Genomic DNA, 72,089 nt, shown 5'->3' with positions numbered 1-72,089 from the left:
AGTTGGGCCTTGGCCTTCCTGACCCCATCCCTACACAACCTAGCAGCATCTCTATACTGTTCCCAGATTACCTGTCCTGCTTCCACTGCCTGAGCGTTTTCTTTCTACTTTGACTAGCAGGTCCCATTTAAGTCATGCCAATCTCTTGCCTTCCTGTCCTGACTTCCTACACCTGTGACAGAGAGTTCCTGTGCTCTAAGGAAAGCTTCCTTAAAGATATGACAGCTCTGCTCCACTTCCTTGATCTCGAGGACAGATTTCCAGGGAGTTTTGTTGACTAACTTACTGAAGAGCTGAAAGTTGGCTTTCCTAAAACTAAGCTTCCTGATTTTACACTTTGCCTGATGGATATTCCTGAAGAATGCAAATTCCACTATTGCATGCTCACTGCTGCCTACGCAGCCTCCAATCCTGATGTTCACTTGCATTGTTGTGAAACAAGTCCAGTATTGCATCTACCCTGGTTGGGCTGTCTATTACTTTGCTCGGAAAGTTATTTGTGATACATTTCAGGAGTCTCCTGGATTGCCTACAGCTTACCATGATACTTTCCCAGAAGATGTCAGAGTGGTTGAAGTCCCTCAGCAAGACAAGAGACTGTGATTGAAACATCTCCTGTAGCTGGAGGAAGAAGGCTTCACCAACAGGCCCCACTTGATCAGGCAACCTGTAGCGGACCCCAGCCACAAGGCTTCCTTTGTTGCTTCTGTCTCTTTCACCCATAGGTTTTTGACTTGCCCACAGTCATTCTTCAGGGACACCCCTTCACACTCTATTCCTTCATTTTGATATAGAGGGCAAAGCCTCTCCCTTCCTTCCTCACCTGGCCCTTCTGAACAGCTTGTAGTCATCAACAGCCATATTTCAGTCATGGGAATCATCCCCCCCAGGTTTCAGTGACAGCAACTACATCATAATTTTCCATTATTACAGTGGCTTCCAACTTCTCCTGTTCATTTGTTAGGGTATTGGGGTAGAGGCACGTCAGCTGGGCAGTTGGTCTTTTCAGCTTCCTGGATTCCTTTGAAGTATTTACCTTTAGTCTCCCTTTTGCCTTCATGATCATAAGATGCAGTACATGGAGGGTCCCTGCTAGTATCTTGTCCCTCTAATTTAGCTCTGCCATCCCACATTTTGTCATGTGCAGGCTCTCTATTATCTAGTTCCCCCTTCAAACCTAGTTTAAAGCCCTGTCAATGAGCCCAGACAGCTCCTGAGCCAAAATCCTTTTCTTCCTTTGACCAAGGTGGACCCCATCCACAGCCATCAAGCCAGGTGCTGAGTAAACTCCATTTTCAAAAAAGCCAAAATTGCATGGTGCCACTGGCCTCTTAGTCATGTATTCATCATATGAGTTTTCCTGGTCCTCTCGGTCTCCCTCACTGCCGCAAAATGGATAGAGGAAAACACCACCTGTACTCCCACTCTGTCCACTAATCACCCCAGTCCCATGAAGTCCATTTTCATAGCTCTCAGGCTTCTCTCAGCAGCTTCATCACCTGCCAAACTGAACTATTAGTAAGAGATAATAATCATAGAGGCAAATCAGACTACAGAGTCTCCTAGTAACATCCCTGACCCAGGTCTTAAGTAGGCAGCACACTTCCCAATGGATAAGGGCAGGCTGACATATGGGTCCACTGTTCCCCTCAGAAGGGAGACACCCATGACAATAATCCTTCTTTCCTTCTTGGTGGAGGCAGACTTGAAATGTAGAGTCAACCTTCTTGCCCTAGACAACGTCTTGGGTGGACCTACCACTGCATCCTCCCTTACCTGTCCCTCGAATTCCAGAGCCTCTAAGCTATTGCATCTAAAGGGCATCTGGGAAGGCAAGGTATGGAGGGAGGGGAGTTCCCTGCAATGCCAAGCAGGGAATTGTTTTTACTCCTCCTCATGTCTTAGATCCCTTCCCTGTTGCACAATTCTGACAGACCAGAGGTTGTGGATCCCCCATCCCTGGAGGTGTTCAAGGCCAGATTGGATGGGGCCCTGGGCAGCATGGTCTAGTATTAAATGGGGAGATTGGTGGCAGGGGGGTTGGAGATTCATGATCCTTGAGATCTCTTCCAACCCTGGCCATTCTGTGATTCTGTGATTCTGTGATTCTGTGATCCCTTTGCCTTTCTTGTAAGTATGGCAAGGAGTTGCTCCACCAGTCTACATTCTGCTCACACTCCCTGGTGCTCCTTAATCTCTCCATTTCCTTCCTGAACTCTGAGACCAAGCTGAGCACATCTTCTGTGCATAGTGGTCCTCCACTGGCAGCAACAGGCTCAGGCAAACCCTGCAGCCTGAGACCTGATCAGCCACATTTCTAAGCAGGTGCTCAGGCTGGGTAGCTGCGTTCTTTTCGGCAAGAGCTGTCTACCAAGTGCAGACTGCGGCCAGATTTGTTCTCTGGGTGGCAGCAAATAGGTGAGCCGGTCTCCCAAGTGGAAACCCTGCCCTCCCTGCTCGTCCTGCCTCTCAATCTGCCGCGCCTAACTGTAAAGGATTTGACCGCTCTTTCACAGCTCTCCTAGGAGCTGCTCCCCCCAGGGGCCGCACTTGTAATTGCAGGGTGTGATGCCGCAGATCCTGGCCCCGCCCCGTCGCATCAGAGCCGCTGCGGCGCAGAAAGCGATAGCGCGCAGCAGCTGATCTGTGAGAGGGGCTCGGTTGCCCTGCGTAGGCAATTCCTTGCTTCAGCACGGAATGCGACCGCACCTATTAGGTTACTCTTATTTCTTTCGCAGCTACAAAGCAAGCAGAGTGGACCTATTAGGGTTTTGTTCCTTGTTTCAGCCCTTAGTTAACTAAAGGTTATACTGATCGAGAGAAAAGAAGGGTTGTCACTCCCTGGCTCAGAGACGTGAGAGTGCTGGTGTCTATATGTGAGTGCCTACTGAGAATAAGACTGCAGCAATGCCAAATAAATTAAGATTTAACTAGCAAGCTCTCTTTCAAGAGCTGTCTGTCCCCAGTTTCAGCTGTTTCAGGGAGCAAAGCTAAATCGTGCTTTTTGGCAGCACTAGACCTAGTTGTGCAGCTGGATGTGCTCTTTTGCCAGCAGCAAACAAGAATTAGGCCAAGAGGTCTAGCACTGTGGTCACTGCTGATTCACTCAGTCTATCATGCTGCCTTCCCAGCTCAGGCTGCAGCTACTGTCCACAGCTTCTTGCCAATCTTGCACTCAGTGTCTTTGGAAGTTCATTATAGCTTCATCTTCTGCTTTAGTCTCCATATATTTCTGAAAGTCATATCTATTATATGCTGAAATCTGGATCTGAGCAGGAGACCAGCATGAGGTTTTCACCCAGATGGAGTCCAACCATGAGAAATTACCACTATAGTTACGACCAGGATGTAGTACTCTGCAAATTCAGTAGGACTTCAGCAATACACAGTTTTGTTCAATTTTTCCTGCCTTTCTCTGTGTCTTTACCTTCACTACTAATCCTGATAGAGGTTTCAGCTGCAGCATTTCTTCCTTCTGGGGGAAAAAAAATAAGGCTCTGGACAAAGAAACCATGGATTTTTTTACAAGTTGTTAGCATCATATTAATGTCTAATAATGGAAGAATCCTGTTTCCAGTTCAGTCAGGAAGAACTGTATCATTCAGTTCAGTGGAACTATTCTAATATAATAGTGACTTGCAAATTATCTGTTTAACATTGCTGGTTAAATCTGAGAAAGAATTACTCTTGTAAATACAGAAATACAGATATATAGTTATGGAGATTTTCTAGTACCTAAATAGGATAGGATAGGATAGGATAGGATGGATAGGATAGGATAGGATAGGATAGGATAGGATAGGATAGGATAGGATAGGATAGGATAGGATAGGATAGGGTAGGGTAGGGTAGGGTAGGGTAGGGTAGGACAGGACAGGACAGGACAGGACAGGACAGGACAGGACAGGGAAGGGAAGGGAAGGGAAGGGAAGGGAAGGGAAGGGAAGGGAAGGGAAGGGAAGGGAAGGGAAGGGAAGGGAAGGGAAGGGAAGGGAAGGGAAGGGAAGGGAAGGGAAGGGAAGGGAAGGGAAGGGAAGGGAAGGGAAGGGAAGGGAAGGGAAGGGAAGGGAAGGGAAGGGAAGGGAAGGGAAGGGAAGGGAAGGGAAGGGAAGGGAAGGGAAGGGAAGGGAAGGGTAGGATAGGATAGGACAGGACAGGACAGGACAGGGTAGGATAGGATAGGATAGGATAGGATAGGATAGGATAGGATAGGATAGGATAGGATAGGATAGGATAGGATAGGATAGGATAGGATAGGATAGGATAGGATAGGATAGGATAGGGTAGGGGATAGGATAGGATAGGGTAGGGTAGGGTAGGGTAGGGTAGGGTAGGGTAGGGTAGAGTAGGCTAGGCTAGGCTAGGCTAGGCTAGGCTAGGCTAGAGTAGGCTAGGCTAGGGTAAGGTAGGCTAGGGTAGGGTAGAGTAGGATAGGCTAGGATAGGCTAGGCTAGGCTAGGCTAGACTAGGCTAGGCTAGGATAGGATAGGATAATTCATTTGGAAGGGACCTATGAAGATGTTCCAAGTCCAACCTCCTAAACACTTCCGGACTAACCAAAGTTAAAGCATATTACTGGGGGAATTATCAAAATGCCTCTTGAATACTCACAGGCGTGGGGCGTTAATTACCTCTCTAGGAAGCTTGTGTCTGTGTTTGTTCACAATCACACTGCTGAAATGTTTCCTTATGTCCAGTGTAGTCCTCCCCTGCCAGAGCTTTGTGCTGTTCGCACATCCTGCCATCAGTTCCTAGGAGCAGAGCCCAGCACCTCCCTCTGCTTCCTCTCCTCAGGGAGCTGCAGAGAGCCATGCAGTCACCTCTTAGCCTCCTCTTCTCCTGAGTGGACAGCCCAGGTGTCCTCAGTCTCTCCTCACAGGAGATAACTTCCAGCCATGTTACCAGCTCTGGTCCCCTTCTCTGGACACTCATGAGGACCTTAATATCCTTTTAATATTATGGAGTCCAGAACTGCACCAGTGTTATTTAACATCTTTGTGGATGACATGGACAGTGGGATCGAGTGCACCCTCAGCAAGTTTGCAGATGACACCAAGCTGAGTGGTGCAGTTTACACTAGAGGGAAAGGATGCTATCCAGAGTGACCTACACAGGCTTCAGAGGTGAACCCATGCCAACCTCATGAAGTTCAGAAAGGCTAAGTGCAAGGTCCTGTACCTGCACTGGGGCAATCTCAAGCACAGATAGAGGTTGGGTAGGAATAGATTGAGAACTGCCTTGAGGAGAAGGATTTAGGAGTATCAATTGATGAGAGTCTCAACGTGAGCCCTCAATGTGTGCCTGCAGCCCAACTGTATCGTGAGTTGCATCAAGAGAAGTGTGACTAGTGGAGGTGATTCTGCCCCTCTACTCTGCTCTCCTGAGACCCCACCTGGAGGACCGCATCCAGTTCTGGAGTCCCCAACACAAGAAGGATATGGAATTGTAGGAGCAGGTCCAAAGGAAGGCCACAAAGATAATTAGAGGGGTAGAGCAACTTCCGTACAAGAACAGGCTAAGAGAGCCAGGAGAAGAGAATGCTCTGAGGAGAAGACGATGCTTACAGTAGCCTGCCAGTACCTGAAGGGGGCCTACAGGAAAGCTGGGGAGGGACTTTTTATTAGGGATGTGGAGTGTGTGGCAGGATGATGAGAAATGGTCTTAAACTGGAAGAGGGTAGATATAGACTAGATATTAGGAAGAAATTCTTTACCGTGAGGGTGGTGAGACACTGGAACAGGTTGCTCAGTGAGGTTGTGGATGCCCCCTCCCTAGAAGCATTCAAGGCAGTCTGGATGGGACTCTAACAACGTGGTCTAGAAGAAGGCCTATAGAAGGGGGCTTGGAACTAGTTGATCTTAAAGATCCCTTCCAACCCAAACCATTCTCTTATTCTATGATTCTATGAATACTGAAAATGAGGCTGCATCAAAACTAAATGTACTGAAAGAATCACCTCTTTTGGCTGGTTGGCAGTATTGTATTTCCTGCACCCTAAATGCCATTTGCCCTCTTGGCTGCAAGAAGTGCTGCTGGCTCACACTGAGCTGCTGTGTATGGAGAGGAATAAGTAATGTGAGTAACTTAAAAAAAAAATTAGTTCTATATTGCATTGATACTTTCCATTTCATGGATTTGACTGAGGCGGATGACAGCCATGTAGTAATCTAGCATCATCTAGCTTTTATCACAGCTGAGGTACAATCCAGAGGTTAAATAGTCAATTATGTGCCTTCAGCAGCCCACTGGGCAATTTTCCAGTCAGATATACCTGCAGTTATCGTGGCTGAAGTTCAGTGGTATTCTGAAAATTTACACTATATTTACAGAATATAAAATGACTCTTGGAAGTCTCCTGCTGAAATAAGTGAAAACTATCTAACCAGGATTGTCTGTAGTTTTCTGCAGGACTATGTTTACAAAACCTGCAGATGAATGATACCATGTGCTCAGTATAAAGGAACAACTTTGTTCCTTATAGAAGCACTGCATTTTGGTCTATAATTATGTTGACACAGAAGACATGATAATAACCTATTTAAGGTCATTACAAAATTATCAGAGAGGCAATTATATTATCTATATTCAGTAGTAGCACTGCCTGGCATTGTATGGATGGCCTACGCAAAAGTTCTCTTTCTCAGCTCTTACATCAGGATTCAATATTAATGTGAAGTAAGTATGCCACCTTAACTGATCACTTTCCTTCTCTTTTCCCACACCAGCCTTTCTCTTTTTCATCTCAACACCATCTCTTGTGATATTCCAACAAGTAAATGTGCAACAGGACAGATTAGGAAAACAACTTGGAAAAAAAAATAATTTCTTATTTTAACAGTTATTTTTTTTGTTTGCTACACCATGAAGAACCACACAAATGTGACAAGTGGCCAAGGAATCACATGGCAATGCAGGATATCAGAAATTTTCTCTAAAACTGCTGTAGTTTGTTCAGTGAGAGTTTTCAATTAGACTACCTCTCTGTTGGATGTTACTGACTCAAACAGCATAAAATGGGACTTCAGATTCACCTGCACAAGTTGAGAAGTTCATCAGTACATCATCTATTACATGAAGGAACAATTGAAGAGCACCTGTATTGTAAAGGGACTGTTCAGAAAATACATTCTGTTTTAGTAGTTATCTCATGCTCTGCACAGCTCAATTCCAAGTTCCCCTTGCTGTGTCTTGGGTAACTTTAATATTTCAGTTGTATTTGCTCCAAAAGGGTTATAAACTCTACTGTCCGCACACAACACACATGTATACTGTGTCTGACCATAAGCTGAAGCCTTTTTCATCTTGACTACATCCTTCTATATCCAGTATCAGTATTGAGTAAAATACTGCCTCAGAGAAAGGAAATATGAGGTGTTTGGGGATTTGTTTTTCTAAAGGTCACACAAACCAGTGAGACAAAAGAATCCAGAAACTCATAGTTTCTGTTTGTTCAGAAGAAAACACTGCTGTAGTCTCTGAGCTTACAAGTGCTTTCACTTTCATGTTTTATGACTTGCTCTCCTGAGCCCCTATAGATAAGACTCTAGAAGCCCATTTGCTTTATTTGGGACATTTTAACAGAATGTTGAACAAAGCATTAGCTCCTTGAAGTGAACTACTACATAACATATTAATGGATTTAAAAACTGTTGTATATTCAGATTGTAAGGATTTATGTGCTTGAGGAAAGAAGGACCTAATGGATGTAATTTATAGCAAGCATGTGAGATTGATACCCTTGTTTATTGATGGCAATAATCTATTAATAATTGAATACAGTTCCATCCCTATTATTTATACATTCTCTACAACATTATTCATATTTATTCTGTGATGGCTTATCAGTACCATCTGCACATTTCTACTAATTATGTTTTATAATGATATATTTTTAGGGCTGTGATGGATATGCCTCCAACTTTGAAATCTATTACCAAACATAAATTCAGAAGTTTAATGCAGTATTTTAGTTTTTCTTGAAAGACAATATAAGTAAATAGCAAGTGATGGATCAGTGGACTAAAAATCACAACAGAGAGTCCACGGGAGAAAAAAAAGAAAAAAAAAAATGGGAAGGGAAGGAAGGGGAAGGGAAGGGAAGGGAAGGGAAGGGAAGGGAAGGGAAGGGAAGGGAAGGGAAGGGAAGGGAAGGGAAGGGAAGGGAAGGGAAGGGAAGGGAAGGGAAGGGAAGGGAAGGGAAGGGAAGGGAAGGGAAGGGAAGGGGAAGGAAGGGAAGGGAAGGGAAGGGAAGGGAAGGGAAGGGAAAAATGGAGAAAAGTAGGGGATGGGAAGGGATGGGAAAGGTAGGAGAGAGGAGGGAATGGAAGGGAAGGGAAAGCGAGGGGAGGGGATGGGACCCCTCTAATGAATAGCAACCCCTCTAATAAAGGCATAAGATTTCAGCATACCCCTTTCAGGTTTTTCCCATTGGCTTGGTCTGTACACAAACTTTCTGCAGCTCTGCTCTGAAACATAAACTGTCCTTATGAAACACAGACTGTCCGTAAGTAATATGAAAGGAAAGAAAGCTCTGGAATTTATATTCCATTTCTGAACCATGTCTTTGATTTCTGGGTATTTATGTTTTGTTTGTTGTTTGAATTCTCAGCTTTAAGTGGTATCAGATCAGATCTTCAGAGTACTCCTATATATTATGACAGAAGAGCACTAAAACCACTATTATTCAAGAATGATATGGTGCAAACGTGTTGCAGTAATTACAATACTACCTCGTTTCAGACTTACTCACTTACAACATGCTTTTAATGAGGTGTTAAGTATTTCAATTAAAGGCAAATGCTGTGGAAAGACCTTTGCTTCTCACAGATGTGCTACTTAAATATTTCCCCCTTCTCCACTCCCCTGCTGTTCCCCTGCAACTGCTTGTCTGCTGGAGGTTGCCACCCTTGCTGAACAATGTGTGTGTGATGGATGCTTAATCCACTTCCCACAAAACCAGATGCACCAATTTAAACAGTTCATATAATGGTTTGAATTAACTTCGTTTATTTGGTATGATCTGGATTAGGGAGTATTCCAGGATCCTTTTAAGCAACCATAATTGTGGGTGGTGGAAATTTCAAGCCAGCCAAGAAAAACAACAAGAAGAGCAGGCAGTAATGTTTTCAGTTGGTGCTAGTGCACTCAAAAGAGAGCATCTGCTCATAAAATAAAAAGCAGCTTCGGAGGCAGTAGCACTAGAGATTTTCACTACTGTACTACCAAAAAACATGAATTTGATATTAAATTAGCAATGGTAATTTCTGATCCAACAGAACTTTGGAGAAGAATGACACATTATTCTTGATGCAAGATAAAATCGGACAAGTAAACCCCAAGCAAAATATATTAAAACAAGTTTGGAAAAGAAGAGTGGCTTCTGTGCTTTATTCAGAAGAATACATATTTTTTGATCTGCATACAATTATTCAAAATGAAATTTACCAGCTTCTGGTACTGCTGCTTGACTGAAGCCGATTTTGCGATGTTGTTATTTTTCTCATGATTTGTTGTAAAAGAATGCACGCTTCCCAAGTTTTTAAGAATTCAGAGAAGTCTTTCTATAGAACAAGGGCAACTCTACACAGCCAACAGTGATGAGGGAGACCCTGTTTTACAGTGAAACTATGGAGACAGAAAGGCTGATTATGACTCTAACCTAGGAAAAACTGGAACAGCCTTCCTCATGCAAAACAGTCTTACTTCATATGTAAACCCATGATAACTGAACATATCAAGATCACTGGGATCACGAGTGAAGAAGGAAGCATCTCATAACGGCAATGCAGATTTACCTTATATGGAAATTTTGCATATCTCTTTGATTTTAATATTCTTTTGTTATTCTGAAATATTCTGTCTTACTATCTGCAAGCCTTTCCTCCCATGCCCAAGCCAAGAGGAAACATTTTTAATGATGTCTTTATGAGTTTCATTATTGCCCATGAACATAAAATGGTAGATTAAGTTCTGATTCAACAACATTTCTGAAAATTGCATATTGATGACCAAAATTTTCAAAACATTCAAAATCAAATATAATAGTGCTTATCTGCTTGGGGCAGATGATGGCATGGAAGACTTGCATTTACCCTAAGTATTGCTTGCATTAATATAATTGGAATAAAATATACAAAAAAAAAAAAAAAAAAGCAAACTTACAGAATTAATCATTCTTGACCAGAATAGAAATCAAATCCAGATCTGAATTTTGAAGTGATCACTGTAAAGTCCAAAAACTAAAAAAAAATTAACATGTCTATGAAGAAAATCTCTTCAGTTATGTAGGACTAATCCCTAGTCCTGTTTCAGATTAGAATTCTGCATCTCAGGAACATTTGGGCCAGACTCCCCACTATACAACAGCTTCTTTAAACAACCAAGATTGAAGAAAATCTATAGATGAATTTAATAAGTTTTTATTATTTTTTTATATATTTCCTCGAGGCACTGCAGAGAAACTGAGCAGGAGTAAACCAGGTTATTTAAATACACATACAGAAATACACTAACCCATCCTAAAAAGATTTGAAAAATTGCTGTCAATGAGAGTTTCATTTTGATAACTGACATTTGCAGCTTTAGATTAAATTATGGCACCTCTATATAATGGGCATTTTAGAAATCAAGTCATTAACATCTTTGTACTCAATGAGATAATGGGACATTCTCTCCGAGAATTGATTTCTGATAAAATAGCAATGGAGCCAAAAATAGCATTGCACATTCTGGAGCACCACCTACTGGAACTTCATCTGTTCTCTCACTACTAGTAACAACTAGTGCATCTGATTAATGTGTTTGTTTTTTTTTTTCTCAGAAGGTTTGGATTTCCTTTGATGAGATGTCGTTATTTAGGAGAAAATTATATTTTAAGAGAAAGCAGAGTGACTGAATTAATCAATAAAAAGTGGTGCAAATTCTTAATCCCACTGTAAATGCTGGAAAATCTATCAACTTTTTCCAAGTACAGAGAACATTTTTAGACATTTCCATGTAAGGGAATTTCAGATTCCAAAGGGTTCTGCTGCAGAACAAGATTGCTCTGTGCATTGCTGTCTTGCTTATTCTGTCATTGCTAGTCATGCCTTTGGGAAAGTAAAAGGGGCCAAAGCTCTCCTCTCTCTCCCCAAACACACACACACATATGCATCTTAATATCTCCTGGAGCCATAATGATTTCAGCAAATGTTTTCAATGGGTCCCACAACTTCAGAATTTTGATTAGTTCAACTCTCAACTCCCAGCAGTATTGCTCCACTTAGCATAAATTATTAATTTATTACAGACCATTTCAAAGGAACAGAGGAATAATTCAGCTGAATAAAGGCATCAACAGCAAAAAAGGAGATAGAGACTCTTACATAGTGAGAGGGAAATCTCTGTTCCCAGCTTTTCAGATGAAAACAGGTGGAATGATGCCTCAACTGGATATGAAAATTCCCCAGCTTCATCCCCAAATTAATTAATTACTCAGTGGATCTGATCCAAAGTCACTAAAAATATGCAATGTTAAAGTTATACTGCCTTACATCAGCTGAGGAACTGACTTAGCATTTTGCAGGGATTAAGTTCTATCTTGCATGATTTTCTTTTCATTTCTAACATCGTATATTACAACAAAAAGGCAGTGGGGGAATGCAGAATTTTTGCACACCTAAAGCTGTGAAAACCACCTAACAAGACCACAGAATAAGTTTCACCAAAACAAGCAGGGAAAGAAAAAAAAAAGATACATTGTTCTTGTTCTAATTCACTGCAAAATCAAAGTTGCATTAAGAAAGCAGATATTTACCCAGAGTAAATGTTTGGCATTTTACAGTTTAACCATTTACCAGAATGTCGATTTTACTATTTGCACCACAAACATTTGTGTCTGCTGCTCATACTTGATTAAAAAAAAAAAAAAAAGTAACCAGGCAAACAAACAAAATCCAACAATACAACCAACAATACAAAAATAAGCATTTGGACATCTTATTTGATAATAGGGTAGGGCTGAAAATGTACCACAGGCCACAAGTTTAAGAACTTAGAAGAGGACAGAAATAGTAATTTGGTATGCATATGCTTTACAAATTCTTCATGGTCATAGCCTTTGTTGTGAGCTATGCTGCACTTGCCAACTCCCCCCCAGAATGGGTAGTTGCCAACATTTACCTCTGGTACTTCTGTGCAGTATTAGCAAGGGATTTCTTCAGTCATCTGCACAGAGGATGTAGCCCCATATAACCATTTCTAAAGGTATCCCCAGTGCCAGGTAATCAGTAAGCTCTGCAGTAAGCTGTCCTGCACAGGTCTTGGTGACCACTCTACTATTCACCTGTCACAACAACCCCACATTAACTGTTAATCAATATAACCCCAATCAATATTATTAATTGCACTTTGATAGATTTCAAATAACTGTTCATATAATTTATGTCCTGAGATTGAGCAGGTAGGATCTCAATAAGAGCTCCTGAGATCGAAAGCCAACAAAACCAACCAGAAAAACACAGTACTTAAAGCGAAATCATGCCTGAAGACAATGGCAATCAAACTGAAAAATTGTAAATTGAATCCACTGTCCTTCTCTTCTTCCTCTGTGATTCTCTCTTTCCCTTCTTTCCCCAGCCAAAAAAGCCCACAGCTCTTCCAAGGCTGCAGTGGGAACAGTGTCGGTAATGGAGTTACTGATGCAGGAACCCTATGCACATACTGCCATCAAGTGCCCAGCACATCTGTCTGCAGTTCCTGTTGGCAGATACATGCGAAGGTGTGCACATTCATGAGTCGTGGAGGCTTATAAATGAGTCCCTTCAGCACAGTGCCACAGAGTTGAAGGGTTTGAACATACAGATAAAGGCAACAACAATTCTCCTTGAGACAGCAAAGCTGCTTAAGATTTAAACAAAAAGCCATCCTTTCTACTCATGGCATTGTCTGTATGTTTGCAAGACCTATTCCATCTCTTAGTGTGCCCCCAAAACTGAATCTAAATCCTCTTTCCTGCTTTAGCACTTAGGTGTGTTGGCAAGGCCTTCAGGAGAAAGCACAGTGGAAGGTATGGAATCGTGGCCAGCAGCCACAGGGGCTGGCACCAGCATGAACAATACCCTTACCATAACGCAGCATGGCCCTGCAGCACCTGGTACTCTTGTCTGCTTGTGACTACTCTCTGGCAAGCTCCTGTGCCCTAGCACTTCTTTCCACTGCATGTACCATAGCAGTGAGACTGCTGCCATCCTGGCCTTCTTGCTCACTGTCATTCTTCCTCTCCTCAACTTTCGGGTTTGCAAGCCAGTTTCAACTAACTGAACCAAAGCATTTTTTGATAATCAGTGGATTAACTCTTCAGTCAGGCAGATGAGCTTTTTTCTTATCATTCTTCTGACCCATCTGATACATCACAAGAATCTAGATCAGATATGTTCTTACTGTTAATAATTTTAGTAGTATTTTCACTAACTGTTACTTTGGGCAGTTAAAGTACAAGGAATGTTTCTCAAGAGCAGGAAAAAAAAAAAAGGCATGTCCTCTGGCTATGTTAAATGTTACACTATAAATGATTGCATTACATGCAGCATAAACAAATGCGGTGAGAGAAACAAGTGCAAATGACCGTCAGTAAGACAAATCAGCGGGGAAGTTTTCTGGCCAAATAAACTTCAGAGGGTCTTGAAGAGAACTGCTTTTGGTCAGAAAAAATGCAACTTTTTAATGTAGGAGATAATAGGTTGAGACACAGGAAAAAGAGGAAAGAAAGGACTAAATGAAAACATTAGTTTAAAAAGATCGAGTTAGGGGAAAATTACAATTAATTTAAATGAAGATTAAAGCAAAGAAAGACTACATGGGACACTCAGACATAATAGATATGAATTTGTAGGTTAATTGCTGCAGTGTTGTATGAAGCTTAAACTTGAGTACTGAAATCCTGAACACAGGATAATGAGGTGTTTCCAGATGAGGTGATCCAAGACACTATACAAGAATCTAACTTTATACTCAAGTGTGGGTTAGATTATTTTCTGTGTCCAAAATATTAGTATTACAGTAATCAGCATTACTTGCCTTAGTTGAACTTGCTGATCCTTACACTATGTCAGATAGAAAATCCTTTACTGGGAAGACTAGACATATAAACAAGCTAAGGAATAATGTAATGTAAGACAGCAATTACAGACAGCTCATCTAGGAGGTACCAGGTGATAGCAGAAGGGGAATTTTGGTGTCAGTGAAAGAAGAGGCTATCAACAGTTTGGCTGCTGCTTTGCCTTGGCAGAGGCTCCAGGACCAGACGTGATTTTTCAATCTGGGAGTCCACCCAGGAACAGGGAAGCCAGAAATTTCTCCCAAGTCACATTTCAATTCTTGTCAAGAAAACTGATCCAAATGTACAACAACCACTGTACCCATTCATATGCATTAACAATATATTTTTGTTCTGTTATTTGGTCAAGCAGTAAAGACGTATGTATGAATAATCATGTAAAGCAATAGTTAGGATAATGCTTATATTTGCTTATATTCACTTTTCAAGTCTCAAAGACGATTTGAAAGATCAGTGCTTATTAACAATGACACTGCAGGATAAACAGAAGCTTCCTACTCAGTCTCTGAAGTGTAGCCTTTCTGGAGTACACTACACATATGCTGAATTTCTGCTACCAACAGATGTTAATCCACTGCTTAGAATGAGATAATTTATTGAAGTTTGTCCTCCCACCCAAGAAAAAAAAGGGGAGAAGTGAACCTGACCTTTCAAAGTTAGTCCCATCAATCACTGCAAGGACTGTAATATTCCCACACACTGTGGTCTGGCGCTGCCTAGCTAATCTCACACACAGCTGGTGCAGGGCTGCTCAGCAAGGTAATTTGCTTCCAGTGGAATTTTCAAATATGCTTTAAAGTACTTAAGTATAAAGCTTTGTAAAATGAATAATCTGTCACAAATGGTTAGAGCTGCCCTTAGAGAAGTTAGTCAGTAAGTCAGAAACAGATGTGTCAAGTATTTAGCTTACTGGTTGCTTGTGGCCAGAAGAGAGCTTTTCTGATAAAGGCCCTGACCAGAAAGTGTCAGTGGGCAATTTGTTGATGAAAGGAAAAGTCACAACTAGAAGCAAGGACAGAAAAGGAATTGCTAAATACTTCTATGGTGTTTTTAACAAGATGTCTCATGCTTTTTACTTCATTATAGGTAGATATACATACACGTGCACACATATATATATGTACGTGTATATATACATGTACATACACATATGTATTTCATATGGTGTTCGTTATTCAAGTAGCATTTGCTACTTTTCTGGCACAAAATATATTTTTATATATTTATTTTAGGCATTTTATATTTTTATTTATTTTAACAATGTATTTATATTGTTATACTCTATATGCAATTCCATATTTAACTAGAACACCTTTCTCAGCAACATAGTTACAATTCCTGTCTGCTTTTATATATATATATATATATATATATATATATTTCTTTTGGTCCAGTAGTAAATAATTTAATTTTTCTCCTACTCTTCCTTTTAAGCGCAGTGTTACTCCACAAGGTGCCCTTCTCCTTCTGCACTGCTGTATGTTTGGATACACAATTCAGGCTTGGAAATGGAGCCTGCAAGGATTTGAACTTGACTTTCTTTCCAGTAGTCTTCTTTCCTTCTAATTCTTTAGAATATTATTTTTCATTCACTAGTGGTGCTCAAGAATCACAATAGACCCATACTGTGCAAAACATGAAACTCAAAGATGTGCAGAGGACTGCAGAATTAGGGTAGTACGGTTAGGTTGCAGTTGGACTTGATGATATTTAAAGTCTTTTTCAACCTGAGCAATTCTATTATTCTATGATTCTGTGATTAAACTGCAACATGTGCAAAGACGTGCCAATATTGAAAGCAATGCCATGAGGACATGGGATCAGATCACTGAATTGAGTAGGAAACATTTGCATCCAGAGACTTTGTGTATAATATGTATCAGTCAATTACGAAAGTGTTTCCTGTGTTTGTTAGTTAGTTCAACAAGAACTAGTTATTTCTGCAATAATATTGTGCATCACCTGTCATTAGATCTAGATAGCAAAAAATCAGCTAGAGGGAGCTCTGTTGTTGAAAAAGCTGGCAGAAAAATTACAAATTAAATGCGGTGAACTGGAATAGATGATGGTTTTGTCTGTCAGGAACACAAGAAGAAATTGTCTTCAGATTATGTCAGTTTTATGAAATAGATTGCTTTTACTAGCAGTATACTTAAGAAATTCAAAAAGGTCATTAGGTCAGCAAATATTTAACTGAAAAGGTACTAATGAACCATTAGCACACATAACCTGCAGTGTGAAAACATAATAAACATGGAAGATGAGAGCTTTGGATTTTTTTGAAGCAGAATAGAACAAGACCTGCAAGATAGAAATTGCAAATCTAAACTACCCATGGAAAGATTAGCTGTGGAAACACAGGTTCTGCTGGCAGAAGGATTAATCCTCTGGGTGATTACGCTGTTGATTTTCCAAATCCACTTATGTTCTACTAAATCCTTTGCCTTGACAGGCAAGAGGAAGTTTTATGTCTCTTGGAGCTGAAAGGTGTATATCCTGAACTACTTAATGGAGTGGAAGTGGCAACTCCTTATAGTAAATTGTGCTTGGAATATACATATATTTTTTTTACTCTTAGGCATAGTTCCAAGTTTGGCGTCTCAGAAGACAGGCAAAAAAGGGAGATGATAGGTGAAATGGTGTTAGGTTGGAGCCTCCAGACTCCAACATAGGTTTCGTTTCATTCATGGACAAAACTGGTCTAGCAACAGTGTTGCGATTCTGAGGCACCTGCAGCTGCCCTACAAATGTGCCCCAGGCCAAAACCTCCCCAAAAAGACAGACTCAACCTCTTATCAGGATGATAACAGCTTTTGCTGTGTTAAGAGCAGTGTGTTAAGAGTGGAATTTAGCCACTGTTGGCCTCTTCATCTCATCAGCCTCTGTAAAGACTTGAATTTCTAAACAGCTATTAAAAATTGAAAAGAATGTTTTTAATGGTGCCTCTCCCTCCCCAGGCATCAGCAGTTTAAAAAAATAAAAATAAAAAGAAATCCTTGGAGTTATAACTGAATAAACATGTTGCCCTTGGCTGGTGTAGTATTTTACAACCCAGGGAATTCTCTTCTCTTCTGAAACATATTTTACTTCAACTCTGTATCTGATCAAAAAGTGTAAAGCATACAAATATGGAAATTACCAAAACATGCCTTGTCATGTTTAAGTATTTCAGTGAATTGATTCTCTGATATTTGTAGGAAAAGGTTCCTTCTTTCTTTTAAAAAAAGTTCTGGTGTTCCTATTTCTTTTAAGTTGCCTTCACCATTCAAGAGATGATCTTTAACAGGATCATTCTGGGTGTTCCCATTACACCAAGCTGAGAGACTCTATGTTTTCTCTAGTACATCTAGGAAACCAATACAAGTGAGAAATTTAGCTCAGACACTTCAAGTAAAAGGTTGTATTCAAACCCATTTTTCTTCAAGACTTGATGTCCACACTGGGTTCACTTCCTCTTGCTGTAGACACATGGAATATTTATTTAAATCTACAGTGAATGCTCATTCTGTTTCAAATTCACTCATCACATTGAGCTTGTGACATTTAATTAAAGCAAGATTGCTAACGGAGATCAATGAGAGAAAAAAAAAAAGTGAGTAATTTCAAAATAACTTGCATTGTTGTGATTCTATAGCCTTATTAAAAATCTTTTTCTACTTCCTCTTGAAAGCACACACAACTCATCTCCTTTTGCAGGCCTAGTTAGCTGTATCAGATGAAAAATTCTTCTCACAGTAGTATGCTGTATGAAGAGTACTGTACTTGAAAAAAAAATACTTTGGGTATGGTACATTATAGTCCTCTTTTCCCTACTAAATTTATTTTGATAGTAAGAAGACTCTGTGGTTAGGGGACCGGAAGCTGGTCCTGCTCTGAGCAGTAAATTAGGGCACAATCCAGAGCTTTGTTGTGCAGAAAACATAAGCCTATTGAACTAAGAGTAAGAAAAAATAAGTGGAACAATACAACTATTAAAAAAAAGAGAGAGAGAGAGAGAGAGAGGACATTCTTTTTGCATAGGCTGCAAGGGTAAATCTCCCACCAAGTGTTGAGATAAAAGAAGCTTGAGGATGCCTTGCAAATAAAATCATTTACACAGAGGCTTACAAATGAGATGCCCTTGCTCACAAGTTGAGCAGAAGCTTGCAAATTCCTTTCCATTCTGTCTGTACAGTCACCAAATAAAGTTTTAGTTACAAAAGTCTATGGACAGCTTGAATTTATGAACTTTAGATTTACTACACAGACCTAAGAGATCACATACAATTGATCTATTAGGCAGACCAGGAAGTCTGTAATCTCTGAGAACTTCAGCCAGTGAGGGAAGGAGGGAGGGACAATGTGACCAGGAATTTAGAATTAAAGGGAATCTGCAAAGTCTGATACTTTGAGACCTCACAGGGCTATGTTCCAGTGGATTCTCCCTTTAAGTGAATAAAAAAAGGTAGAGACTCCTCACTCTCTTTTTGGGATAAAGAGAACTGAGCAAGCCTACTAAAGCAGAAATATTACCAACATACCTTATGTTCAACTACATGGTGCTTGTCCAAATGTACGCTTTGCTTTCAGTATCCAGTGAGTTTGCTAACATAAAATATAATTTGAAGGAGTAAATTTTGCACTGAAATGATCAAGTAATTGTCATCCTGACATTTTTTTCAATGAAGAAGAACCAGTTTTAAAGATGATTTAATGTGTTGCTAGAAGAGGAGAAACAACAGAAAGCACTTGCATATGGATCTGGATACTACCGTGGAACTTTCTTCCAAGTGCGCAAGTTTAGACTCCAGATTTTAGTACTGAAGAGTCTGGATCTGAAAATGACTCAGTGCCACATTTCCTCTGTTATCTTCCTTGTGGTAGTAAAAGCATTTCCAAAACTAGCAGGGGGATAGAAGGCAGGAAGGAAGAGAGAAACAGCTGAGGTATGCAGTAATCAGTGGGCCATTATATCAAACTTGTAAAAGATTTTAGCAGCTATTTTTGTTGCCAAATAGTGTGCAAACAGAAAGAGGCAATTAGTCACAGAAATTGCTCTATTCACAAAGTATATACAAATAGGAATGAGTACTGATTTCAAAACCTGAGACATCAAAAGATTCTTAATTATATATTCTGTTTTCCTACATTTGAACTGGGAAAAAAAAACTACTCAACTTTTTAAGCAATAGTTAGATCCAAAGACCATATACTGCAAATATGATATATAGTATAAATAAAACATATTTAGATTATTCCCCAGAAAGATGTATCATCTTATTTTTTACACAATTCTGCTTTTCCATGCTAGTCGATTGTATCTTTATTCCTAAAACAGGGCATAATTTCTTCCTCTTTCACAGGAAGAGGGAAAACACATTTCAAATATTTTCAATTTCCAAGAAGAAATTAATTCAGGAACATAATAAGTACATAAAAATACATTGTCGTACTTCAAAGAAAGAGAATTTTTGTTTTCCTTAAAGTCAGAAAATATATTCATTCCAATTTTTTCAGAGATTTGTGTCAGTAAAAGAGCTACAGTGAATTTGCAGAGTACAAACTGTAACTGAGAAGTCCACGGGCAAATAAAAACATCTTTAAAAGATCTAATTAACTGTTCTAAGAACAGAACTTCTCCATATAAGAAATGATCTTGAAAACATGTAATAAGAAATTCTTTATTTAAAGGTGAACAATGTTATGACAGATAACCAAATGATCCTGTGCCATATGATTTGGAATGCAAATTAAAAATGTGTAACAGGTATCTGTTGAAGGTTTGAGATTCTGTTCGTTGTTCTTGTTTCTGTTGTAGATGAAATATTTAATAACTATGAAAATAGAATCATGATAACCTACAGAAATGGTGATTAAAAACAACTGTTAAAAAAACAAACAAAAAAAACAAAAAACAAAACAAAACAAAACAAAAACAAGACAAAAACTGTACTGACGTCATAAAGATCAGGGTGGAGAAAATTTTCCATTCACTATTTGCTTCCCCAAGCCAGAAGCCATGTGATTTTATGACATGCCAGGGAGACATCTACCTTTCAGAGCATGAAGAAATCCTCCCTTTCTTTCTCAAGAAACACTGAATTCGATCTCCCACACCGGCCAAAAGAGGCCGTCCAAGGGAGAGAGAAGGTGGAGCTAGAAGTGAGCAAGTGCGACCTGACAATGACTCCATTTGATTAGTCTTCAAGAGGTAGTCACAGACCTTGTGGATGGATTAACCAGATGCTGACTGCTGTTACCCTGTGCTACAAGTAGATTTCAACACTCATCCAAAACTCTCGTGTCCATCCTAGGTACATGGAGCTGAAGAAGACCACTTGTGATCACTCGGGAGTGCACAATTTGACCTTCCAGGTAAGCAAGGTTTCCTTTGTTCTGTCGGGAAAACTTAGAACAATGAACAAAGCTTACTTCAGTCCCTGAACAAACACTCTACATGCTTTGCACTGATATCTTGCCAAAATACACGGCTTTTATACAAAAAGGCAGAGCTATAATTGACACAGACTTCTCTTGCTCCCTCCACTACCTGGTATATTGGTATAATTGAGAAGTCTTCTGAGTTGGTAATATTTGATAAGCTGACAGGTCTTACAACTAACTCATCCAGTTTTTCTCTTATACCAGTGCTGCTTTTTTCCTGAGGATGCCTGATTTACACTTGTATTGAAAAGATCAGTGTTATGAGCAGACAGCAAAGCAATGTACATTAATAATATGAAAAAAATATTCCTATAATCAGAGCAGGGCATATCCTTCTTCCAGATGTAAGATTAGTGTATTTGTATGTTTTGCTCCAGAGAAGAATGCAGAATGGAGGTAAGAAGTCAACACAGAAGGTTCTGCATATCATGTGGACAAGAGAATGTTAACAGCCATTTAAAAAATGTAGATTTCAGAAGTTGAAGCACAAAATAACATTATTTTGTGTTAGTTATTGTTTCTCAGTGCTTGGCATCCTTGCACTGTCATAGGAATATCGGAGTGGGAACAAACAGAATCTTGTGAATCCACAGCCAGGCCAGTTCACTGTCCTTTATTTCTGAAAGTAAAACAGACAAGGGAAAAGTTGTGGCTCCTGAGAGTGCTCCAATGACAAAGTACTCCTTGCTCTTTCCCTGAAGCTTTCAATCCTTGCACTGCTGCAGAGCCCAGCTAACAGGAAGGGCAGCATGCTGTGGGCATTAGTATCAGCCAGCAGTATCCAATACAGAAGAACATTTGCAGATGCTAAATTTGATGTAGCACCAGTGACATACAAGCATTTTATACTAATAAATATTCACTGGGCTGTATGATACACACACACAAGAGGTTGATTTGATAATGTGCCAGTTGAGGAATATCTGGAATGTAAGGGAGCCAGGGGCAAGTCCCTACTCCCATCAGTAGTTAATAATTCACAGTAAGTGGGACTCCTGTCTCTCTCCTGTAAGAGGAGAGAGAGTGATAACTCTTAAAACATGATAGCCTGGCAGTCAGGGCATTCTCCTGGGTAATCACAGTGCTCTCATCGCATCTCTACTTCAGAACAGGTAGATGAGCAATGTGAACTTGAATGTCTCTCAGTTTAAATGGTTGAGAGCATCATCCTGACTTCATTTTCACATAAAACAGGGGCCTGAACCAGCTTTCAAAATCTGTGCAAGCAAACCCATGGAGGAGAGGAGTCCCTCCATAAGTGCAGAAGCTCAGTGCCAAGTGCTCTTGATCTTCCCAAACCCCATATCACTACATTCCTCAGCAGTCTCTGTGGAATACAGAAGAGTGACTTTGGTAAATCTCTTGCTTTGTGCAGCTACCCCACCTGGGCAGTGCACAAGTAACCCAGATGCCTTTGATTCTCATCACAGCAGAACTTTGCAAGAGCCAGGAAATCTCTTATTTACATAATCCAAGTGCTGAACTATTGAGACCATCTATTAGTGAATCCTGGGCCTTGAGTCAGGTTTTCTGATGGTTTGGGGTTTTTTGTTGTTGTTGTTGGTTTTTTCCTCCTCACTTGGGACATCAGAAGGAGTAAATGTTTATATTTATGCTGTTTATCTCTGACTCAACACATAACTCACTCTGAGGAAAATAAGACAGAGAAGGAAATAGGTAACTCTCTTTACTACAATAATGTCATAATATAAGGAAACACTAGTGTGTCCCCTGCTTTCAGCCTGGGTCAGTTTACTTTTCTGATAGCACCAGTTGGAGGATCATCATCATCATAGATCCACAGAATGGTTTGGACTAGAAGGCACCTAGTTCCAACCCTCTTGCTATAGGCAGGAACACCTCTCACTAGATTAGGTTCACTGCAGCTGCCCTAAGAATTTCCCACTGATAAGCTTAGAAATGCTAACAGTAACCTTAAAACTTAGATTTTATATATCTAGTTTGTGTTTATTCTACATTTAAGATGGAAAGATTTTACTTAATTAGTTCTCATGATTCAGATCTCTGCTAATGATGACGTTAAACAAAGAGTCATAAATCCCTCAAGGAACTTCAAGAGCTGGCTCATACAAAGAAATGGTAGGTGAGACCAAAAAAAAAAAAAAAAAAACCACAAAGCCAACACCCTGACTCATGGAGGAAGCTGTTAAAACATAAACTAAACACAATGCAAAGAGCAGATTGCAGCCAGTAAATATTTATTTTTCACTAGCCTTTGGCTGATAGTGTTAAGATGCATTAAGCAGTCAGAACCAGTTTCTGTAGCCTTGTACATCATGCTTTCAAGAAGCTTACCTGAGGAAAGATCCCTCTTATACCAGCCTTCTATTGATGCTGTATAAGGACATCGGTACTTCTGTGACAGGCAGTTTTCATAATCCATGCCATTCAAGCATATGTCCTTATGACATAGCTTTAAAAATGCCTTCTATTTATCTCTGTATTTATTGCTATTCTCCAAAGTTTCCTGAATATCTTTGTGTCCTTGATTAGTGAAGAGTATATGAACTATTAAACATTACTATTTCATGGATATCTTTGAAATTTTCCTGGAAATTATGAAGGTGCTGTACTATACACCACCACTATATACCACTTTCCAGGCAGGAAAGTATATTATATTTTCCCACGTTTTTCTAACTTGCTTTTCAAAGCTATGTTTGTTTTAACAAAAAGCACTTAGCAGTTATCCTACTGTGATACACTGCTTTGTTCCTTACAGGAAATAGTGAAATTTGGTCATACCTCTACGATCTTTTGTGCTCAGGTGAAGTTTTTATGATTTTTGTCCTTGTCATACAAACTTTTTGTTCTTGTTTACTGCAATGCTGCAATGCCACAACTAGAGTGGTCACAGAGAGCTTGTCATCTTCTCAAGAATATGAAGATGTTTTCCCTCTTTCACTTTTCCTAGATTTTGCTTTCTCTTTCTCATACACTTAATTATTCTATTTCTTTTTAATGGTTGCCACTTGTGCCAGTCTATAACTTGTTCATCCAGCATTTCAAGATGCCATTCAACTGCCCCACTCACAGCAGACAACTTCAGCGTTTTAAAGAAAACCCTAACATACTCAGAGGTCGCTGAGCTTAATTTACAGCCCATTTCAACACGTGAATACTGTGATTATTGATTAGAAATGTTTCCCCTCGGTATTTAAGATTTATTTTCCATCTTCCAAAGTGGTGACGCTGGCTAATCAAAAACAGTTCGCGGGGACAGTGGGAGGGAAAGCTCAGGCGAATGGTCTTAAATTGCACTGAATGGTAAAAGAATAGCGAAGATTTGAGCTGTAAAGTAGGTGTTTTCGTTTCAATTTACCGAAAAGAATCCATGAAATCTACCTAATTCAAATAAAAACATTTGCTTCTGAAGGATTTCAAAAGAGATCCACAAAAGCACTGAGTTCGTAAGCACACTGATTCTAATCTCAAAAGCTAATTTAATGATCCACCTTTAAATGCAAAACAGTTAAAGCAAGTGCCTTGGACGCGCTGACAGCCAATCTATTGTAATCACTAACTGGCAGGGTGGAAAACCATCTGGAGTGGGCGCAGCTGTTAAAAGCGCAACCGAAAGTGAGTTTCTTCGAGATCTTTCTGGGAACTATTCTCCCTGGAAAATTAAGAAGATAGGAAGGGAGCTCAAAGAATGTAGCTATTCAAAAGGCGTGATGAGCGAACAGCTCATTTGATGAACAGAATGCTGACCTTGAAAGAGCTCATTGCATAGGAGTACAAGACAAATCCGTGCTTTTGCTATTTAATCAAACTTTCTATAAATAGGAAACTCCAATCAGGAAGGTTCAGCAGAACGTGAAATTTCTGTGATGTTGGTCATGTTTGCTACTATTCAAAGTAAATGGACCAAATCTGTAACCTTTTCTGTGTATGCTACCAGAAAGAGGAATTTCACATTCAACTTACGGTAACTTGTTTTTAACTTCCTGCTTCCTTGTGTCACTGTATACCGAGTTAATTCAGGACTGGCTTGGCATTTTCTCCTGTTTTCTGTTACAGTGTTTTTATTCTGTAGACTTTATTAGGGAAGTGGATGGGCAAATGAACCAGATGTTTGTGATGGGTGCTCAGGCAGCAATCTATAGTAGCTGTTGATAAGCACACACACTGGTTGATATTTAGTGGAAGATTTTCTTCAGTAAACTCAAAAATACTCTGAATAAGTGGGGGGAGGGAGGGGAAGGGGATATGGTGGGGGGTTTTTTGTCACCTGAATATTGCTATTCTGATGAGAAATTTGATAAATTATTTTTCTTCAAGGTCTACGGTAAAATAACATTAAAATAACATTGCTAACCAAATAGGATAAGAAAATTTAAAATGGAAAGGAGGAAAAACGATTATTTGCCAATACATTAAAAATACTCTGTTTCATGGGAACTTATTCAAAGACTGTTCTTAGTCTGTTACTAAACCTCTCAACTTCATCTTGCTATCAATAGTGATTAATCCATTCCTACTAAATTTGGAATATGCCAGGAACATGGTGTGATCCGTTGAAGTGAGCACTTCTGTTTGTAGAAAGTAATACATTGCTATCATTCAATGTGCAGATTATTTAGAGTTTCAGCAACGTCATCCTCTACATTGCTCATACATTCATATATTTTAATCACTCTAAAAATGAAACTCTTATGTAACTATTATGGTTGAGAACAGGATTGTACAAAGCAACTTCTAGAGGTTTTTCCCAACACAAATTATTCTGCGCAACTTGTCTGAAGACAGCAATTAACATACTTTCTGTTTTTCACATGTTCTTGAGCAAAAATCCTAAGAAATCACTGCCTTTTCTTGCTCTCAGTAACAAGTGCTCAAATCTTCAGGGAGAACATCGTCCTTGGTGCTTATTAATTATAGAACTGAATCAGTTCAACTTCACTATTCAGTGTAGAATTTCTCATATATTAAATTTAATTCCCATAGTTAAGCATTGCTCTTTGTTTTGTTTTGTTTTGTTTTGTTTTGTTTTGTTTTGTTTTGTTTTGTTTTGTTTTGTTTTGTTTTGTTTTGTTTTGTTTTGTTTTGTTTTGTTTTGTTTTGTTTTGTTTTGTTTTGTTTTGTTTTGTTTTTTTAACTGTAGGAATGTTCAGTAGAGGCTTTAAGCATGAGCTGCGGGACTAGCTATAGGAATTGTGTAAGACAGCATAGTTAGAAGACAGACAAGTAACAGAGGTGCTCTTTCCAAAAGAAACACTGCTCTTTAAAGGGAATGCAAAGCTACTCTTCTCAAGACAAGCATTGGAAATGGTGTATAGACATTTGGTTTATCGAGGCTGCAGCAGATGAACAGACAGATTTTGTGATGCCTTCCTCTTTTCTCAGTTCTAGAAACACTTTTACTGATACTTCTTCTGTGAAGTTAGACCATCTTTAAGAAAAACACATTACTGTAATGTGTTCTGAGTGCTTTTAAACTCATGTTTCTGCTAAAAGGCAAAATTAATTTATATAGAAGCATTATTCATTTTTGCCTTTGTCATAATGTACTATGATTAAGGTTATTTTGTATTATTCATCTGAAAACATTTATTTTCTTAGAAGGCTAAAGGTAGGTAATATACTGTTTTTTACCATATTAATGATATACACCATAGAATAGAACACAGTGAAATGACTGTTTTATAGAAAGTAAGGGGGGGGGGAAAGGAAGAAAAAAGGAGAGAGAAAGAGGAAAAGGAAAAGAAAGAAGGAAAGAAGAAAACTCGGTTTCAAAATACAAATATGTAGGAATAGTGGAACTTGTTACAACTGGCAGAAAAGTACAGCCAATTAGCATACACTAATAAAAGGCATACCACAGAGAGTGAATATAATAAAGCTAACTATTGCCTTTAAAGACACTCCTGAGTTTTATTCCAGAAACAATTGAAATACATGTTAAAACATTGTACACATATGACATGCATGAATTAATAAAAAATATTGTCTTGAAAAAGATGCTAACAGCCTGGTTAGGATATTAACACCCAAATAAGTCATTTTGTTGCAGTGGGAAGAATGGACACATCTTCGTTAGTGTGTTAAGCAAGTTCTGAGGCAAAGAGTAGAAAATGCTGCTTTAGGTCGAGAAAACAGCAGACTGACACTGACTGGGTTCTGTTTGTGATCAACAGCTTTAAGTAGAAGTGCAAGGACATGAATACATGCATTTTTATATACTGAGTTTTGGGCTCTTCTGTACTAGTAAAGTGAAACATGGAAGCTCAGGAATCATAGAATAAACCAGTTCTCATTTGACATAAGAAAGGCTTTTGCTTTTGGTATGAATTGACGCTATTTTCAGTCTTCTTGTACCCCAGAATGACAATGAAGACATTGACATTGTAAATCAGGAAGATCTTCAAGACAATTTACAGAGAATCGAGAATTCAGAACATAAGAAAAATGTACATACTAACCAGGTATGCTTCTATCTTTTTTTTTCTTTTGAAAAAATGCAGTTTTTTAGAAGCCTGATGTAAATTTATTAACAGCAAATTCAATGTGAGAGGCTGTTGTAACATATCCAAGACAGATATTTTAAGAAAACATGAATTTGATTTAAAGCTTGTAAGCAAACAGGAAAGCCAATTTTGTTCTCTGAAATATATTCAGGAAAAAAAAAAAAAAAAAAAAAAAAAAAAAAAAAAAAAACAGAAAATTAACAGAACACTTAAGAATAGGATTCTGAAAAATTAAGTTTTCTAAGTTTTCTGTATCGCAGTGGCTTCATGCAGGATGAAAAACAGGTATCAGAAAAGGTGTTCAGAGGAAATATTGTTGATAAGGAGTTGATACAGAAGTATTTTCTACTGAAAAGTTGAAAACAGAGGACCCGGGAACATTATTTGTGGTTGATGCTGTCTTTCAATCAGGACACAGATATTATAAAATATCTATGCATCCAACACAGGAAAATTTCAGAAAAAAACACAATCTGGAGGCAACAGCTCTGGCTTGTGACTGACCAAAGAGAGAAAGAAGATAATACTGTACAAAAACAATACAAATGACTTCATAAACTTAACTATTTTAATTTTTTTTTTAATGTCAGTTATCCACATAGTGAGTAGCTAACTATGAAGATAGGAGTCATTTTTACACAAAGCTTTTTTTTCCAAAAGTGGATATTTTCTAGTGTCATCTATTTTCACACCCATACAAAAAAATAACCCATTGTCTTGACATCTTGGTAAATACTTTACATATATATGTACACATTCCTGTTCTGTAATCATGTCTACTTAACAAGTTTGATGGTAGGATCTGAAACCACATGTAAGAAATAGAGCTTTCTTGGTGTTGGATTTTCCTTTCTTTCTTTCAATGAGTTTTGCATATAAACAGAGGTAGAAAATGCATGTTGCCAAAGAAATTACTCTGCTTTCCTCCTGCCTCTCAAAGCTGAAGCAATTCTAGATTTGTAATGATGGAAGGGATCACTCCATTATTCTGGTACACAGACCTGGAAACTGGGATGTGAGATCCTAGGAATGTGGTAGGCAATGTCTGTATCTGCCTCTTCAAAAAATCATCAAGAAGGAAAGAATCCAAAGAATGGAATAAAAGAACTTTAAGAATTGTTGGAAATTTTAAAAACCAAGAAAAGTAGTGGCAGTCAATGAAAACTTGGTTTCTGTAAATTACTCTGAAAGTGATGCCTTCTATTTATGCAGTGGCACTTGAAGAATGTCAGTCTTCAGTCCCACTAACAGACCACAAAAAAAATGGGACGTTTTATGCATGTGCACAATGTTGGAAGTCATATGAGCCTAAAAATGTACATATTTGATCAGATCCTTGAGTTACTGTCCTTGGAAGTATTCAAGAAACATGCAGATGTTGTACTAAGGGATGACATGGGTTAGTGAGGAAATACCTACTAGTGGTAGGTAGATGTTTGGACTGGATGATCTTGGAAGTCTTTTCCAACCTTGGTGATTCTATGATTCTGTTTATTTCCATGGAAACTACAACAGATACAAAGTGCACAGTAAATATGTTTGATAAAGGAAATGCCGAAATACAAAATACTATTTCTCAACACAGACATCAGCATTAGCTATGCATTTTTGCCAGTAGTGAACAAGAAGTTGCATGCTGCACTTATAAATATCTGCACCAGTGGAAGTGAACCACTGCTTAACAACTGCTACAGTGGCGGCATTGCTGGGAAAATGTTGCCTACACAGCCCATCTTTCATTGGATAATATTTATCTCCAAATTGGAGGGATGTGGATTTGATGGGTGGACCACTCGATGGATAAGAAATTGGTTGAAAGGCCGCAGACAGAGGGTGGTGATTAATGATTCTATGTGCAGGTGGAGGCCGGTAGTGAGCGGTGTCCCCCAGGACTGTCTGTCTTGGGACCGGTGCTCTTTAACATCTTTATCAATAACATCAACAATTGAATTGAGTGCACTTCAGCAAGTTTGCTGATGACACTAAGCGGAGTGGTGTGGTTGACATGGTGGAAGGAAGAGATGCCATTCAGAGGGACCTCAGGAGGCTTGAAAGGTGGGCCCGGGTGAACCTGACGAGGTTCAACACAGCAAAGTGCAAAGTTTTGCACTTGGGCCAAAGGAATCCCAGGCATCCATACAGACTGGAAGGAGTGGTCCTTGAGAGTAGCCCTGCAGAAAAGGACCTGGGGGTCTTGATGCATGAGAAGCTTAACATGAGCCAGCAGTGTGCTCTTGCAGCTCGGAAAGCAAATGGTATCCTGGGCTCCATCAGAAGAGGGGTGGCCAGCAGGGACAGGGAGGTGATTGTCCCCCTCTACTCTGCTCTTGTGAGGCTCCATCTGGAGTACTGTGTCCAGGTCTGGAGCCCCCAGTGCAAGAAATACAGAGGAAAGCCACAAAGATGATCAGGGGATGGAGAACCTCCCCTACGAATACAGGCTGAGGGAGCTGGGCTTGTTCAGCCTGGAGAAAAGAAGGCTGTGGGGTAACCTCATTGCAGCCTTTCAATACCTAAAGGGAGTCTACAAACAGGAGGGGAATTGACTCTTTGAAAGGGTAGATAACAGCAGAACAAGGGGAAATGGTTTTAAGTTGAGGGAAGGGAGATTTAGGCTGGATGTCAGGGGGAAGTTCTTTACTATGTGAGTGGTGAGGTGCTGGAACAGGCTGCCCAGAGAGGTTGTGAATGCCCCATCTCTAGAGGTGTTCAAGGCCAGATTGGATGGGGTCCTGGACAGCCTGGTCTAGTATTAAATGGGGAGGTTGGTGACCTTACCTGTGGCAGGGGGGGTTGGAGATTCATGATCCTTGAGGTCCCTTCCAACCCTGACCATTCTGTGACTCTGTAATTGTGTGACTGGTTTGAACTAATGAAGTCAGAAGATGACAAATCCAGACAGTATGTTGGGAGCGGTAGGTCAGTCCAACCAAGATTGACAATATGCTTCATAATGCTTCAATTGATATGGAGCCTTATCACTATCACATTGCAAGAGAAAAGTTGTCTTCTTCTTTGGCCTGACTGTGGAAGTTTGAGCCTTCAGCTTATCTAGGATCACAATGTAGAAATCAGTGTAAATGGTTCATCTGAGTTCCAGGAAATCCAGAGAGATCACCCCTTTCCTATACCAGAACACAGTGCACTTCACTTTACCCACCAAGACCCTTGTCTTGAACTTCTTATTTGATGGGGAATTCACATCGCCACTCCTCCCTCAGGCTGCTGTTTGAATGCCAGTTCAATCACAATAGTGACAGCACATCTTGTCACTGGCGATTATGTCATTCAGGAAATTGTCACCTTGTACTGGTCCTGTAGTTCCTAGCAAACTTGCATACAGTGCTCTTTCTGTTCCTGTGGTCCCATCTGTGGGACCCACCTGGCGCAAATTCTGTGATATTCCGAATCTGCTGCTCTGATTTCCAGTATAAACCAGTATTCAGCTCTGTACACAGTTCCCTGATCGTTATTCACTGATTTGTGCAGATGAATTGGTGGAGACTCACTTCAGTTTGTGGTGTCACAGCTGTGCATGGCTATCTGGAACATGGGTTGTTTTTTACATCTCTGACATCACTGCTGAAACACACTACCCACTGATTCACTGAGCTCACATCCACTGTTTGGTCTCCTTGAATGTTCAGTAAATGTTGATAAATGCCAGTGGGTGCGTGCAGGAATTTAATGACACACCTTTGCTTCATATACACTTCCGTGTCAGATGCCATATTCTCAGATATGGGAGAATCTCATATCCCCTCAGCAGAGGGGACCTGTCACATGTAACAGCATGTAACGAAATACTGGCAGGAAGGTTCAGCCTCTACTGCCATATCACCAACATCTGCCTCTGTCATCATGAGCCAACATAGGAAAAATAAACAAAAAAGGCTTTACTTTCAGAGAAGCCCTCATAAAATCATAAAATAAAAAAGAAACCAGTTTCCCACTGAAACAGTTCAGCTGACAATGTTCAGTCAGTACTCTGTATGCATATTTACAGAGATTCATAGACATATCATGTCTTTGTAAGAAAAGAGCTTATATGGTCGGTTTGGAGCAAACTAGAACAGGCTTTCTGTGCCCCTAGAGGCAGAAGTCTATGTCCTTCACATCGACCTTGGGTTAAACTCAACAAGGACCTCCACCCCCCAAATCTGGCATTATGTGACCAAACTAAAAAGAAGGAAAGGCTTTGGATCCATTTGCTCTTTCCCTTGTGTCTTTGCACAGAGTTAGACAAAACAAAATCTTTGATTTCAGATTTTCTTATTTTTAATAATATTTAATACATATTTATGACAATAAGGATTAACGTAATATTCTGGATCTGTTGAAATACATTGCAGTGTAAAAAGATAGACTGATTCTTTTTATAAAAGTAAAAATCACTCAATTAAAACAAAAAGGTGATATTCTCAAGATAAATACTTGAAAATAATCTTTCCCATCTTTCACTGCCTGGAATCTTTACTGTACTAGTGTATTTCACAGATTTAAAGAACCATAGTGCAGGTGGTGGGTGATTCAGGGGAGCTCCTAGCCTTAGGATGACATGGCAGCATGAGGGAAAGGGAGGTACAGTTTGGCCTTGGCCATATGTGAAGCAGGTGTGTCAAGGACAGTGATGAAGAGAGAAGAGGGAGGTGTGGGACACTGGTATCACATGTAGCCTAGGGAAAAGACACAGTGCCCTAAGGAGAGCACAGTTATCCACAAAATTGGAAGTATAGCTCTTCAACACAGAAGGCAATCCATTCCTGATTTTTTAATTTATAAGGTAGGCCTGAGATTTTTGTTCCTACAAATTCAAAAACTTGTGAGAACCTGAAATTAAGCCCAGAAAAAATGATATTTCTATGGCCTCTGTAATCACTGTCCCATAGGGAAGAAGTCAACTTTTGGCAGCTGCTGGGAGGACTGCTCCCAGCTACCAAAAAACAGCAATTCAGCAGGTGGCGGGATCTGCAATTTATGATTTCATAATAGATAACAGCAAAAGAAAGAAATCAAGCTTACGGAAAAGATGTCCATACCTTAGAGCACAAGCTCTGCATTTGCTTCACAACATCTGCACTGCTGTGGGATTTGTTGTAGGGGAGTGAATAGCAGTTTCCATGTCTCCTCCATGCCATTTTAATTACTGGCCACATGTCCATCCTTTGTCAGCTTTGCCCACGAGATTTTCTAGCCAGATGCTAATGGAGGGCTCACCAGAAATGTCAGTAGAATGGCAAGATCCCAGCATGGGCAGAAGAGCCATTCTGAAAGCAGGGTCATGCTCCAGGGCACACTCTGATATACAAGAGGCAGCTTGGGGAACAAGGCTGCTATAAATATTTGTGACATAGAAAAGTTGAACTCACTCACAGGCCAGTCCTGTAGGGACACTTCCTCCCTGCAGTATACAGCACATTACCCCGTACAGGCCAGTACATACCCAGAAACACAGTGTTTGCCATTGTGGAAGTTTCCAGACACCGTGGAGCATATGACCTGTCATGTTGCTCAGGCTGGGGGTTAAAATCAGAAGGCAGGAGGGCAGCTAGGCCATTCAATTGCTGTGCTGTCTTTGAATGCCAAGGAGCCCCAGCAGCAAATGTGCCTGGGTGCCAGTCCTGCCTTAGTCCCTGCCATGAGCATTGAGGTACATACAGGTGGGATGGGCACCTGGTGGGCCTCTGAGTGGCACCTAGCCAGTTCCAGAGGCATCACACTGGAATGAAGCTCCCTGCCATTTTGGCAGAGAAATGGGAATTAACCAGAATATGCAAGTGCACAAAATGATATGAAAAGAGGAGCTTCATAGTGTTTCTGATAAGAAACTGCTTTGTTAGACTGCATATAGACATATATAGTGCAAGGTAAAATAAGAAATTTAAAACAAGCAATGAGGTACAGGAGGAAACATCAAAATTTCCCTGACAAGGGAAGATCCGGGTATGAAACAGAAAGAGATTCTGGATTTTATGCTAAGCCTGCTGGCTGTAGTGAAATATGCTTCTGGGTGAAGGCAAAGTGTCAGCACAAGCACCTGTTTTTACAAACCACATGAATCCAGCTCCCTGCCCTCCTGTCCACAGGCCCAGTGCCAGCCTGTGCTCAGCCCACAGGCCATGCCAGGAGCACAGCACAGCCAGCAGGAAGGGAAAGGTGCATATACTGGATGCGTCCCTGTGGACAAGATCACACTGTACTTGTAAGTGCTGAGTGAGTTGGTGCATAGGCAGCTATATAATCCCCACCTGTAACATTCACTCTTTAGTAGGTATGCAGTGCTTCTTTATATGGGTGCCTTTTTAGCTCCAAATAACACTGGAAGGTGGTTTTTTTTTATTTTCTCTTTCAAAATCACGTCGAAATCTTGGGAAAGTCAAATCAAAACAGTCATGAGTTGACAGTCACAGCTTAACTACGTCATTTGCCTGCTAGTTATCACAGTGTTGGTGGCAGACAGGAGAACTGTAGTTGTGTACCCAGTGCAGAAGGGGAAAGTCTTGTGACTGTCTCAGCCATCTGCCTGTGGGGATCTCTGCTTTTCACATGTTACTTAACAAGTATGCATCCCTCTGACAGTGTTGGTACTGATCTGTTTTCCAGGAGGATGAATTCATCAACTTTGAGAGTGATCTGCATGAAAACAAACATGACTCAGCAGATGAGAAACTACGCTTAAAAGGGTAATGTCTTCTGGATGGGCAAATAATCCACTCCACCGTAGCCTAAGCAGTCAGCTGCCAGTGTTCCACCTTCTGGAGCAAGAGCTCATAATGTTGCTGCAATACCCTTATGTAGTGCAGACCTTTGTATCATAATTTGAGTAAAACAGAAACACATTGTTTTTAAAATCATTTTACCTTTCAGCCAAAATACATGTGGAATTACGATTATAAAGCCTCACAAATTGAGCCAGCAGTGTATGTTTGCATCCCAGAAAGCCAGTGGTATCCTAGGTTCCATCAGAACAGAGGCAGTCAGAAGAACGAATGAGGTGATTGTCCCCCTCTACTCTGCCCTCGTGGGGCTCCAGCTGACATACTGCATCCAGGTCTGGGGCCTCCAACACAGAAAAGACATAGAACTGTTGGTGAGGATCCAGAGGAGGGCCACAAAGATGGTCCAAAGGCTGGAGAACCTCTCCTATGAAGACAGGCTGAGGGAAATGAGCTTGTTCAGCCTGAAAAAGCTGTGGGGAGACCTCATTGTGCCCTTCCAATATTTTAAGAGAGATTATAAACAGGAGGGAAATCAAGTTTTTGCAAGGGTAGATAATGACAGGGCAAGGAGGAATAGTTTTAAACTAAAGGAGGGGAGATTTAAATTAAATTTTGGGGAAGTTTTTTACTGAGATAGTGGTGAGGTGCTAGAATAGGCTGCCCAGAGAAGCTGTGGTTGTCCTGTCCCTGGAAGTGTTTAAGAACAGGCTGGATGGGCCCAAGGCAATCTGATCTCGTGCTTGACTTAGTGGCTGGCAACTGTGCTTGTGGCAGGGAGTTGCAACTTGATGAACCTTGAGGGCTTTTCCAACCCAAGCCATCCTACAATTCTAAGAAATTAAAGGAGCAATTTTTTTTTTTTAATTAATTACATTTCCAATACTTCTGAAAGGGGTTTTTTAAAAGAAAGGCCTTAAACTCTTGCAGAAAGTCAAAGATTTGACATTGTTCTTCATTTTACATATCTGATTACCCCACTGCAAGTTGAAAGTAGAATAGACGTTAAAAAAAAAAAAAATCATTTTGCTTTAGCAGAATTTTTGCCTCTCATGCAGTGTTGCTAAGTCTATACAGTGAAAGTAGACACTGATAATTATTTGCGGGTTAGTATCCTGATGAGAACTATAAATATCATGTAAGACATCTAAAAAAGTGAGATAGAATACTTAAAATAGTAATTTATATCTTAATATTTTTCCATCAAACTTATGCTTTGTTTAAATCCTCATAGAAATCATGCTGTAATTTTTCTGCTAACGTACATTTCTCCCCTCTAATATACATCATGCCATTTCAGTTTTGAGTCTCTGTTTTTATCAGCTGATTCTAGGTACTGACTTGCTGGATATTCCAAACAGGAGTTTTTCTAACTCAGACTGAACAATGTGAAATGATCTTATGCCTGAACAAATGGTACAGTTATATACAGAAGGAGTAATTGTGATCATTCATGCTTTTGAGCTGTACATACAGAAATTTCAAGACTTCTTACTATGATTAGTGGCTTTCTGATGCCACTGTATTATTAAAATACTGCTTTAAAGAACCAGCAACAGTTTCTAGATGTCCTTAAAGTCTTTAAATTTTCTCTCATTTTTCTTCTCTGTTCTATGGAGAACATTTCATGGTTGAACATTTTCAGTGTTCTTCACAAAAAAAAAAGCTGAGATTTGATAGATCAAATGTCAGTGACATGTACCCAATACATATTCAGAAATTATCTAATTGCACAGTAAGTGTTGGTACACAAGTGCATGAACAAGATTAGTAGTGTCTGTCTCCCCTCAGACTCAGGCCCAGGAGCTTATTGGACTGGAGGGAGTTCTGCCCAGATAGGCACTTGGGCAGTGGTGAGGTTCCATATTTGTCACTCATTTTTGTACTCCTACAGAGAGCCAAGAGCTAAGTAGCTTTTAATTCACAGGGCCTTATCATTCTCTAGGCTATATTGTTTTTCCAGCAATATCTGGTATCATGCCCTTGGACAATGAGAGCTCCTTTGCAGACTGGAAGCTGAAGAGCACTTTGCTCTGTTCTAATTATATTCAGGCTATGGCTTGCCCTACACTGTTGGGCAGTGCCATAATGTGATCTAATGTTTTAGTTTTATCTACTTAAAAGGACTGTTCATAAACTGTCCCTTAATTTTGAATGCATCATTGATTTCTTTCAAAAAATGGCACTGAACAGACTGTGATTTGAGACAAAAAACCTCTGAAACGTCAGATTGTGGATAACAATAAGTATGAGCACATTCACTCACAGATGAGATGCAGATGAGAACAAGGATTTCTAAGTTGTAAAATGCAAGCAGTAATAGAGCTGGTATGCAAAAATGTATCACATTAAAGCTCTCATTTAAGTATGTTTAAAATGCATTCGCTTTTTCAACAGCTTCAGTTAAGTAAAAGCCATCAGCAGTGTGCCGCAGTATAAATCAATAGTCAGCCTTTAGCAAACAGTGTTTACTTAGCAAGATAACTAGACATCATAAGGGAGACTATTTTCTTCTGCTACCTTTCAGAAATAGAGTTGCATGTTTATAACATATATGTTGAAATATTTAAGATATACTGGTATCAAAGTGATAATCACTAAACAGATAAAATAACAAGATAGGGAAAGATGTTAGATTAAATAAGAAATTACAAGGAGTTGTAATCTTAAGTAGTGATTTAAAATCCCAAAAGACTCATAATACATAGTAATAACTCAAAGCTAGTATTTTTTCCTTTTTATGTTGGTGGTGGTGGTGGATGAAGAATAAATTTTATAAAGTCACCCTGGATTGTTCGTGCATCTGTCTTTCATTTCTCCTTTTATTTCTTCTCTTGCATTTAATCTCACTGTTGAGATTGAGTGGATAACCTAATTTTCTAACAAGTAAAAGCAAAGGACTGTGATCTGTAAGGCAACAGGAATTCCCACGAAGAAAAAAAAAACAAAAACCTAGAATATCTAAAGCAATCAAGATTTCTCAGAGATCCTGTTACTTTTTGAACTAATGAACAAGAATGTTCCTTCTCTGCTGTTCTGAGTACAAATACACTAGAGCAGAAAAGCAGGGTATTTATGCTGAATGTCAGCATGTATCGGATTCCAGATGCATCTGGTTTTTCAACATGTACAGTCTGGACAGTTAGCAGCTCTAAACATATTGTTGCTTTGATAGACTGTAAGAGCGTGAGACATGACTTTACAAGAACATAAGCTATAGCTGTAATTTCCCTTTCAGCTTGAGCAATAATAAGGGATTTATTTAGCTACAGCTTTTGTAACTAAAATATACCGACATCATTGGCATATTTAACATCAGAAATCTGTGCTGAATTATCATCTAAAATGCTGTTTTTCTAAATCTTAGCCTTCCTCACGAAATCACTTTATGTTACCACTAGTAAGATGAGAAAAGAACAGACACTAGAAAAATGTATTCAGTATTAGAAATCGTTTTACCTCCCATGAACTGAAGAGTCTTAGATGAAAGTTTAGTGTACGAGGGCTGCTCCCAAAGTAATGCTTCCTACTTCTTTATGTTGGCCCACAACATTGGAGGGGGATGTTGGTAATATGGTAGTAGAGGCTGAACCTTCCCACCAATATTCTGTTACTTTTTGTTGCCACGTGACCGACGGCAGCAGAGAGGCAGTGTGAGAAAATAGCATCTGACAGGGAAGTGCTGATTAGATGTGGAACTGAACTGCATTCCTACATACAAAAAAATCGAACCCACTGACACTCAATGGTGCTTGCTGAATGATTATGGAGACCAAACAGTGGATGTGAGCACAGTGAGGCAATGGGTAATGCATTTCAGCAGTGATGACAGTGTTGAGAAAGACAAGCCATTTTCCAGATAGCCATGCAGATTTTTACAAGCACAGCACACAGACTTGTTCATCACTGGTTAGCTGCATGGATAATGGTGGTGAGTATGTTGAAAAATAGTGCTTTGTAGCTGAGAATTTGCTTTATCAAAAAGATTTATTGTGCTATTTGTAGTTGTTGTAGTTTCCATGGAAATAAATGACAGGCATTATTTCCAGAGTAACATAGGTAAGTAACAAATTTTAAAATCAAAGAGCATCTGTGCACACTATAGTAAGATTTTTACTTTATATTGATTATTTTGCATCCACAAGTGTAGATGCAAGCTACAAGCCTAAAGACAAACTCTTACTGTCAAATTTTCCTAGGAAATTCTTCTCTAACCTTGGGCCTTCACAACTATAGCAAAACTGCCACTCCGTGTAGCAGTGATAGACTGTACTAACAATCTCTGTGTGTCTAGTAATGGGCACTGAATCTTTATCTAGTTTGCACTAACCTTGTAAACAGAGTTCCTCACAGAAGTAGAGCTGGCAGAACTGGCCTACTAACTTTGGCCCATCATGTAGATGCCTGCTGGACTGGCGGTTAGATAAACTGATGGATTTTCCTTTGTAGTTGTCAAAGCAGAGAAATAATCACAACAATCTTAGCAGACAACAAAACGATTTTCCTTAGCACTCATGGATCCAAATTCAGCTTTTACTCCAGTTAAAGATATTCCAGTAGATAAATTTACTCCAGTAGTCAATTTAAACTGTTAATTCTGTGGAAACTACTTTTTAATTGCAACTCAAGTTTCTGTTCTGTTTGCTTTTTATGTTTTCCTAGGCTTTTAGAAAAGAAATATGATAAAGCATGCATTTTTTGCAAGAAATATAGAACCAGAATTAAGTATGTGATGTGCAGAATTTTAATAACAGGTACAGTATATTACACCCAGTGTTGGTGAACCTTTATTTATTTACCTATATGAGTTTGTAGACTGTGCTTGTCTTACATCTGACATACACAAAAAATCCCAAACAACTACTCTTGACTACCTTAAAAATGCATTTGAAATGAGGTTAAAATGAACTTAGTCCCAGGGAAAGCTCTAAAGTGCAAACCTCCTCTCATTTCCAAACATAACAAGAGCACAGACCTTGCTACAGGGCTTCTTCAGTATGTTTTATCTTTGACTAGCTGTTCCTTAGGGCATTAGGGTTAGTTTAGTCTCGGTGTCTAATCAATTTCTAGCCCAGTCCATGTGGCTTGCAATTAAATTACCATTTCATGCTCAAAACCATGAAATCACCTAGAAAGTATCATGGACCAACCTGGATGAGACTTAAATCTGCAGGAAAAGAAAGTTTTTTGTTCTGACCTGTCTTATGCAATAGCCATAGCAAATGTTTTCTGTAGAAAATGTTCTGTAGAAAATGATGTATGACAGCATGCACTGCAAAGTAATTCAGATATTCCTGCCTGTTGCTTTCCTAATTATCCAGTAGATTGGTTTGCTTTGTTCCACTTCACCAAATTTCTATTAGAGATCTTTATTTCTACTTGAACACTTACTGAGAACACGTAGACCTACATGTCTATGAGATAAGCATCAGCATAACATAAAGTGGTTATAAGAGAGGCTATTGCATAGTGAATATCCTGTCCTCCTAGCATCAGCTCATCTTTGTCATAATGTAAGTGCAGCTTGGATCGGGAAAGGAGATGAGGTCTAAGACTATGTCAGGGATTTATGCATTAACTCCATGAAAAACAACTTGCCTTACAAAAATCAGTAGTTCTTTCTTACTTGCCATAGACAAAATCAGATTATTATTTAAAAGCATTGAAAATTTCATTAGCAATGAAAGTACCAAATGACAGATTATTTCATTGCTACTTTATGAAATAGATAAACTACTTTTAAGTTTTCCAATTATTTCAGAGGCCCATCAAATCAGGAAACTGGCAAATGTTTCTACGCATTTCTTCTGATCTTATTGGATAAACTCATCCTCTTGTGAAAGAAAGAAGACAGATTTTTCTTAATTCACGTATATATGATTTTTAATATAGGATAAAGCATTTGTGCAGATCGTGTTATTTTCTCAATTGATGAATATATTTGATATGAACTTGACTTGGTGAAAGCATACATATTCTGCTTCCACAGAAGAAAGCCAAGAACAATTCCACCATTTCCAGCAGTACAGTTTATATCAATGAGCATAAGTAACAATAATATCCATGAAAGCAGAATTTCTCAATATCTAGAATAAGAGTCAGAAAAGCACTCAAAGCACTCAAAGCAAAGCTCAGACCTGACTTTGAATTTAATATTTTATTCTCTCTATAAAGAGACAAGACATAACTGACATATATAATTTTGTTTCTTGGCAGCTTATTTGACAGCAGTTATTGCAGCCTGCAGCTTGAATTTTCAGAGAGCCTTGCCGCTCTTCATCATTACTGTCCTAGCCATCTTCTTCATCTGCTGGGATTTTTTAGTAGCGAAATATGAAGACAGAATTGCTGCATTTTTTTCCCCTGGAGAAAGATATTTGGAGAAACAGTGGTTTTGGCTGAAATGGTAAATATGAATGACTACTTACTCTTGAAAAGAGCAAAGTGTTAGTTTACTTCTACAACTTTTTTTTAAGCTTAAGGGCCATAAGCAAAGAAAGATAGATTAATCATAAAAAGTAAAACATGATTAAATAGTATACACTGACTAATAAATTATTTCCAGTTAAGACATGTTAGAAACATCCTTAATATCACAATGCAAAAGCTCAGTATAAAAATCTTAGCAGAAAGAGTAAAAAATTCCTCAAATTGAAATATGTCGGGTTTGTTACCATGAAAGCATATGTCCAGAGCAGTTCAGGGACGCCATAGCCTTCTGTATTCATTCTACAAGCCAAAAATGCCATTGTCAGCTGCTCAGAGAACTGTGAAATTTGTGAAAAACAACAACAAAAATCACCTTAACTCTAACTTTAGTAGACTGTTAAATACTGAAATGTGTTATTGAAGCACTACTTGTTCACATATCCCCATAGCAATGAGCTAAAAGCTTTTCTGATTTAGTCTTCAGAAGCCAAATCATAGCAGCCACATTTGGTGTTGTAATAACATCGTACAATCTTATTTGGAGTGGTAGACATTTATCTGGTAGATAACCTGCAGATACTTACATATGGAAGATTTTTATTCCAAATACTTCTTAGCAACTATCAGAAGTATTTAATTTATTCCTGGGAAAAGAGGGGTGAAAGGAGGCTCACTGTGATTCCAAAGACCAAGTGAAATATCTTTAAAATAAAAAAGATTGTGCAATATCCTTCATTCTCTGCTGCGTCACCTAGTCTCAGAGGGAGACAGAGCGGTAAGAAGGAATCATTCTAGGTTCAGAAAATAACCATGAATTAGTCTTTTTCTTAAGATTTTTAATTGGTTTGCCCCAGGAGTATAAATTTCAAAGAAAAATGCTACAAAGATTTTGGTCCTTTTTCTCTTGAGTCACATCAGGGAGCAGCTGCACACAAAAACCTATGTTAAGCAGGGGAAGGAACAAAGAGAGAGGGAGAGTCCTGATGGGTAGATGGAACAACTCAGAGGCAGTAAGTGCTGCATTAGGCAGGCTGCAATCTTTAAACAGCATGTTCCAAATTAAGTGGTTAACTGTGGATCACAGATCACAGAGAAAGAAAGTCTCTCAGGTGCAGAAGGTGTTATTCAGCATTGCAGTAGACAATTTTGTGAAGCTAGCCTGTAGTGCTTGTGTTTTAGGTCAGAAAAAGAAGTTTACACAGGTAAACTTTAGCTAACTACCACTCAAATCGGTGGAAGCTAAACAGCAGTTGGACATAATTAACATGAAATAAATGGAACTGTGTTTAGTTTTCCCCTCCGTAAACTATATGCTGTATTCCCCTACCTTTCAGACTGTCGTTAGGATAGTTGCCCTAATATGGAAACTGTGCATAGTTCTTTGTTAGTGGAGACTGATGGATACGTTGCTTTTGTCATGTAATTGCTGTGACTAAAAGTTGTTTTTCTAAACAGGCTACAGTCAGTTGGAAAGAAATAAGCAGTTTGCAGCCTGCTCTTCAATGCTATGTATTTTCTGTCACATCAGTTAATCTGCACAATGCAGTTTGAAATGGAGCTCCTGCCCAGATCCAACAAATTAGTCAATGGCGAAGACAGAAAGAAAAAAGAGAATGGAGTAGGAAAGGAGTGCGTATTTTCACATTTCAGTTAGTAGAAACAATGCTTAGTCGCTTGTATTTTACTTAGTGTTCTTCACTCCGCTGGGAGCACAGGTGCAAAATACTTCTGGATGACACTGAGGGTGTAGCTATGAGAGCAGCACTAAGACAGGTTCCTGCTGTTGTACAACTAAATGTTTCAGCTTTATACTTGTGCTCAGAGATCTTTTTCACAGAGATGTAAATGTCAGGGACAGATAGGAGGAAAGGAATCTCTGAACTCCTCCACAATGTCATGCCTGACACTTTTTTATCTTGCAGGGTAGTGTGTGCAGCTCTTATTGTAGCTATCATTTTCTGGCTCATCTTTGACACAGCAAAACAAGGATCCCGCCAGCTGATCTCGTTTGGTGGGCTTGTGATGTATATTCTCTTGATGTTTGTATTCTCTAAATATCCAACAAGAGTGAGTATTTTATCTATTTCAGATCTTTCTTATTTTAAGTTTAATGTCTCAAAAACTGTTTCCCTGTTTAGGGCTAAGTTCAGTAACAGTAAAAGAAAACTCATTAAAACCAGAATTTAAGTTCCTCAGAATACAGTGATGTGTTTCACTTTGGAGGAAAACCATTTTGCTCTGACGTCTTAGGAAACACTCATGGGGCCGTATGAGCAGCTGGCTCTTACTTGTTCGGAAAGCCATTTCCTGTCCTTTGTACTAGTAGAGCTGTGGATGGGAATGCATTTGCTTCCAGAGCTTGAATGCAAGTCTGGGCACGTTGCTCCTTGTCTCTCATCCACAGCAGGTTTACCACAGCTTCCAGAATGTCAGGTTAAAGTGACAGTGTACATTCTTGTCATATCAAAGCACACTGCATGGAACTGGAGCTCTTGTTCTCTCATAAGTTTTATTCCCACTGCAAATGCCAAGCTCAGTCCCACAGATTTCATTAATTGTTATAGGCTCCCTGATGCCATTTACGTTAATTTTCCAACTGAGATTTCCACCATAATTCTCTGCACACTGTGATATCACAAAAGCCATGGCAACTCTCACCTCAGGTTCCAAAAAACTTTGTGCTGTCCAACGGGTCCTGGTTACACTTAATTGGTTCATATTATTAAAATACCAACTGAATGAATTAACAAGAGCCATCTCAGCAATTTGTCTAATTATCAGATGCACTTTTCACAAAATAAAATAAAGTTTTCCTGAGGCAGCAGAGCAGAAATCTGTGTGTGTAGTAAAGAGGGGCCATTCAAATACAGACACGGCTTTCCCTGTGACTGACTTTGTGTCGCATGACCAGCAATAGCTAGCACTAAGTAGTTCCCAAGTATACAAGGTGGGGAAGACAAAAATACAGCTGCAATTACTCAAACATATGATAAAGTCTGTGTAGAAATAGATAATTTTTTTAATAGAAAAATCATCTTAGTTACTTCTTTTTGGATGATGATTCCATTTAAAAATGGAATCCATTAAAAAAAAAAAAAAGAAACAAAAAAACCATGGAGAGGGAGGAAAGGAAGGAGAGAGGAAGGGAAGAAGTGAAAGAAAGAAAGAAAGAAGGACAGGAAGAACCGTGTCAAAGTAACACTTGTCTGCTGCCCTCATGTGTGTTTATTTCAACTTTAAACTGAACACAGGAAGAACTGTCTCTCCTTTTATTCTTGCTTGCTTGCTTGCAGTCTGTGTTGGTGAAATGGGCATGTTCACATTTATATAGCCAGATTTTCAGCACTTACCTCAGATGGAGATAGCCACATGCCAGAGTTCTCCCCCCCAGAGTTAGGAGAGACTTATGCTCTGAGACCCTTGCTATGGCAGCTGCTGCTACCTTGCAGATTAGCCAAACAATCCATTAATCATTATATTAAGAAACATCTGAACTATATTGTTACATATTAAATAACAAGAAGTTTCACCATTTTTACTTTCCTGTCCATCTAGGTTGCTTGGAGACCAGTGTTTTCAGGAATAGTAATGCAGTTTATTCTTGGGCTTCTTCTCCTGAGGACAAAACTGGGGTTTGATACATTTAACTGGCTAGGCATTCAGATCCAGGTAAGCTACTGGACATAACTGTTTATTTCTTACATCACTTTCTGTTTTGAGGCTCTTACCTAACAGTCAGGCAGCACAACAATCTGTTTGCCCCCAGATGTTTCCCTCATGAGGAAAACTGAGTTCTGAGTGGTAACTGACAACCTACATTCGGTCTTCTCTTCTGTTTCATCCAGATACCACAAAATCACGTGCAACAGATTGATAAACAATGACCAGAGTTTGTTAATGTCTTTACCTTCCTTGGGATAAAATCATACCTTGCATCCCTCCAAATGCAAAACTGCTTTTGTCCCAATTCCCTCATAGAAATACTTAACACCAAAATATCCTTCCAAAAATCTGAACATGCTGAAAAGCTTTGAGATTTAGCAAGCCTGAAAAACCACTGTCTTCAGAACAGTCGTAGTTCCAGGGGCTTGTAATACTTACCACAAAACATAAGAAAGTAAGGAACAAGCAGAAGTATCTACCTCTGGGACAAGGCAAACCAGCTCACTGCAAACAGTAGGAGATCTCTAGAGTGGGGAAGGATCCCATCGTAGGTATCTGTAAAGATAATTGCAGATACAAAGGTTTTTTAAAAGTTCATTGTTGCAAAGTACTAAATAAGAAAAATCCAAAAATCAGATTAGAGAGTACTCACTGAAGGACATTCTAACTTTTCATCACAGAGTTACTATTTATACAACTGTTCTTCACAGTACAGATAATTAAGTGCCTTTGAAATAAGACAGGGCAGAATGTACTGTCTCTGCACAGGAGTGGAGGCACACATGTGACGTCTGTTTGCTGCTAACCTGCAAGCAACAGAAGTTACCTGGGTTTTGTCAATGGATTCTCAGCCTTCCCTTTCAGTTCCCACTGAAGGACATCTAGTGCCCTCTCTCGTTAGCTCCATGTGGCTAATGGCCACTGCTATTGTAACTAGCCATTTACATCTCCATTTTACATGTTATCACTGAGAGCACATGTTGGCCTCAGGTATATAAAAATGAAACACAATACCAGAATTAAAAAGTAAAATCTTCTTTTATGTCAGCTTTTGACTGTTCTTTTTACAACTCATTATCTCAAGCATAAAATCTCCCTTTCAAACTGTATCATTTATTGTACGTATTTACATTGGGCGTGTAGAATACCACAGTATCAGGATTGAAAAATACATTCTCCTCTTAGTAAAGCAGGAAATGTTGTCCTGTGCTGTTCATTTACACAGTTGGGAACAGTGTGCACTTGTGGCAGAACAGAGCAGAGACCCCTAACCGACACAGGTCAGTTAAGCCTTGACCTGTAAATAGCATAGCACAAGATCCTTGAACTGCACAAAATTGCTGCAACAAGTCTAGCAGTATTGGCATGCTTTTTGATGGTGACACAGAGCCTATTACTGATTTTATTTTATTTCTGTCTGTAGACTTTTCTGGAGTACTCTGACACAGGTGCTAAGTTTGTGTTCGGTGAAAAATATACAGATCATTTCTTCGCTTTTAAGGTAAGGCAGCTTTTATAAATATGGGAAGTATGGAAGATAGGCTGCGGAAAGGAACAGAATGTTTGGGAAATATATGCATTATATGTCTTATGATAAGAGTGTAGTAACCTGAGAGATCAGCTAAGAGGCAAACTCTTCCATATTCTACTCTGCATAGAAGATCCAGGAACCTCATATATAATGGACTGTAGTTAGAGATCATGTAGTAATGGCTTTAAGGTAAAACAGCGTAGATTCCTGTTAGATGTTAGGGAAAAATTCTTTATTAAGAGCATGGCAAGGCACAGGAACAGGCTGCTCAGAGAGGATGTGAATGCCCTATCCATGGAGATGCCAGGTTGGATGGGGCTCTGGGCAGCCTAATCTGGTGAAAGGTGTCCCTTCCACTTTAAAGAAACATCATCTCCTGCCTATCTTCTTCATGTCTGCACAAGGTTCTATACTGTGCTATACTGTCATATCCTGAATTGCTGTGTAGACCACTAACTGACAGCCATTGCCTATATAGAAGTGGAAAGCCTAAGTGTATTTTTATACCAAGGAGAAGGTGCCCATGCAGAAGCAGGGAAAACTGCATGAGTCACATATGCCAATAATGTGATTCCCAGATTCTCCATCTCTCCTTTAGAATTTGTTGGGAAAATGCTGAAATACAGCTCAAGTGCACTCCACTCCCTTGCATGTGTCAACATTCTGCCTGGCTTTGTTACCACACATAGTTTCTGTCATGGCACATGCTTAGTTTGGAATCAAGAGCATTTATATGTTCAAAATAACAACAACAACAAAAACACATTAAGCGTATCAGGATTCTGATAGGAGCCATTTCTCTGTCTTGCACTTCAGACATATGATTATGGATTTACACAGCTTTTATCTTCTTTCTTACCTGGAGATATCAAAACAGGATATTCTTACATTCTTCACAGTTAGCTCTATCATTTCTTAAAAGTAATTAAAAAAGAAACCTGTAAAATATGTCGTTACTACAAATACTCGTAACATTTGGGGCGGGGAGAGGAGAAATGGGGGGGGGAAGCATTTCAGCAAGAAATAGAAATGATATTTTAATATATTATATGGGTGTAACAAATCAGGAAAGGAAGGCAAGAGACTGGCATGGCTGAACCAGGACCTGCTGATCAAACTGAAGAGCAAAAAAATGCACAGGCAGTGGAAACAGGGGCATGTACTGTGGAAAGAGTATAAGGAAGCTGCTAGGCTGTGTAGGGATGGGGTTAGGATAGACAAGGTTTAGCTTGATCTAGGCTTTGCAAGGGATGCCAACAAGAATGACTTTTACAGATAATTCAACCAGAAAAGTCAAGTCCAGGAGGGACTGAATATCCACAATTTTATAGGTCTCAGTGAGATGCATCCTAGTATCCCGACAGAATTGGCTGATGTAGTCACCAATCTACTCTCAAAATATTTGAAAAGTTGTGGCATTCAGGTCAAGTCCGTAGTGATTGGAAAAAAGGCAAAATCACACACATTTTTAAGAAGAATAATAAAGGTGACCCTGGGAACTACTGGTCAGTCTCACTCTGTGCCAGAAAAGATAATGGAGAGATCCTCCTGAGAGCTTTGCTAAGGCACATGGAAGGCAGGGAGGTGATACGGGAGAATTATCACGGCTTCAACGAGGGCAAGTTCTGTTTTACCAACCTAGTGGCCTTTCATGATACTGTAACTGCTTCAAGCAAAGGAGCTAGATTTCTAAGCCTAGACTTCTAGTTCTTTGTTACAAATTGTATATGGAAGTGTTACTGGCTTTTTCAGGGTACTCATTAAATTTCTTCATCAGTTAAATCTTGTCTGTCTAAAGATATGTGGAAGGTACTTGAAGCTGTACCTTCTGGAGACTAAACTTTCTCACTGTATTTTTCAAGGAGACAGATATAGTTCCATTAGTTTGACCAAGAAGGTATAATTACACTGCAGGACCTATCCGTTCTTCCCATGGTGGAAACATGGTAGCCATTTATGGAGAGAAGGTCCAAGATGAGGTCCATCTGACTTTCGTGCTGTATTTTCTTTCATAGTTCTCAATCCTCTTTTCTTGGCACTGACATCTCCTTCACTTACAGGTTCTACCTGTGTGTATATCCAAGCTTAACTGATGAATAGGTTTGGTTTTAATCATTTGACATTGATTTTCATTGCATTTATTTCTGCAGACATTGTAATTGAAAATCCATTGCAATGCAGTGTGTTGCATGTAGCTGATTTCTATGTGCTTGTATTAGAGTAATGATTTGCAAATATTTTCCATATGATTTTGTTATGCCCTAGATGACTGCTAGCCTGAACGGATCATTAAAACAGCTATTTACCAATTAAATAGTTGCTGCTATTTTCTGATGAAGACATAATATAGTAGGTACAACATTAAGTCACTGGGGATTTAGTTTAATTTTAAAATAGTCTCCATTTTTATACAGTCAAGGCAGAAATTGTCCCAAGTGGAAAATAACCTCTCTGTTTCATAAAGAGTAACATTACATCCAGAACTGCCTGCAACTCAGAAATGGGGAAGCGTGATTTGGAGGTTTCCAGTTGTGATTGAAGTGAGGCAAAGGGATGCTAGCTGTCACCTACCACAGACAGAACAGGGCTCATCTCTCCTTAAGCAAAAAACATTCTGCTGTATCAATTGATAGCTCTTCTCATTCAACTGGAGTGAAAGACTCATGATTTTAACATCTGACATGCACAGCAGACTTTTGATTATCTAAATTGAGTTTCCAGGGTTTATCAAAATTGTTGACTGTATTAACTCCCCTCTAGTAAGGAACAGCTTTAATTTGCTGGAAAGTTCTGAACTAACAATATTTTTTGTCTTTTTTTTTTTCCCATTCCATTTGCCGCTTTTATTTATGATATATTATGACCTCAGTTAAGCACACGCAATACCTTACTATTCTTAGTGGCATTGTTTTAAACATCATTAACTTGTCTGACATATCTTGGAGACTTCTGAGAGATTTTTTTTTCTATTAGTTTTTTCTATTAGTATAGAAATGATATGCTCCCATGTGTTTAACAACTTGAGAATTAAGTTATACTCATTTTATTCAACATGAAAAACTAACACACCTAATAACTTGTCACATAGTGGGTTAGACATTTTTGGAATTGTTTTAAATCATATGATTAAGGAAAATGTTCCTTCTACTTCCACTGAAGGATACATATTTGATTTTCCTTATATTTAATAAGTATAAATGTGTGAATTTGTTTTTTAAGCAGAATGTGTTTGTGCTTACAGTTACAGAGTTCTTCAATATGCCACATTCAGTGTTATCAATATAATGGAATAACAAAAAAAGAGGATTTTACTATATTGTGTTATTAAGAAGCAGCTATGCTGCTTGAGCTTTCTAAGCCCTTTACTGTGGGAAATCGAAGCAGTTACAATTCCCGTTAGAACCTCTCCATCTTCTGAAGGATTTCTGTCCCAATACTTACATAGCTGTCTAAACAGGATTTTTTTTCAGAAATAAACACAGAGGAACTGAGCTCTGAATTCTATGCCATTGCATATATTTCATGGCTTTCAAAAGTCGGTACATGTCTTAGAAAGTGCTAGTGCTCAGTAAATGTTTGAGCTCACATAAATACGGCTATAAACAAATACTTCACAGATAGACAATAAATAATTCCAGCACAAATACACACAACAATTCACGAAGGTTAAAAGTTTTACAGCATAGTCGTAAACTTAATGATTAGTTTTCAAGACTTCTAAGTGTATCTCAAAAAACATGAGCCTACAGAATCATGGACAGGAAAACCATTCTAGAAGTTTAATGATTTTATGCTTCCCAATCAGGTCCTGCCAATTGTGGTTTTCTTCAGCACAGTAATGTCTATGCTTTATCACATTGGATTTATGCAGTGGCTCGTTGGAAAGGTAGGAATTGCTAACAGTAGGTTCTTGTTTGCCTAATATGAGACACCTCTTGAACGCCTGTATCCTTTCAGGGAGAGACATATGGAAAGCAGTTTATTTTTAACCTGACAATAGTTTTGAATGTTACCACTACAAAATCCAAAGTGACATTACCAAGCACAGTTTCCTCCCCAGACTGTACTGTTAATGCCACAGTAGCTGATGGCTTTGCATGACTGCTTCAGAGCCTCTCACATGCCATACTTACCTAAATCTTCCTTTCCACCTGTCCCATGTCCATTTTCTATCCCACAAAATGCAGGATTAAGGCTGCATCACAACTAGTGGATTGCTGCCTACTGCAAAGTATTGCAGGAGTGATTATGAACACCACCCACACACAGGCTGCCCAAGGAACTTATCTCCCTGAATAAGATTATGGAATCACAGAATCCAAGAACCTTCTGAGTTGGAAGGGACCACAAGGATCAAGTCCAACTCCTGAATCCACACAGTACCAAAATCAAAGATTGGAGACTGTTTCCTAGCCTCATACTTTGTCTTCATTTTTGTCAGGTCATAGGTCCACTGTCCAGTCTGGAAAATTGGTTAGAAAGTCTACAATTAGTCTTTCTACCTACGTGCCCAGTGAATTTATCAGATGAGGGAAAAGATGTTTTTATGGGTGACAGTTAAAGCTTATTTCTGGATAAACATGAAAAGTCCTTTGTTGTTCACATTCACAGGATTGTTACACAATCAGCACAAACTTCTCCAAGGTGAAATACTGTGTACTAAAATTTTTAGCTGTAATAAAATTCTGCATTTTGTTTGCTTTCATATGGTCAAAGTCCCTTTGGAAAGGTACATAAGTAATAATGACATATCAAAATATCTACTTAGTTAATTTAGTTCAGCGGCTAGTGCCCAGGAGGAGCCTGAGGTCTTTCAGAATTTTACCCTCAATTCTGTTAAATTATTCCTCCTTGTCTTATTTAAGCACGCTATTCCTAAATGAACACACATTACCTTGATGTTGAAATCATTAATACTAAATATTTATGGAGTCTCAGAGCCCTGATACTGACATGATTAATTCAAGAAGTTAATGGATCAGGCACACCGATGTGTTTATTTGTTTTTTCTTTTTTTCACTTTTTATCACTTTAGGTTGGTTGGATAATGCAGATTTTTATGGGGACGACTCCTGTTGAGTCTCTTGTAGCTGCTGGTAACATATTTGTGGGACAGGTGAGTTTAAGCATGGAAAAACATGCTAAAATGAGATTACTGAATATTGTGAAATATGACTACTTAGCACACATCTGTGTATAAAAAATCAATTCATATGAAGTAAGGACAATAGTACAGAAAGTCTGGTGGTTGATTTCCTGGAAGATAGAATTCTGCTAAGTTTATGTGTTGGTTGTGATACACAACAGGATATACTTTGGGAAACACATAAGTTCCCAAAAGATGTTCAGATATAAATGTAGGTAATAGTCTCCCTTATGAGACTACTCCAAGGCTATATATATATATATATCTATAAGCCTTTTTTCTTAAACTAAGGAGAAAAGAAATGGGATGAAAAGGGGTCACAAGGCAGACAGTGATAGAGGGAATGGGATCCTGGCTCATCTGCACAAGACCTTAGCCACGAAGCTGTAGCACATAGTCCACTTAATGGAAAATCCAGTAAAATAACACTACAGCAGTATCAGTCCAAGTCTTCAGAGAAGAGTGAAAAGATCACTGAGTAGCGCCCAATCCCAGAAGAACACTTAATACATCATAGTTATTTTGCAACAGTGCCTTACTCTTTCATACTTCTTCTCGTATGCCCTTAACACTACTCTCAGGCTATGTTCACACTCATGCCAGAAATACTGGGAGCACCTGCCCGTAAATACTGGCTGGTATGCATGTATCACACGATGCACAGCCCTATCTGCAGCTCAGATCCATGGCTGTTTCTAGCTCACTCAGAACTGGATTTGGATTTCTTGGCAATTTCACTTGGCCTTTGGACGGAAGTTAAAATCTGCAAGAATGATCAGCAAGAGACATGCTGGCAAAATTTTCCCTTCTGAAGAAAAAAAAAAAAATTTATTCATGTTCAGAGCACTCATTAGCACGAAGATTGACTAGTGAGAAATACATAGGAATGTGCGATGCAGCTGGTGATTTTCCTGCCCATTTAGTAAGATAAATTTCTGAGGATTTATTAGGAAGTTCTGAATTTGTTGTTTGTCTTTCAATTCCAGACAGAGTCTCCTCTCTTAGTACGGCCATACTTGCCATACATCACCAAATCTGAACTCCATGCAGTCATGACAGCAGGATTCTCAACTATTGCTGGAAGTGTCTTAGGAGCATATATTTCTTTTGGGGTAAGTGAGGGAGGGAGAACTGAAAACATATGGTTTAGCTTAAAATACTTAAGTATAGAAGTCCAGCTAAAATATTGGGCAGTACAGCTGAGTTATTCCTCTACCTCCTTTTTTTTTTCTTCCTGATAGAAGTAATCACAAAAAAAATTATTGTTTCCTGATGGTAGAAGAAGATAACATGGTCTGATCTTAAGTAGAGTAACACACCTTGGGTGTACAGAGAGTCTTCCTGTCTTATCTGCAAGGAAATTCTGATTTCTGTACATTTCTACAGTCCAGATGAACTAACATGGAATATGCTAGCTGGTCAATGCCTGCTGAAGTGACATAGATGAAGTCCTTCAGGATCAGGACTGGCTGCTAGCCATATGATCCTAAATACTCCATTTGTGACCGAGGTTCTAGTAATGCTGTATAAACACAGATAGTGAATGCCTTGTCTGCCATGAGGCTAGCAGCATGAGGCTAGACAGAAAAGCAAGGCTGAAGATGTGATTTTCTATCAAAGACATCAGGAGATGGATGATAAATTTGTTCCATATCTGAATAAAATACAATGGAGAGACAGAGGCAAGAAGAGAGGACTGACTGAAAAGACCAAGAAGCAAATAGAGAAAGAGCTAGAAATACTGCAAAAGCTAGCAAAGTTTTTTATGTAGAAATTTGTGAAAGAAGAGATGAAAGGGTAACAGAAAAATTAAGCTATGTAAATTTTTTTAATTGCACTTTCAAGGGACAGAAATAATGTTTGGCTATCAAGGAACATACATGCACTGTTACAGAAGCTAGCTCTCACTCTTCTTCTTCTATTGCTAAATCCAGGACTTGGATTTAGTTTTGTTCTGCTGTGCTCCTGGCTTCTTTCTTTCTTTTGATTTTTGGTTTGGATAAGAGCTCTTCTCGTGGAAAGATTAATTTGTACTTTTTACTTCTTAGGCTTCTGCTCTCTCCAATTAGTTTTCTCCAGTTTTCTTTCTTTCTCTACAAGTAATGTGATATTTTTAATGACTCCCTGTAGAAAAATTTTCCAGTCATTTAATGATTTTAGTTGCTTTCTACATGCTTGTTTATGATGTTCATGATGCAGTTATCACAGCATATTTTCTGTCACTCAAAATTTTAGGTTTCTGCCTCCCACCTACTGACTGCTTCTGTCATGTCTGCACCAGCATCATTAGCCACCTCCAAGCTGTTCTGGCCTGAAACTGAAAAGCCTAAAGTAACTTTGAAAAGTGGCCTAAAAATGGCAAAAGGGTAAGCTCATCTAGGTTCTGGGTTAATAGTAATAATCTTGTGAAAACACCATTCAGAAAAGTAATTAACTCCTTATGCATAAGATTTAGGGGCAGCACATGATGAGCGGGCAGGAATTAAATCAAGTATGTGCCAGTATGTGCCAAGCTAGCAGTTTATGAGTTCAAGTGCAGCATGCCCAGCTATAACTATCTGAAGCTACCACTACTCATCAGGACAGGTGCAGAGCTGCCATGGACCTGGGCTTGACAGCTCTCCAGGAGACTGAAATGCCTGTCCAATGTGAATCACCAAAAGATTTTCCCATTTGCTCTTTTCTTTGCAACAAATCCATAAATACAAGCAAACAAAAACAAAGGTAAAGCAACCATTTCAGTGATGGCAGCAGCAGCAAACTTTTTGCCCATCTGCAGGGAAACTTACTTGCCTCAAGAATGACAGACAAAGCAGAAAGTCTTGGAAGGAGCTGCTTCTGAACAGAACAAGCATCTCTGCAAGGGCTGCCTGCAGAAAGCTCAGTGCCTGCAAAAAGATCACTGCTTGCAGTGTCTCAAGCAGTCACAGCACTGGGATATGATACAGAGCTTGCCCAACCTTTACTTCCAAAACACTTACTCTCAACCACACCAGAATTTGTCCTCAGGGTATCAAAGACACACCCTCCCAGTATCCCCCAAGAGAATCCAAGGCAGAAACTTGCTTTACCTGACCATTATTTTCCCTATGACTGCACAGACAGCTCTAGGAATTGATTCCTAATCACATTCAAGCAACTTTTAGATCTATGATTTTTCTTGAGTTACAAAATGTTCACACCCTGTTACGCTTTTTTTTTTTTTCATTGAAAAAGTGAATCAAATAACCTGTTGGAGGCAGCCAGTCAAGGTGCATCCAGCTCTATTCTGTTGGTGGCAAACATTGCTGTGAATCTCATCTCCTTCCTTGCCCTGCTGGCTTTTGTTGACTCAGCCCTCTCTTGGGTGGGCAGTCTGTTTGACTATCCACAGCTGAATTTTGAGGTATGGTCTTCAAGTCCTTAATACAGCTTATATGTGTACATAATTTGCTTTTCTTAAATTATGCATCTGTGTGGTTTGTTCTTGTTTGTGGTGTTGATTTTTTAGTGTGATCTAAAAAAATTTTTTTTACACACATATTCTTCAAAAATGTCTTTACTATCAAAGGGAAATTGTTGCCATGTAAATATTTCTGTTCATTAGTCCATGTAGAGTTTCCCTCTGGACTGTTTTTGATAAGCCAGCAGTGCACTTTTTTGAGCACCGTGTGCTAATACTTGTCTCCTCTGGCTTGGCTATGTACTTGCCAAATCATTAACATCTTCTTCAAATAAACATTGAAGTGCCTTTTGCTTTAGATAGCAAGTCCTTAATGCTCACCAGCTTTACCTGAATAAGGACAAGGTACAAGGCTGGACTTGTTACCAGCACAACTGTAAAACGACACCCGAATCAATCAGCTGAGAAAACAGACTTTAAATAGGACTTAGTTTTTGAGGATTTTTTTTTAGCTTTGGATGATACATTGTTTTTGACCCAACACAACAGCCATTCAATGGATTTGGTCTTTCTGTTTTCCAAGTTCCTGATACAACAGCAGTGTGAAACATGGATATAGCATTGTGATACAGGGGCTGAAGAAGTGGATAAACACTCACATTGGCTTTACCAATAGTAAGATGCTACCCTACAGAAATTTCCGCAGATTATTTCTCCACACAGACAGCCACAGCAGAGGAAAGGCGTGTATATGCATACCTCAGCCATGTTAATTGCAAGAGTGGTGTTTCAGTAACTACTGGATGGAGCAGGATTTGGATGAATGGATAAATCATAAGAAGATGCAACACACAAACGTTTTCATTCAGCCATTCCTTTTGAGAGTCACTAACTTCTGTTGTGTTCCGTTCCGCTGTTGAAGAAGGTCCAGCTAGGACTGTAAGCCTAGTGGGTCTGTGCTGTGGATATACAGGCTAGCTGTGCATTTCTGTCTTGAATGGAAAAGGAAGATATTGGTGTGAGGACATACTTTTGGGGGAGGAGAGACAGAGAGACGTGCAAGAACAGTAACTGCTTAAACATCTCAGGTTCACAAAAGATAATCTGATCAAACGCTTTCACTGCTTCACCTCTTTTCTTCCCTTTGCAAAAATAAGATATCCTGAAATATGAGATTTGTTTTTTTCTTGCATAGTTTTTATACTAGGAAAAGTATGTATCATTCCAATTATGACAGGAGTACAGCTTTTATGCAGAAATTAGCCCTTTGTTTATACCAGTTGGAGTTCAATAACCTGTAAAGTCTGTTCATTAAAACACTTGATTTAATCAGCATATGAACCAGACTTCTATTCTTTTGTCAACACTTTTAACTCAAGCCTCTTTATTTTCTTCAAATGCTCTGTCCATTCTGAAGTCATCTTTGGGGAAAAATAAGGCACAAAGACTTGTTTTGTTTGAAGTGTAAAACTAAGGATATATCTAATTACTATGTTAGATCTAAATTTTGAGTTGATACTTTAAAAATTAATTCCCAGTCTCTCAGATGTTCTGGCAGTAAGAAAACCAATGTTCCTACACTGAAATAAACCCACCTTTACTTTCAGTCTATAGAACTTATCAGATGTCATTGTTCTTTGACCAATTATCACTTTTGACCAGTTTTGTCTTACATATTTTGCAGAACATTTGTGCATATGTGTTTATGCCATTCTCCTTTATGATGGGAGTAGACTGGGAAGACAGCTTTATTGTTGGTGGACTACTAGGTTATAAGACTTTTTTCAATGAATTTGTGGCTTATGAACGTCTCTCAAAACTGATCCACAATCGAGAAAAGGGTGGGAGCATGTACATAAATGATGTGAAACAATATATGACTGTAAGTAGCATTTTCTTTTATAAATATTTATTCAATCTAATTCTTTTTTGCTGCAACACAATTTATCTTTTAGTATGGGCTCATAGGGACAATGGTGGCATATTGGTTTAAACTGTGTCTTTCAGTAACAGATCATAATTATTAAAATACAACATTGTCTTGTGAGTCTGCCATGACTGTTATCACAGTATATCTCAAACAAGTAAAGAAAGGTATAGCTTATGGGTAGAGAAGTTTTAAAGAATACACCATATCCCGCAGAACACTTTCCTGATGACCAAGGCCATCTTCAAAGTGACTTTTTTCTTACTTCATTTTTAGGTAGCACTTCCCTATGAGATATTCTTCTAGGAAAATTCTGGGCAAGAACTGAAGGATATTCTTGTCCATAGAGATTTACTCAAGCATTATGCTTCTGGAGAGGAATCCAGGAAGCTCTAGATCATAGCATTTAAAATAGTGTCATCCTGTTGTCCATGCCACACCTCTATTGGAGGTTGTTATTCCCATCCAGAAGGCAGTAGTACAATGCATATAATATGGCATACACCATGTATTTTTATGCCATATAATTTGCACTTATTTGCACAGGGGCAAAGAACACAGTAATCAAGACTGATTTTTGCAGATGTGTCTCTAGCATCCCCACTTCATGAGCTTTGCTACCTCCACTGGTCCTTGCTATTCCAATCAAGATAACTTGTCAGTGTAGAGGACCTTTAATTACGAAACCTACTTAGGTACAGGCTTTAATTTTCATTTTCTTTAGTATTATACTTTGGATACATGCCTTGATACAAAACCAAAATCTTATTCCTGACCACTTGCATTCTTTATTCCTGGAACATATTTCAGAAATTGAGATATAAAGCCAGTTAGTCTGATCAAATTCTCACACTCTTGCCCATGTTTCCATTATCAGAGGTCCTGGAGAAAGATCTCTGAGCTAGATTGACCTTTGGTCAGCCTTGCTATAGTCATGTTATGTTCTATAAGGGGAAAATGGCTGTGAATTCAATGAATGCTTAGGTTTAGTCTGATTTAGATTCCATCATCTGTATTTTACTTTGTTAATTTTTTTCCTTTTTATTCAGTAAAATGCAGTGTAAGACTTCATTGTTCAAATTTAATACCTTCATAGAGCTGTATTAGCTTCCACAATAAAAATCTCTGAGATGTGAAAGCAACTTTGATTCATAACACTTGTAAAAATGGCCAAGTCATCATTTTAATTGGCACAACCGTTCATCCGAGAGTAGTGTAGCTTTCAGTTCTAATTTCTGTTCCACATAAATACTAACTAGTGTATCTAGTAACAGATATTCAGACAGAGAAAGCAAACAAGCAGTCTTTTTTACTGCCTGATCCGAATAATAACAAAGCTTCCGATTTTTAAACCTGGGATAATGCAAGTGAAAGCAGGAAATCATGGTACACAAAGCCTTTTCTAGGAAAAGCAGGCAAAATGTGTACTTGAAACACATTTTCCCGCATATGTACAGACTGATTGAAAATTTTTACAAATTGGTTTTCATAAAACAGGAAAGGAAATAGAGGAACCTTCTAATAAATAGGAAACCTCCTAGAATACTCATTCAGCTGTCTTGCACATAAAATATGGTAAATAGAAGTTCAGAGCTGCCTGGGAGCAAAAGTCTATTTGCTGAGAGATACTGCGTTTTTTCCCAAAGTGTTGGAACTACATTTATCTTGAAGTTTCTAGCTTGATTCCACCCAGAGTCATTTTTGTGTCCTGTGAGGAGTCCCTCCATGTGGACAAAGTGCAACCCATACCCCATACTTTTGTTTTGCCCAAGAGAAGGAAGATCGTTAAAGTCAGGAAGCAAATAAATTACTAGTAGGAATTTATAAATCATAACATTCATCTGCCTGTTATTACATCAAAGCACCCACTCTGAAGGAAATGCATTTTCTTCTTCCATACACAGGATGGAGTGTACACAGAGCTCTCTGCTTATTAGGGACAGCATACAAAAAACTTAGATTTCAGCGGAGTGCTACAAAGCCAGGCCAGCTATGAAGCAAGATGAATTAAAGCTTTCTGACTCATGACATGTTGTTCAACAAGGCCAAGTGAAAGGTGTTGCACTTGGATCAGGGCAACCCCAAACATGTATACAGTCTGGGAGAAGAATTCATCTCAGTGAACAGCTCTGCAGGGAAAAACTTGGTGAATGAAAAGCTGGTCATGAGCTTGCAACCTGGAAGGCTAACCACTTCCTAAGCTGCAGCAAAAGAGGAGTGGTCAGCAGGGAGAAGGAGGGGATTGTCTTCCTCTATTCTGCCCTTGTGAGGCTGCATCAGGAATACTACATCTAGGTGTTGGAGCAGGTCCAGAGATGGGCCACAGAGTTGATCAGAGGGCTGGAAATCTCTCCAAATTTAGGCAGAGGGAGCAGGGCTTTTTTGGCTTAGAAAAGAAAAGGCCCCGAGGAGACCTCATTGCAGCCCTCCAATAAAAACAAAAACAAAAACAAAAACAAAGACAGGGCTTATAAAAAAGACATAGGCTGACTTTTTAAATGGTCTGATAGTGATAGGACAAGAGGAAACAGTTTTGAACTAGAAGAGGGGAGATTTAAGTTAGATGTCAGGAGGAAATTATTTACTTAGAGGGTGGTATGAGATGGGAACAGACTACTCAGAGAATCTGTGGTTCCTGGAGGTGTTCAAGGCCAGCTGGATGAGGCCCTTAGCAGCCTGTTCTAGTGGGTGGCAGCCCTGGCCATGGCAGAGGGGTTGGAACTGGCTGAGCTTTGAGGTCCCTTTCGAATCACAACATTCTATGAGTCTGTGAGTCTGTGACACTCTGAAAAAATATCTAAATTGTCACTATGAGTTAAGAATAATTTTCATCTTTAATTACTTATACTCATCAATGTATATGAAGAATGAATCCACCACGTGGTCTTTGAGTCCTCAGATGTGAAAGCCTGCATACCTGCAAGGAACAGAATGACTAACCTTGTTGCAAGTCACACGCTAGGATAGCAACCATGTGAAATTTAATATATTGATTTCAGTTCTCAGAGCCCTGGGCCACAATGCCGTAGTTTCAGACTTGTAAATCAGCATGAGCTGTCTCAATTCATTCAACTGGGTATTTGTTTGTTTTCCAGGTCCGTTCTGAAACCATTGCAACCTATGCTCTTTGTGGATTTGCCAACTTTGGCTCTCTGGGAATGGTAATAGGAAGTCTAAGTAAGAATGCCATTCATGGATTATTTATTTAGAAAGCAAATACCAAGGAAACACCCAGAGGGATGGGCTGTGGGTGAAGCTTGGCAGCTTTAGGAGCTGAGTTTCTCTCTTTCAAGAACCAGTACCCAGCTGGGCATGGGGGGACTCCCTAAGGGATATACACGTTGAGGTACAAAAATGAGTTGAGAAGAAGGGGAGGGTACCAAGCCCACAAGTCTCCCTGTCAAAAAATCATGCTGCCAACCACTACAGCTACTGTAGATCTTAGGCATTGGGGTAAGCAAACTACGTCTGTAGCCAACTAGTTTGAAAGATAAAATTAGTGTTTTTCTCTGAAAATGTTACATATATGCAACTGACTCAAAGGGAAAGGAAAAAAAAAAAGCATAAACTTTTCAGAACTCTAGGAGAATTTAAAATAGAGAAAAGAAGGAAAGAAAAGAAGGAAGGAAAGAAAGAAAGAAAGAGAAGAAGGAAGGAAGAAAGGAAGGAAGGAAGGAAGGAAGGAAGGAAGGAAGGAAGGAAGGAAGGAAGGAAGGAAGAAAAGAAGGAAGGAAGGAAGGAAGGAAGGACAGTGTGTAAGAGCAGGAGCCAGCTGCGGGCTAGATCCCAGTACAGTGACTGATATTCACTTCTAAAAGCAGCTGTTGGCTGGCAGAGATGTGCAAATTGCCAAAGCAGACATAATTTGCCTTTTCTATGCTCAAACCAGCTTCTTAACAGTGTCAGCAAGCCTTGTCACAAGGCTTTTAAAAGTCCCACTGAACATATCTGATTTTCCTTCCTGATTTACTCTGGTTAGAGCCACAGGGTGGGGCTTTCCTCACATGAAGAGAAAGTTACTGGATTAATTTTCTTTGCATCTGCATGTATGTGTCACAAAATCACAGAATTGTAGGGGTTGGACAGGACCTCCAGAGATCACCTAGTCCAATTATTCCAGTGCTTGACTACTCTCTCAGTGAAGTGTTTTTTTCCTGATATCTAGCCTGCTATTTTATGCACACTTTACTTTTCTTCCTAGCAAGCATGGCTCCCTCCAAAAAAAAGGAAATTGCTAGTGGTGCTTTCAGGGCAATGATTGCTGGAACTATTGCCTGTTTCATGACGGCATGCATTGCAGGTACTGTGCATGAGTTTGGTACATTTGGTGAAAGTGACCACAGGGCGGCAGCACATCAGTGTAATAAATATAGGGGGGGACTTCCTGTTACTTAAAACTAGTATTTTTTTTTTTTTCATGAGATTAAAAGTCAGTGTTGAATTAAAAGCTGCTGAAAAGTGGAGTATATGAAATATCTATTTCTTTTGTTTAATTTTTTTTGTTAGTCTTTGTGTAATAACTGACAAGAAAAAAAGATATTGGTAAGTTATTTTTAAGAAAAAATCTTTCCTTTACACTGTTGCTTACTGCAATAAAGAAGTAATTACAGAGCAGAAACGGTGAATTAGATGAGAAGTAGAACGCAAGAGAGAAGTGAGAGAAGCTACAAAATTTTTATATTATTGCTAAAAGAATGTTTGAGGCTAATAGTATACCCATTGTACGTTTAATTTAACAAAACTGTCTTAAGGTGGGACTCAACAGGAGATCCTTGTTTTCAAATTCTCACATTCATACTGAGTGAAGAATCACAAAGAGACAGCCAGGTTAGGGAGGAAATGAAAAAGAACATGTTAGTTTCTCAGGAGATATTCCCAGGTATGATTCAGCAGACAGAACTCATCCCTAGTATTTAACGATACATTTCACAGCACAGCTTTTTGGGGCATGTGATAAGCATTGCTATTTATCCAGTGAAGAATTGTTGAAATTTTTTCTTTATTTAGCTGAAAAAGAAATCTGTCTATAGAAACCACAGCTTTCTTGTCCCTTTTTTATCACAGCAACAGCAATACTATACATGTTGTAAGGATAATTCTGCTCTGTTTTCTGAAGGTTATAGAAGTACCTGAAATTGCATTAGGCACACTGCCCCCATAACGTTTTGATACATGAGACTGCTGCATATAACTGAGGAATCAGGAAGTCTTACTAAATGTTGTCCTTTCACAAGCTTGGTCTTAAGAATATAGTTGTGAACAGCTACTGGGTAATCTTTCCAAAACAACAAAATCTGTCATGAAAAGAAAATTACATTCTACCCTCTTCTGGCATGGCAGATGCTTTCATTTTACCCAGAAGGCGAAAGAGACGTAGAATTTCTACTACCCCATGTAAGATAACATATTAAAAATGTGGCCATGTTTCACAGCACTAAGTAGAAGGAAGAGCTGTTATTTTCACATTTTTGTGTCTGCATCCCTACATTGGATGTTAATATTTGTATTTTTGGAGAACAGCAAAGCAGATAGATAAGCCACATACATTCTTTTAAAACAAAAGAAAAGCTTGCATGTATATTTGTTCTGCTATAAATGTAGCATAGCTCCATTTTATTTATTGAAAGCGCACTGGCCCAGCACTAGCAGATGTTTTTAGAAGCATGAAAATGCATAAAAAGCCCAAATGTTCTTAATGCAATGGGTCACCACAGTTTAATTTCTGTAGGTAAAAAACGTGTGATTCCTTAATCTAGTTCTGTAAAATTTTTGAAAACTTTTAAGATTTTTGAGGATTTTAAACTTGCAGCATTTTATAGAACTATTTCAAGGGATGATTTCAAATCAGCCAGAACATTTTATCCAACCTTGCTCCCGTAACTGACACTCCCTAATCTTACAGTTACCAAATTGTTCCTTATTTAACAGGAATGCTGGCCATCCCTGATGTGGAAGTTCCATGCCACATTTTGTTACAAACTGCCTTCAATTCTACAAGTTCCCCTGCCAATATCACAGAGCTGGTCGAATGCTGCCAGCAGACCTTCACCAGGTAATGAGGGCCTGAGTATCCTCCACAGGTAGGCCAGGCTCTGCTGCAGGTGCTCCTCACCCTACTTCAGTCCCACACCAGTGGGAGGGAGCACATGGGTAGAGGGCTAGACCAGTCCTCCTGCCAGCATACCCTGGCCCCTTCCTCAGACCATTCCCATCTCTCAGCCATCAGTGTGGTGGAGTTGAGTTTGGGAGAGAGCTGCAGGCAGAAGGAGCGAGTAGTGATGAAACTCTTTGTCTTACTGCAAAGGCCCGGGTGGGCAAGGGTCTCATTCAGCAACTCTGCACGTAGTAACAAGGAGCTCTTTATCTTTTTAGCACCCTATTTAATTTTTTTTTTAATTCTGTTTTCTTTTTCATCTCTTTTTTGTGAACTTTTTAAACTTTTGAGTCATATGATAATTTTAACACATTTACAGTCACTTTTTAAAAATTACATGTCCATGTGTATGTGTGTATGTGTGTACGTGTGTGTGTACACAAACACACGAGGAGTAAATCTGATTTCTGTTTTTTCCTTCTTCTTTAGTGCAAACAGTTCTCAGGAGAGCTTCTCTGGAGGAAACTACACCCTGAGTTTCTGGAAAAAATGTTGCCAAATACTGAATCAAACAACTTTTAATTGCACATGAATTAAGCCTTAATCTGGAGTGGAATATTCGTAACTAACAGCCATTTTTATTGGCAGAAAGGCAGTAAAAAGCTCCTTTTCCACAACTGTGAATAATATGGACCTTTATTTCCTATCTCCTGCAAGCCTACTTCTTCTGACATGCATAGAATTAGTTCCAAAATTAAACTGGGATGAAAGCAAGAGACCTCCTGCTACAGATCTGTTCTCCCGTTACACATCAGAAAAGGAGGAGAACATTTCTGATTTCATTTCTACCCTGAAACTGATGAATCTATAGCATAAAACTACTACTGGCAAGAAGAAAATCATGCTCAGAGGATCTGACTTGCAATTACAGAAAGTTGTGTACTCCAAATAATATTTTTAGAATTACCATTCTTTCTGCTCTTTTTTGATATTTTATAAGTGGTTTCACTGCAGGTAAATGCCTCTATTCTCAGAAATATCTGTATACTTCTTCTGGTAACTATGGCTACATGTGAACTGAGCTTCTAGCATGGGAGACACCTCATCACCTTGATCACCAAAGTACCCAAACCAAGAACTAGCCAGTGTGTACCCTAGCTCCCGTCTTTCTGCCCTCAGCAGAACATAGGAGGCATCCTATCTGTATCTGAATTCAGGAGGCTGATTTGTGCTTAGAGGTAACTCCCATGACTTGGAAAGGTCCAAATCCCAAAGGAAGTTTCCCATATCAATTTATCCCAACCTTTGTTGCTGAAGGTTGATCCCATGGTCACCAAGTGGATACTCACTGTCATATTCCCAACAGAATCAACAGACCATCAACAAAATGTGGATAAGATCAAGTCAGAATCCATCTCTCTGTGAAAGCAACATTGATGGAACCAGGCTCTAAATAGAAGGATGTGCTATCAAACAAAATATGTCAAACAAAAAAACTAATTTTATTTCCTCTGGTTATGTTTTCTACACCAGACAGGATTATTTCCAAATGTCAGTGGGACAAGTTCTTTAGTAAATAGAATAACGGCATAATAGAATAGATGTTTTAATAAGATGGGGAGAACAAACAAACAAAAACAAACAAACAAACAAACAAAAAACAACCAGGAATTTTGATCCTGATTTCGTGCAGGACTGACTTTTCCCACAGTGGTCTGTGCAGTTCTTATCCATGCAGAGGTCCTTCATGGGTCTGTTTGATGTTGCCTAAAAGCAAGGTTTCCAGCACGTAAAGGAACATAAGATTTATTTGTTATATTCCTTTTTTTTTATTCTAAGATGTAAGATTTACTTGTTATATTCCCCTATTATTGTCTTCAAACAGCTCTACTGCCTGCTTTACCTCTCCCCATGCAGAACACTGTATTTGTGTGTGTAAATATAATAAAAAAAGATTACTTACATTTAGGTAAACAAATATGAGTTTTCATAATAAAATTTATGTCTATTCTGACAAAACAATATGCATCTAACTTCTCATCTTTCCATTAATTATTGCAGAGTCTGCTCTGGGAAAACCAGATTAATAAACTTAGCTGCCAATACAGTTGTTTTCAGTGGGCATTGATTTGGATTTATCCTAAAAGGTCCAAGTTTCCTGTAAAATTCAGTTTATTGACTTAATTCTCCAAAATTATAAATGCCAATAGTACTACTGCTTTCTGAATTTCAATACTGGTTTCCTGTTGTTAGATGTTTTTCTTTGGCCTCATTCTCCAAGATTTAGGAAACTGCGTGACAGCCTCTGGTTTCAGTGCTCTTAAAGTGTGTTCCTAATCCTGTTAATTGCAGATCACGCTCAAATGCTTCATGCAAATGTATCTTAAAGATTAAAACTGAGTGAGTGCACAGTTCTTAGTAACCATTATCACTATAGCATAGCATGGCTTTCAGATAAGTTCTGAGTTAGCTTATGTGAAATACAGAATTATGTAAACTGGGTCTGTTTAGCCTTGAGAAAAGACGACTGAGAGGGGACCTGATCCAGGTTTATAAATATCTGAGGTGTGGCGGCCATAGCGGTGAGGCCAGTCTCTTTTCAGTGGTACGTGGAGACAGGACGAGGGGAAACGGACATAAGCTGCAGCATAGAAAGTTCCGCACAAATGTGCGCAAGAACTTCTTCACGGTGAGGGTGACGGAGCACTGGAACAGGCTGCCCAGGGAGGTTGTGGAGTCTCCTCTGGAGATATTCAAGTCTCGCCTGGATGCCTACCTGTGCGACCTGGTGTAGGGAACCTGCTTTGGCAGGGGGGTTGGTCTCAATGATCTCTAAAGGTCCCTTCCAACCCCTACAATTCTGTGATTCTGTGATTCTGTATTTTCAAGAGAAATGAATCAGAAACAATAACTGTCAAACAAATTGTTCGATGGTTTTGCTGCTGGCTCAGTCAAAAGGTGATACAGATAGTGCATTGCATCCTAAGTGTAACAAATGAAGCAGAGAGAGCTGGATAGACTGCTGAGTACCACCATGCTTCCAAGTAAATATTTTCCCCCCTTCTTTGTGATGGTGTTACAAATGCAGGCTGTCAACACAAAAAGGGAGCCATGTATCTCATATGTTTTGAGTTAACCTGACAGCTTGGGCCCGGGGTTATAAGTGCTTAGGAACACAGCAACACAGTTGTCAATAACAATGAACACAGAACACATAGCTACAAAGACATTCTGCTTAATCAAATGCTTGCTAGCACTCCATTCTTGTATAGATTCAAACTTCACAAACTTTTAGGGTTAAGCAATGGACAAAGCCTGTGTAATCATATCACAGTCTCAAAGGTCCTATAAAAAAAGTAAAGCTTTGCAGTTACTGGCCTGGCAGTGTACACTGCATTGTAGCTAAGGCAGATGACTAACTAATGCATATGTGCCTAAGTCTGGCACCTTCACAAATTATCCCCTGGATGTCACTATTTGTCTGAAAGCCTTGTGAAGCTCTGTACTGAAACATTTACGGTCTCTAAATATCTAGTCACTAGTAATACAGTATCTAGTCACTAAACATCACTGTTAACAATTCCAGGAAGTGTTTTACATAGGTGTACAACAATTCTAGGAAATATAACATCAGCCTTTATTATGCTGAAAGCATATACTATCAAATCCTAAATATGATACAGCTTTTCTCTGGCCTCAAACAAAAAAAACATTGAAATACACAAGTGAGGAAAAATTGTAGGGAACGGGAATATTTCTAAAAAGAACTTGTTTCCTGGGATTTAATTCTGATTTTGAGCTAGTTTTAAAGTCATATCAGTTCATGAGCTAATGAATCAGTTCATGAGCTAATGGAAGTATTTTAATTATGACAATATTGTGATAGTGATCAGTTCACAAGTTTCTGGCTTGCCTTTTGGAGATCTGAATCAGAAACCTGATAATATTATATATTGAGAATATACTGGTGAAAACCAGCTCAAAACTACTTCATGATGGATTAAAGCATTTTCTTGTTGCTATGGCATAGAGGTTCACTATAGCAACCAGTGCGTTAACTCAAAAGGCACTGATCAGAATGGATGGGTTGCCATTGTGAAAACATATATTTTCTTTTATGTATATTGGTAATTGTGTTTGGAATCAGATAGCTAGCAACGTCAGAAAAGTGTGAGCATGCGCCCTGTTGGCAAGTGTAGACTGAAGCTCACTTCCAGGTTGGCTCATGTGAAATAAAAAAATCTCATGTGTTTACTTACAAAACTGTGCATGTTGCTGGGAGTGGTGTTGTATGTTTTCGACATGCTAGAGAAGTGTTCCTACCTCAGCAGTGATTGCATAGCAATGTTTGGAGTCCCACTGTTAGGAAGAGCAGATCTGTGCATAGAGGAATAAACATGGATTTGTGTCCAGCTGATAGTTCTTCCACAGACCTCATATATCCTTTGAAATTTTCCCTGTGACTCTGTGATACTCTGCTTCTGATTTGCAAAACAAAGCAGAAGCCTAGGAATGCTCTTAGCAAACATAATTCAGTAAAAATAGTTTGACACTGGGAGGGGAGGAGGGAGGGGGAGGGGAGGGGAGGGGAGGGGAGGGGAGGGGAGGGGGAGGGGAGGGGAGGGGAGGGGAGGGGAGGGGAGGGGAGGGAGGGGAGGGGAGGGGAGGGGAGGGGAGGGGAGGGGAGGGAGGGAGGGGAGGGGGGAGGGGAGGGAGGAGAGGAGAGGAGAGGAGAGGAGAGGAGAGGAGAGGAGAGGAGAGGAGAGGAGAGGAGAGGAGAGGAGAGGAGAGGAGAGGAGAGGAGAGGAGAGGAGAGGAGAGGAGAGGAGAGGAGAGGAGAGGAGAGGAGAGGAGAGGAGAGGAGAGGAGAGGAGAGGAAAAAAGAAGTTGTTCCTGATGTTAAACACTAGTCTTGTGAACAACTCACTTGAAGCTAAATGAGGTATTCTCTGTCTGTACTTCCAACATAACCAGAGGATTCTTGAGTTTTATCCTTTTCGGATCCCTAGGTGGCAGAACACAATCAGTGAAAGCCCTTCAGAAAAAAAAAAAAAAAAGACAACTTGTACTGATAAAAGTATCTAGCATTTTCATTTGGATATATGTGGTATATTTATTATTTCTTGCACAAAATGGTGGGCTAAATATCTTTATTAGTTGCCTTCAGTTTCCAGGTAATGTAAGAAAAAGACACTCTTTGGCCAATATAGTTTGTTTTAATTGAAAAACTCTGAGCACTTTGAATAACCTTGAAAACAATGTTTTCATAAAATGCTACACACTGATTCCCTCAAATCACTTGTTACTTTTGTATTGAAGGGTATTACTGCCTGTTAATAATAACAATAATAAAAATAGTAAAAGAATGAATTATGGAATAATATGCAGGGATGTGTGGCTGATATCCTAGAGTGCTGTGTACCATGATTAAGAGGGATCTTGACAGTCTGGGGAGACTGGCATTGAGAAACATTTTGATGTACAACAAAGGCATGTGCATGGGCCTGTACTTGGGAATGAATAATCACATACGTCCGTATTCTCTAGAGAGAAGAACCTGGGTGTTCTCGTGTATGAGCTGGCCATGAGCCAGCAGTGTCCCCTTCTGTTCAGAAAGGCCAATGGCATCTTGGGGTGCATTAAATAGTGGCAAACAGGTCGAAGGAGGTGATCCTTCTCCTCTACTCTGCCCTGGTGAGGCCACATCAGGAGTATTGGGTCTATTGTTGGACTGCCCAGCGTAAGGCAGACATGGAGTTCCTGGAGAGGATCCAGCGAAGAGCTACTAAAATGATGAAAGGACTGAAGCATCTCTCCTGTGAGGAAAGTCTGAGGGAACTGGGCCTATTTGTCTTGAAGAGGAGAAAGCGTGGAGAGATCTGATAAATGCATAAAAGTGTCTGAAGAGAGGTTGTCAACAGGACAAACCTAGACTCTTCTCAGTGGTGCCCCATAATAGGACGAGAAGCAACAGTCCCAAAATGAAATACAGGAAGTCCTGACTGTACATGAGGAAAAATTTAATTCCTTAGAAGATGATGGAGTAATGAAACAGGCTGCTCAGTGAGATCTTCTTTCCTGGAGATACTCAGAAACCACTGTACGCAATCCTGGATAATGTGTTCTGTGTGTCCCTGCTTGGGCAGGAGGTTGAACAAGATAATCTTCAGAGGTCCTTTCCAATCTCAACCATTCTGCAGTTCTGTCAGTAAACACAGACATAGATGCTGCAACAGCTGGTGTGGGGAGAGTGTTGTGCATACTTCCACAGTAATGCCATGTTACTTGGCTACAGGTAATACAGGGACTAAAGCTTTCTGAGTGGCTACACAGCTCATGTATAACCCTGAATTTCAGCACCAGTAACAGTATCAAAGTCTGTTTTAATTTTATCTCCACCAGGAGCCCAGTTCTCAGCATGTCATCTTCGTTGATGCTTGTGAACTGATCTCACATTCTGGTGGAGTTTTCCTTAGATGCACTGTAGTGGTGAGGGGAAGCAGGAGAAATCAGCTCGCTACTGTAAAGTGAATAAAGAAAAAAAGTATTAACAATAACATTTTCTTTATTAGAAGCTCTAGAAAATCATGCTCTTGGATAGGAGAAAGAAATATTATTTTGTGGAGAAAGAAATGATAAGATTCATTCTAAAGAGATGTAACTCAGGTAGGTGACTGTTTCTGAAGTGTTATTGGTTGCAGTGTCTGGCACACTCATATTTACAGGGAGTAGGGAAGCACAAAGAGCTTTCCTTGCCTTTCAGATATTAAAAATGCTACCCAAGAGCTTAAAACTTATTGCTAAAAATGACCAAGCAATCCACTTTGTAGAACAGTAAACTGTTCACAGTGAATTTACAGAGCCTATATCGTATTTAAAAACCTCTTTAAAAGAGATTGCATGGGTATAGTCTTTGCAAAATCCAAATGAGGATGGTCTCTCCATTATTTTCGATCCAGTTGAGAAATGTTTTATCAAATAGCATGAAGCAAAGCACCTGCTACCTACTTTGGGCTGTTCTCAACTCTCAGAGCTGTGACTTAACATGAGCATTCAGGAAAGGCAAAGGGATGTGATCACCCACCCTTCAGAAACCTGAACTGAACAACCCTCAGAACACTCCTGAAAAACCTGAAAGGCACAAAGGTGGAGACAACATGCTGTTAAGACAGGATCACTTAGATTCTTACTTTCTTACATCAGCTTTTCTTCATTTTTCCTAATGAGATTCTGTGAGCTCTATAACGCATGTTTATCACCAGTCAACTGAAGTCTTGGAAGGGAATGGAGAAGTTCTTACCAGCTAGGCCCTGCATCAGAAAGTCTCTATTTTCTGTAACATTACTCATAAAAGTATTTCCACTTGTACATGAAAGGGAACATATTCTCCAAAGATACTTTCAGACAGTTTCAAAGGTGCATTACCACCATGCAGTCATTAATTGACAGTTTTCACTGGAAAAGTTGCCAAAAAAAGACCACAAGGAAAAGAAAAAAATGTTGATCTAATTCACTATAGTGTTTTCTCTATATTCTTTTTCTTTCAGGGATATGCAAGAAAAAACATTTTTCCCTTCCGTAAAGGTTGTTGTCTAAAGTTCCTTCAAAAATATTAGCATCAAATGGGAGTATTTTCTTCTCCATGTCTCATCCATTTTGACAACTAGAATAATACAATTCTTTAGCTAATCATTGCTGTTACACTCAGTTCTTTGCAGTTCCTTGAGGATTCAGCAGGTTGCTAACATTGTGCAGAACTTGCTCCTGCATTAAGGGTCACCCTCAGAACCTTCTTACTCTTTAAACAGTCCCTACAATAGCAATCAAAACTGCTTCAGCTACATCTAGATTTGTTTCTTCTCTAAGACAAGGACCTTGGTCTCTGCAAACATCTTCTGTAATTCTACACCAGAAAAATCTGTTGATGATTTCTGGCAAAAATGGCTTCTGTGCTTTGTATATGCTCACATATGTGTGCTTAATTCTCTGACAAAAATATTCTTCAGTGTATTTGATTCCTACTAGAACTGCTTGTGGCACTGACAGAGAGTGAACTTTATTTCTTTTGTCTTTCAGACTTGTTCACATATAACTGTTCTAGTTATAGTTCTGTGCACATCCAGTCAAGTTAACTTGTTAACCACTGAACAGAGAACCAGCTTCATTCCTAGGATCTATGTGACTTTGCAGCAGTAACAATGAAGAAAAAAATAAATCTGACAAGTTTGAATCTACCAAAGAAAGTACCAGCTGAGACTGACCTCTAGTGCTGCTCAAAGCAGGGAAAATGGAAAATTTTCCCCTTGTCTATTTCAAGAGAGGACACTGAGGACACTGTTTTTCAAAAGATAAAAAGCTTTCCCACTGTAGATTGCCTTTAGCAATATAGACATTCCGGAGAGATGAGCCCAGATCTTGAGATCTTGGTACAACTGAGCCAGAAACCATTCTGGTAATGTGCTTTTTCTGTTTTTTCTTGAAAAATAATCTCATCTAAGCTTCTTGAGCCTCTTACATTCATGTGCCCCAGAACAAATTGCTGTTAAAAGTCTTCCTGCATATGACAAAATGACTGCCTTACTTGACACACCAATTGTAGCAAAGCATATTCAGAAACACAGGAGGTATACTGTGAAAGGCATTAATCTCTGTTTTATTCTATATTGTACAAATAAGTAGGCTAAGCATCTGCAGAGGGCTTCTTATTCATATTTTTTATGAAACAGAAGAACAACATGCTTAGAAATCAAGGCAGAAACAGAAACCACTGCACAGAATAGTAATCAGGATAGTGCGATTTTGGATAAAATAAAGGCAGTGTGAACTAGTGAGCTGTTAATGACGTAGTATAGAGCAAATCCAAATAAAATCTATTTTCCATTTACACTCTTGTAAAGTGTAAATGTATAGAATCATAGAATCATAGAATCTCAAGGTTGGAAAAGACCTATAAGACCACCTAGTCCAACTGTCTTCTCACTACCACTGCTACCACCAGCTACTAAACCATATCTCGCAGCTCCTTGTCCAGACGCCTCTTAAACACTTCCAGGGACAGTGACTCCACGACCTCTCTGGGCAGGCCATTCCAGTGCCTAACCACTCTCTGAGAGAAAAAGTTTTTCCTTGTGTCTAACCTAAACCTCCTCTGATACAATTTGCGGCCATTTCCCCGGTTCCTGTTCATTGCCTGGGAGAAAAGCCCAAACCCCTCTTCACCCCAACCTCCCTTCTGGAAGTTGTAGAGTGTGATGAGGTCTCCCCTGAGCCTCCTCTTCTCCAGACTAAACAATCCCAGCTCCCTCAGCCGCTCCTCATAAGACTTGTGCTCCAGACCTCTCACCAGTTTCGTTGCCCTTCTCTGGACATGCTCCAGGGCCTCAACATCTTTCCTGTAGTGAGGGGCCCAAAACTAAACACAATACTCGAGGTGCGGCCTCACCAGTGCTGAGTAGAGGGGGACGTACTGCACTTCTATTATAGTATAGTATAGCCCTCCACTACACATAAAACAGTGCAAATCAATCAGGTGATCTCTCCCTTTTGCTGCTGCGATCCATGTTTATTATACCATGGCTAGGTCTGGGTTGGTTGGTTACACCACTAGACAACAATATGAGCTAAAGTTCTCATTTGTCGTCACAGATGAGCCCATGAGGCTTTGTTTCTGCCACAGGCATCCAACTGCCTCTCAGTGGCCATAGGAGCACAGGTGAATTGTCTTCACCTGCTGGAAGGGGTGGAAGAGTGGGGAAGGATCTCTTCTGGAGATCTGCTCCACTGGAGTTTCCTACATGAGCCCAGGATACGGGTGAGCGTCCCTATGTTTTCTGCTTTGGTGTAACAACTACATAGCCAAGCTCTCTGCTACACTATAACATCTGTATATTCACTGATTATACAACTGAGTTTTCTGAATGGACTCTTCAATCACTTTACCATCAGTAAAAATGGTTTGGAGGAGCTTTTGTTTTAACTATTGTTAATGTCAGCTTCTTCATCACAAGCTTAGACAGACTAAAGCTGAAAATGCATATAATTAGCGCTGGAAGTAAAAAGGGGCAACAATCACAGTTTATTCACAAATGAAAAGTTTGTAAAAACAGCAACTTTGTTAATTCATATGTCTTGTTTGCTAAGCTTATAAGTAGTCAGCTTAATAATGGTCAAGAGTGAAAGAAGGTATAAGTTGTGT

The 72,089-nt window shown here is 39.3% G+C and overlaps 1 protein-coding gene and 1 long non-coding RNA gene across 9 annotated transcripts; one reads left to right on the top strand and one right to left on the bottom strand.

Annotated features, from left to right (window-relative positions):
* The first annotated feature begins 20,077 nt into the window (after positions 1-20,077).
* On the top strand, positions 20,078-63,916 carry SLC28A3 (solute carrier family 28 member 3). Of its 8 annotated transcripts, none has more exons than XM_085212994.1 (18): positions 20,079-20,285; positions 20,389-20,449; positions 26,863-26,964; positions 38,385-38,476; positions 39,939-40,128; positions 42,074-42,218; positions 43,707-43,820; positions 45,238-45,315; positions 49,151-49,231; positions 50,381-50,461; positions 51,478-51,603; positions 52,727-52,857; positions 53,708-53,876; positions 55,558-55,755; positions 58,896-58,977; positions 60,002-60,100; positions 61,729-61,852; positions 62,384-63,916. In XM_085212994.1, exons 3-18 carry the CDS (start codon positions 26,948-26,950, stop codon positions 62,484-62,486), a joined length of 1,830 nt encoding a protein of 609 aa, XP_085069120.1. In that variant the 5' UTR covers positions 20,079-20,285; positions 20,389-20,449; positions 26,863-26,947; the 3' UTR covers positions 62,487-63,916. The 8 variants fall into 8 exon arrangements, with proteins under 8 accessions (XP_085069126.1, XP_085069120.1, XP_010724098.1 ...); XM_010725796.3 differs by adding an exon at positions 33,610-33,689 and having other exon boundaries at positions 20,080-20,449; XM_010725795.4 differs by lacking the exons at positions 20,079-20,285; positions 20,389-20,449 and adding exons at positions 24,151-24,467; positions 33,610-33,689.
* Positions 40,085-44,616, bottom strand: LOC109364000 (uncharacterized). The gene is made up of 3 exons (XR_014880366.1): positions 44,467-44,616; positions 44,253-44,369; positions 40,085-40,489 (listed from the first exon to the last, which is right to left on the bottom strand). It is a non-coding gene; the product is annotated as an uncharacterized LOC109364000 (long non-coding RNA).
* Positions 63,917-72,089: the final 8,173 nt, after the last annotated feature.

This window comes from Meleagris gallopavo, chromosome Z (genome assembly GCF_905368555.1).
Source record: "Meleagris gallopavo chromosome Z, MGAL_WU_HG_1.1, whole genome shotgun sequence".
Classification (NCBI taxonomy): Eukaryota; Metazoa; Chordata; class Aves; order Galliformes; family Phasianidae; genus Meleagris; species Meleagris gallopavo.
The sequence above is the reverse complement of the archived record's forward strand: the minus strand, read 5'-3'. Positions and strand labels throughout refer to the sequence as shown.

What these genes read in the sequence shown, in the direction of transcription:
- SLC28A3 (XM_010725795.4), top strand. Translation starts at nt 24,402, where the DNA reads ATGGACCAAATCTGTAACCTTTTCTGTGTATGCTACCAGAAAGAGGAA. An exon ending in CAGTGGTTTTGGCTGAAATG is followed by an intron (nt 40,129 to 42,073) that starts GTAAATATGAAT and finishes TTTATCTTGCAG; the next exon opens with GGTAGTGTGTGCAGCTCTTA. An exon ending in ATCATTTCTTCGCTTTTAAG is followed by an intron (nt 45,316 to 49,150) that starts GTAAGGCAGCTT and finishes CTTCCCAATCAG; the next exon opens with GTCCTGCCAATTGTGGTTTT.